The 64098-nt window shown below is 50.0% G+C and overlaps 1 long non-coding RNA gene across 2 annotated transcripts; it reads left to right on the forward strand.

The window, feature by feature from the left end:
* The first annotated feature begins 25380 nt into the window (after nucleotides 1–25380).
* On the forward strand, nucleotides 25381–53765 carry LOC102555625 (uncharacterized). Of its 2 annotated transcripts, XR_010060842.1 has the most exons (10): nucleotides 25381–25755; nucleotides 28600–28806; nucleotides 30316–31346; nucleotides 33426–34411; nucleotides 34651–34900; nucleotides 37624–37711; nucleotides 38650–38699; nucleotides 38803–38952; nucleotides 39407–40938; nucleotides 49219–53765. It is a non-coding gene; the product is annotated as an uncharacterized LOC102555625 (long non-coding RNA). The 2 variants fall into 2 exon arrangements; XR_010060843.1 differs by lacking the exon at nucleotides 39407–40938 and having other exon boundaries at nucleotides 25386–25755; nucleotides 37624–38952.
* Nucleotides 53766–64098: the final 10333 nt, after the last annotated feature.

Raw genomic sequence — 64098 nt, forward strand, 5'->3', positions numbered from 1 at the left:
GGCTAGGTATGTTCTCCACAGACTTGTGTGTTTGAATAAGCCCATGGGAGCCGGGGAGTGAAACATGGTGGTTTGTATAAGCTTGGCTCAGGGAGTGGCACTATTAGAAGATGTAGCCTTGTTGGACTAGGTTTGTCACTGTGGGCATGGGCTTTAAGACCCTTGTCCTAGGTGCCTAGAAGCCAGTATTCCACTAGCAGCCTTCAGACGAAGATGTAGAACTCAGCTCCTCCTGCACCAATGCCTGCTTGGATGCTGCCATGCTCTCGCCTTGATGATAATGGACTGAACCTTTGAACTGTAAGTCAGCCCCAATTAAATGTCGTCCTTATAAGAGTTGCTGTGGTCATTCCCAGCTCTGAAAAAAAAAAAAAGAGTTGCTGTGGTCACGGAATCTGTTCACAGCAGTAAAACCCTAACTAAGACGGTATGCTTAATTGTGGGTTATCATAACCTTTGAAATCAGAACATAAAGTGTGGTTCTCTCTTCTTTGCCCATCCGTATCTGCTTTGTTTTTGCCTGGTTTGAGTCTTCTACATTTCCAAGTGAGTTTTAGAAGAAAGTGTCTACTCTGGGGAGCTCTACCCTTTCAATAATATTTAATATTGCAACCTGTGAACGTGGGTTTCCATTTATCCAGCTCTTCAGTGTCTTAAAACAGCATTCTGTCATCTCTGTATATGCAAATATTTCACTTCTTTGATTAAAGTTTTTTTTAAGAATTGCACTTTTTTCTACTATTATACACAGAATTGTTTGTTTCATTTTTTGCTAACTTTGTGATAGCATAAAGAAGCACCGTCAATCTTTGTGTGTGAATCTTAGGTTGTAGGTCTTTCCTAACATCGCATATTAGCTCTAATTGTGTGTTCTTTATTTTCTTAATGTATCATTTTACACATGTCATTTTACATATTATAAAAATAGAAATGGCTATACATCTTACTTTCTAATATGGCTGCTTTTCTTTGCTTTTTCTTGTCTCATTCCTCTGCCTAGAATCTAGCACATACTGGAAAGAAGTTAAGGCAAACATATTTGGTGTGTGTGTGTGTGTGTGTGTGTGTGTGTGTGTGTGTGTGCGCGCGCGCGCACGTGCACACATGCCTCGGTGTTCATGTGGAGGATGGGGGAACAACTTTTGAAAGTCAGTTCTCTCCTTCCACTGTGGGGTCCCAGGGGTTGAACTCAGGTCATCAAAGGCAGGTCTGGTGGCCAATATCTTTACCTGCTGAGAAATCTCACTCACCCCACTTCATATCCAGCTTCAGATGGCTTTGGTGGTTAATTATATAAAACATCTAAGGTCAGGACCAAATCTATGGAAACCCCTCAGTCAGAAAGGAGGGGAGAATATTCCTTAATTCCTTTCATGGAGCAAACAATACCCTGATCCCAAGGCCCTGAGAGGAAGGAAAGCTCCAGTCAGTACTCATGTCTACAAAGAGCATGGAACTCAGCAAGATATAGTAAGCCCAGCGTGGGAATATATGAGCAAATTAATTTATGACTAAGTGACTTTTTTTTAAGAATGCATGACTGACATTCAAAATTTAATATACCTTATTATTTTAATAAGCAAAAGAGAAAAAAGACATCAAAAAATCATTGGAGGTGCTGAAGAGAGAACTCAGTGGTTAGGAGGTCTTGGTGCATCATCCTGAGGACCTGAGTTCAGATCTCACCACCCACATAATAAGATGAGTTGGCCTTGCTTGTGCCTGTAACGTCTGCACTGTGGCACAGGGATAGCAGAGACAGGAAGATCAGGGGGACTGACTGGCTGCCAGTCTAGCTGAAATACAACCCCATGAATTCCAGGTTCAGGGAGAGACCCCGCCTCAAAGAATAAGGCAGAGAATGGTACAGGAGAATGCCTTTCTCTGGCCTCTACATGTGCACATGAACTTGCCTGCACACACACACACACACACACACACACACACACACACAGAGAGAGAGAGAGAGAGAGAGAGAGAGAGAGAGAGAGAGGCATTAGATAAATTTGCCCATTCCTTCATGATTTAAAGCAAAATGCCAAAATCCAACCATATCATAAACTAAACCTAGAAGGGAGCATCCAGAACTCTAGTGAGGACATCTCTGAGTTCAGAATTAACATCACAACTTGATGATAGAAAACCCTATTTCCACCTGAGGTTAAAAACCAGGTAAAGATTCCTTCTACTAAACAATTCAAGAGAGGCTCCAGTTGGTGCAACACACATAAGAAAAATAAAATGGGATAAAAGCCTCACAGGCTGAAAAGATATCAAAGGTTCTCTCTCTCTCTCTCTCTCTCTCTCTCTCTCTCTCTCTCCCTTCCTCCCTTCATCTTGTAAATTTATTCTCTTCCTATAAAGAAAATCCAAATGGATCAACAGAAAAAACCACTAGGATTGATTAGTGAGGTTGGCATGGTAACAAGATTCAAGGCTAATATGAAAAAAAAATCAATCGCATTTCTATGCCCTGGAAATGAATAATTAGAAATGCAAATTTAGGAATATCATTTATAATGGCAGGAAATTCAGGAAATAGTTTGGAATAGAGGTAATAAAAATGTGTGTTTCCTGTATACTTAAAGTGTAAATTATTAGTCACAGCAATTAAAAACTGATCTAAGTAAACAGAGAGTCACGCCAAATCCATGAATCAGAAAATTTAACAGTATGCAGACTCAAAGGCCCTACTGCCAAAGCCCAGCACAGTGTAAAAAAACATCACACTTGCTCAAAATAAACAAGGGAGCATGGAGGATTTCAAACACACCATTTTCAAGAAAAAGAAAAATATCCCAGATCTTATTATATCAAATTTCAAGATTCACTTGTAAGATATATGAAAGACAGTCTGCCATTAGCACAAGGTTAGATATTTGATCCAATAGAACAGATAGGAGGATCATGGAACACAAGGCAGATGACTGGCCTAACGGGAGTCAATGATGACAAGAAATCCAAGGTCATACGTGGGGGATAATATTCATAGAAGACCTGAAGAACCGGGTGTTCAAGGGGAAAAAGAAACAGACTCCAAGCCTTATTCACAACACACACGTTAGTAAGCATGACAGATCAGTCTTTACCTCACCACACACACACACACACACACACACACACACACACAGAGAGAGAGAGAGAGAGAGAGAGAGAGAGAGAGAGAGAGAGAGAGAGAGAGAGAGAGTGTGTGTGTGTTCAGATGCACCATAGACCAAAACGTAAGCGCTAAAGTTCTGAACTCCCACAACAAGACGGGATAAATCATTGTGACTTGGAGCTCAACATAGGTTTCACCTCTGATTTTTACAGAAGCACAAACCATAAAAGCTAATAAGAGAAGCTTCACACAAACCTAAGAGTGCTGGTCAGTACAGCCGGATTAGCTGTCCCCTCACTTCCCTGTCAGACTCAGGGAATTGAGGATGGGTGGGCGAGGATGGAGGGATGGATGGATGGACAGACAGATGGGTAGATAGAAGGGAAGGAGAATGAATGGATGGATACATAGTGTCCTAGTTAGGGTTTGTATTGCTGTCATGAGACACCATGATTAAAAGCAGCTAGGGGAGGAGAGGGTCTCTTTTGGCTTACACGTCCACTGCACTGTTCATCCTTGAAGGAGGCCAGGACAGGAACTCAAAGAGGATAGGAACCTGGAGGCAGGAGTCGATGCAGAGACCGTGGAGGGGTGCTGCTCACTGACTCACTCCTCATGGAGAGCTCAGCCTGCTTTCTTTTTCTTTTCTTTTCTTTTTTTTTTTTTCTGGAGCTGAGGACGGAACCCAGGGCCTTGCGTTTGCTAGGCAAGCGCTCTACCACTGAGCTAAACCCCCAACCCCTCAGCCTGCTTTCTTATAGAACCCGCCACCACCAGCTCAGGGATGGCACCACTCACCATGGGCTGCGCCCTCCCCAATCAATTACTAATTTATTACTAATTACCACAAGCTTGCCTAGAACTGGACCTTATGGAGGCATTTTCTCCATAGATGTTTCCTCTTTTCAGACTACAGCTTGTGTCAAGTTGACATAAAACTAGACAGCACTGAAGAAAAGAACGAGGGAAGGAAGGAAGAAGGGGAGGGTGTGGTTTCTTCTGAGCAGCAGGATATAGCGGGAGGAATGCTGGAGCAGAGGGGTAAAAAGCCCTCTTCAGTGGGTGGTGGCTTCCCTTTCCTGAGATTTAATGTTTTCAGCTAATCAGAAGCAAGAACCTGCTGGTCTCCATACAGAGAAAAAGGAGGTATTATCTCGTCTCGTGTCATCTCTTTGCCCTGTTCTTGGCACACACTTGCCTCCTGGGCCTCTAGCTCAGACCCAGACCTCCAGTCAGCACTCAGCAGACCCTATCAGCCTCATAGTAACCTTCCCTTCTGGTCCCCTTTGCCTGCTCTCTCCTTGGTTCTGGAAGGCAGATAAGAGCAAGGGAGGGAAGAACAAAACCCAGAAATGAACCTCCAAGAGCCTGCACACCCTTGAGGCTTGTCAGGGTGAACCAGGGACCCCTGAACCTCCTGAAACCCCCAAAGTTGCTTCCTAGGACAGCCGATCCCTTTGTCCAAATTGGGTACATGGGGGTGGCAGAGGCACTGGAAGGCCATGCTGTTCCAGCTTCTAGGAAGGGCCTGGGCTAAGCAAAAAGCACCGGCCTGGCTCTGGGCTCCAGAGCTGACAGTCCCCTGATGAGCATGGGTATTGCCTGTCACTCTTCGGCTGAGAGCGCTTGTTATCAGCTGACAGGCTGTGTGGGTCTACCTCCTCACCATGCCTGCCACATGACTCCTTGGTGCGCGTGCTCACCCACTCCACGTTCCTGTCCCTCCTGATGTCACTTCTCTGTTAGTCCCCTGGGCAGACACTGTCTCTCCTCTAGCACACATCTCTGCACTACTAGCACCAAGTTAACGGGCCTGACATTCACTGCAAACCCTGGCACTGGCTGCTATTTCTGGACTGCCTGGGGACACCCCTGGCAGGCTCTGTGCTAGTGTTGGCTCAAGGAGAGATCTCCGAACACATGTGCATTCGCTCGGCATGCCTCGGCCTCAGCACACTTGGATGGGGGCTGAGGCATCCTGTTTAGTCACTACTCCACGCTTAACCAAGAGGCCATTTCCCTGTGGCTTTCACGGGGTCCTGCAGGGGCAGTTGGCACTGAACTTCATCTGGCTGAACTGTTCTTGGCACTGACGATGCTGAATGTTCCTCTCCAGCCTGATGTGGCCAACATGGGGCTTTGGAGTCTTCTCCACGAAGCCTATTTTCCATGTCAGTAAGCGGAGCTGTCAGCCATACACTTCAATCAGAAAAGCCCAGCCTGCCCCAGGTTCTCCCTCTGTCCCTCACATCTGGTCCTGCAGGCTTCTGTGTTCCCAAACCAGCAGTCACTTTCCCGTGCATGCCTGTGTTAACGTCCACCCACGGCGTTGATCAAACACCACTAACAACAGAGGATTATCCTCTCACAGTTTCGCATTGGTACCACGGCGCTGCAACCCAGGGGTTGGCAGGGCCACACTTCCTCAGACACTGTCATTCGCAGATTTTGGTGTAGTATTCCTTGGCTAATGGTTTCATCACTCCAGTCCCTGCTCCACAGTAGCCACAGGGCCTTCTCCTCTCCCATCCACATCAAATCTTCCTCCTCCTCCCCATTACGAAGATACATATGACTGCACTTTTGACCCACCCAGAGGACCAGGACACCTATCCCATCTGAAGGTCCTTAATTCAGCCACCTCAGGTCTGGCGGCTGAGACGCTGCGTGTTTCTGTCCATGGTCCTGACGCTCTCCAAGGAGAGGCGGCTTCTCTTATATTTAACATTTCTGCTTGTCTGTTTAGAGATGAGTTGTCTTCTAACTCAGGTAAGCCTCCAACTCCCTGTTTAGATGAGGAAGATCTTGAACAGTAGCTCTTCCTGCCTCCGCACTCCTAGTACTGGAATTGCAGGCCTGCGTCAGCACACCAGGTTTACCTGGTCAGCTTTTTTGTTTTGTTTTAACCTATGGTATCACCATCACCATCATCATCATCATCATCATCTTGACCTTTAAGGAATCCCATCAATCAAGTTTCTAAAGAGCTATGTCTTCCTCCTGGGAGTTCGGTGGGGAGGGCTGAGACCCCATCCATTCTACACTCAGCTCAAGCAACTGTATAGGGGCTAAGACTCCACGGGGAGGCTTTGTGTGCTTGGTCAATGTGGAGTGGGGCGGTTTCTTCTCACTTCTTTTAGTGAAATACTGAATGGGTTCTTTCCCTTCGTCACCTGGGCTTCCATCGTTCTCTTCCCTCAGTGAGCTATGCTCAGTCTCCTTTCACACCGCCCCTCCCCATGGTCTTCAGTCAGGACCTCACCGCTGTGTCATAAGGCAGCTCAGCTCCTAATGGGCCTCTCCACCTTCACGTTATGACTGAATTGACCCTCTGTGTAGGCTGGTCCTACATTGTCCTCAGGTGCCAAGGCCTCTTGCCAACCACCCATGCTTGCTCCACCTCTATGCCTGCTACGTGGCTGCCTCTACCTCTCCCCCCCCTCTGCCCATCCTCCACACCCAGCCCTGGGGACCCTTCTTCTCTGGGGCCTCTGCTGAGCTGGGATCCTGCACAGTTCCTCTGCCCCTCCCCACATCAGTCCTGGAGCAGGATTATTGAAGGATTATCTTTCTACCTCAGACTCACGCACCAGAGCAAAGGAACCTGCTGGCGCAGAGCTTGGCAGGTAGGCTCTGGCTTCTCTCAGAGATAATTCTTCCAAGCAGCACTGGGAGCTGTCCAAGGCCCCTGGTTTCTCAGAGAAGCACATTCATTTCTTCTGGACACATGGAAGCAGTCACTCACCTTTTTCTAAGCCCATGACGTGTCCTAACTGCTGTGCTTTCTTTAACTGGGCAAATGGAACTGAGCCCATGCTTCTCGTAGACAAGGATGTGGCTTTGCTTTTTCCTGTAGGAGCCATTGGCCTGGGAGCATGAAGGGAGGGTGCAGGTCGCAGGCTCGAAGCTGAGAAACCCTTTCTTCCTTAAGCTCGCAGAGCCTGCTTTCTCTGGCTCTCCTCCCCACACCAGAAGCCAATGTTTCCCAACATCCTGCCAGCCTTTGACTTGCTTGAAATGCTCTATGAACCATGCTCAGAATTCAGAAACTGAGAAAATATTTACTTTGTGTACAGAGAAGTCACCCCCCCCCATACACACACCAATTGGAAGTGAGTCCTAATCTCTCCCTGTGGAATGTGGGTATCTCCCTCTCTCATGCTGTGTAATTCTGAGCCCCCAAAGCCTTTTCCTATGAGAAGGAAAGAAGGAGGTTGAAGGATGGACACACAGACAGACAGACAGACAGACAGACAGACACACACACACACACAGGTGGGGAGTGGGCAGACCCTGGGGACTCAGATTTCTAGGGTCCCTCCTGCATGTGGAATTGTATAGCATTCTAAGTGCTCTGGGTTTGGGATTTGAGAGCCTTTGGATAAGCCAGTTCATGTGACTGGTGTGGAGGAAAACAGTGTTGGTGAAATGGGGCATCTAGCTCCAGAGTAAGAAGGGAGGGAAGAGCAAGAGAAGGGCACTGGACTAGGACAAAGGCTACAAGGGAGTCATGGGGGACGGAAGGCTCTACCTGGGGGTCAGAGTTTTAGCTGTGAGCTGGTGGGATTCCTCTGGGTGTATGTTTGGTAATAGACTTCCAGATATGGGTATATCTATGGAGGGAACAGAATTCTGGATATGATGGATGGGAACACAGGATAATGTGGTGTGTATGTGTAAGGGTATTGTGTATATGTGTGCACATGTGTGTAGGTGTGTAAGCATGCATGTACACATGTATGTGTGTGTGTGTTGAGTACTTGTGTGCGTATGTGTGTATATGTGTGTGTGGACCTATGTGGATATGTGTGTACATGTGGGTCAGAGTGGTTATGTATGTATGTGTGTGTAAGCGTGTGTGTACATGTGTATGTGAGCGTGTGTAGTTGTGTGTGTGTGCACATATGTATGAGTGTGTTTATGTGTGTGTAAGTGTGTGTACGTATGTATGTACATGTGTGTGTTGAGGGTCACACAGACCAGGCAGGCTGGCCAGCATGAAAATTTAAAACTAGCCACAGTGAGGATGGGAAAGGCTTGAGAGAGGACAAAGGTAAATGCTCACAGCAGGATTCTGTTGGCCCCAAGAGCACAGGATTACCCTGCGATAGTTCCTTGTTCATGTGCCCTCAGTATCTTACCCATGGCTCTGCACACACAGGGTCCCCTTCAGCCTCTACCAGTTGGACACCACTCTCACAGTGGTCCTCAGTGAAGGGACTTTGGGGACACAGAGCGAATCAGTCCCAGATGTGTTCCAGGAATGGAGGGATAAGGAGATGTCCCCAAAAGGAGCAGAATCAAGAGGAGGCAGGGCATAGCAGCAAGTATGCAGGAGACCGTGGCACTGAGGCTGGAGTGAAGGGGACAGAGATGAACCATTAAGTACCAGGGTCTTGGATGCACACATGCCTGTATGGGCGTAGATTACAATAAAAGAATGAACAGAGTCGGGGTTGGGGATTGAGCTCAGTGGTAGAGCGCTTGCCTAGGAAGCGCAAGGCCCTGGGTTCGGTCCCCAGCTCCGAAAAAAAAAAAAAGAACCAAAAAAAAAAAAAAAAAAAAAAGAATGAACAGAGTCTGTGGGCAGGAACGAGGCCATCATACGAGGATAGTAAAACCCTCAAGACTGATGGAGCTGAGTGGGTGACTCAGGAGTGAGGCAGGCTGAGTGGGTGACGTGGATGAGAGAGGAAGGCCAGGTGCAAGAGGAGAGTTGGGGACAGATGGAGAGAGACAGCCAAGGACATTCAGAAGAAGAAGCCAACCCCATCAGCGGGCAGACAGAATGAAGCTCAGCTCCCAAGTCATAAACCTGTCTTAAAGGAAGGCTTGCCCAGAGGAAGCACGAGAAGGAAACTTGACTAACTCAGAGAGAGAGAGAGAGAGAGAGAGAGAGAGAGAGAGAGAGAGAGAGAGAGAGAGAGAGAGAGAGAGAGAGAGGGCTGCCGGGAATCAGGATAATCCCACTTCTTTTATGAGCTTGAACTCCTTGTTCTCCTAGCACCTTCAAGCTTCCTAACTAATGGGCTTGTAGCCATGTACAGTGTGCCTGGCAGCTGTTACTTCTTTGGAGGGCATCCATCACTCACTCTTTGGTCTGTGTTGACTTCAACATCAGCCTGCATTCTGCCTTCTCAAGGACCTCAGTTTTCTGTCCTTCCGAGACCTCATCCTCAGCCCCTGCCTCAGCGCCCCCCAACCCTGCTTCTTCCCAGGCTGGTTTTTCTGCATGCACTGACCTGTCACCTCCCTGCCTGTTTTCTGCTCCCCAGCACACATTTCCTAGTCATCCCCAGCCAGCCTGCTTCCCGCAGAGCCTGTCCCTTGGGGTGTGACCTCCCCACCACCGCCTTCTCGAATCTCCCAATCCCTTTTCATTTGCTCTGGTGAGGTGGGCACAGGAGGGGCACACACACCCCAGCCCCATTGTCTGTGTTCTTTGAAACGTTTTAAAGGGATTAGAGGCTGGGGGCTGGGCAAGACGGCCTCCTGTGAGGGGGGTTGTGTGTTCAGTGGGCGAGAAGATGAACTGAGTTTTTTTTTTCATCTTCCCTGTCCAGGGGGCTGGCGAGGGCAAGATAGAGGGTGTGGATAAGGGGTCGTGCAATTAATTTCGATTTAAACCCAGTTCGGTCTTCTCCATGACTAGAGCCACAGACGATGTTTCCATAGCAGATTGTCTGTCCTGGGAGTTATCCATCCACACTTTCTCCAGCTAGCAAGGAGAACAGGAGTGTCCTGAGTGTGGATAATGCTGGGCATAGGACAGCCTAACCCAGGAAAGCCTCGTCCCGAGCCTCAGTTTCCCAGTCCACAGCAGAGGAAATGTGTGTCAATGAGTATTGTTTACTAAGCCAACAGTGAGGAGACAGTCATCCTTGTCATAGAGCAGGGAGGAGGTGAAAGACATGGTTGGGGTGACTCCGAGGTGAGTCTGAAAGACTAAGACAGAGGCCCTGCTGTGCAAGGCCCTGGCTTTTCCGTTCGTTCGGCATTTCCTCGCCTGTCATCAGACAGGACTGGTGGGAACAGGCATCTCAAGAGAAGAGCTCAGGCTCAGAATGCGGTTCAGCTGACAGAGTGCTTGCCTAGCATGTTTGAAGCCCTGGGTCCCATCCCCAGCCGTACATAAGCCTGGCATGGTGGCACACACCTGTAATCCCAGCAAGTAAGTGGTGGAGGCAGGACCAAGAAGCCCAAGGTCGCCTAAGCTACAAAGTAAATTCAGGAACAGCATGAGCTACAAAAGACCCTGTCAGAGAGAGGAGGGGGCACTAATTGATGATGATGGTAACAGGATGAAGGCATTTCTTTTTTAAAAAAATCATTTACATTTCAAATGTTATCCCCCTTCCTGGTCTTCTCTCCATGAACCCTCTCCTCACCCCTATCACTCCCCTTGGCATCTAAGAGGGTGCTCCCCCACCTACCCACTCCTGCCTCACCCCTCTAGCATCACCTTTCCTGGGGCATCAAGCCTCCACAGGGACAAATGCCTCCCCTCTCATTGATACCAGATAAGGCAATCCTCTGCTACGTATGTAGCAAGACTCATGGACCAGCCCATGTGTACTCTTTGGTTGGTGGTTTAGTCCCTGGGAGCTCTCTGGTTGGTCTGTTGAGTTAATAATGTCGTTCTTCCCATGGGGGTCACCATCCCCTTCAGCTCCTTCAGCTCCTTCAGCCCTTCCTCTAACTCTTCCATTGTGGGCGCTGGGCTTAGTCCAATGGTTGGGTGTGAAACAGGATGATGCCACTAAACATGTCAGTGACTCTGCGCTCTCCCCTCCCTTCCCAACAGAGGCCCTTTGAGGATCCTTTCACCCAAATCAGTTAATAAACAGGGCTGGGAGGTGGCCAGAGGACCTTGGATATCACCCCAAGGCTGCCAAAGCTCTTCTGAGACAACAAAGTTCCTGCAGCCAGTAGGGGCTCACAGACTGAGCATGAGTTCTCCACTCTGGTGGCCGCATGGACTGGTTGTCACAGACCTGCCATGGCTGCAGGACCCTTTGCTGTACTTTCTGAGTTTGGTCCCCAACCTGTAAGAATTCCCAGTGCCAGATGATGAAGCTGAGGCTGAGAGGACAGCACTGTTAAAGGCTGTGTTCTTGGTTCTTGGTTGGTTGGTTTGGTTGGTTTGGTTGGCTGGTTGGTTGGTTGGTTGGTTGCCTGTTTGGTTGGTTGGTTGGTTGGTTGGTTGGTTGGTTGCCTGTTTGGTTGGTTGGTTGGTTGGTTGGTTGGTTGCCTGTTTGGTTGGTTGGTTGCCTGTTTGGTTGGTTGGTTGGTTGGTTGGTAGGTTGATTGGTTGGTTGGTTGGCTTTGTTGGTTGGTTGGGTTGGTTGGTTGGTTGGTTGGTTGGTTGGTTGGTTGGTTGGATTGATTGGTTGGTTGGTTGGCTTGGTTGGTTGGTTGGGTTGGTTGGTTGGTTGGTTGGTCGGTCAGCTCAGTTTTTCCAGACATGGTTTCTGTGTGTAGCCCTGGCTGCAATGGAACTCTCTCCATAAAGCAGGTTGACCTCTAACTCACAGAGATCCACCTACCTCTGCTTCCTGAGTGCTGAGAGTAAAGGTATGCACCACTGCCTCCCAGCTGGTTATTGTTTGTTTTTTTATGTGGGTTTTGTTGTTGTTGTTTTCTTTTTTGTTTTCTTTTGTTTTTGTTTTGTGTTGTCTTTGAGGCAGGGGACTCACTTATGTAGCTCTGGCTATCCTAGAACTCAATATGTAGACCAGGCTGGTCTTGAACTCACAGAGATCTGCCTGCCTCTGCCTCCCAAGTGCTGGGATTAAAAGATATGTGCCTCTAGGCCTTATTCTTTAGGGGTAGAAATGAGCATCCTAGGTCCAGCACCCATTACCTATTTTGGGACCCATGCCCTGCCCCAGATCCCTTGAAGCCTTGAAGACTAGCTCTCTGGCTCTGTCCTGATGCTAGGGGTCTATCTGCTACAGCAGGGTATCCCTTTTGAGCCACAGACCTAGCAACTGCCCCCTCCCCTGGCACCCAGCAACTACTGGTGGCTCTCCAGTCCCCCTCGGGCCCTCTGAGTAACTAGGGATCCGTCATTCACCCTTGACTCATCTTGGTGTCCAGAAAGAACAGAAATTGTGCATTCTTACCACCCACATAAGCATCAGCTAATGTTGGGTACTATGGGGAACCCAGCACCCCTCTCCCAGGCCCTGAGGCATCTGCTCCTAACCACTAGAGTCTCTGACCCATAGGCCCTATCCCTCCTCCTCCAAGGCTAGGCCTTATGCCTAACATGTCACCTAGAAACCCTCGTGCTCACAGGCAGCGCTCTCTCTCTCTCTCTCTCTCTCTCTCTCTCTCTCTCTCTCTCTCTGGAATAAAGTTTCAGAGACTCACTTGATCTAGGTTACAAAGCTAGACAAAATAATTTGGAAATCAGATTTTATAAGAAAAATACACAAGGAAAGCCCAAATATCTGGTGCAGGAGCCAAGGGGGCTTCAGAAAAGTGAGTCTGCAGTTTGCCATTGGCAGCATCGGGTTTCTGTTCTCCCTCAAGATTCAGCCAGCCCTCTGCAGCTCTGGTGCCTACTTGGACATTCCTGCAGAGACACCGCCAAGGGTTCACTAAGAGTTTGGGTTTGGGAAAACCCGGAGACCTCTTCCTGGTGATCTACCTTTCTGAGGTTCTAAGGTGTCAGTCACCATGAAGGGCTGCTTCTTAAAGCAATATTAGCCACAGAGGATTCTTATGCTAAGTTCTGGCTAAGTCCTACCTTGGGAAGAGGGATGCTGGCAAAAGATGGTGACAAGGATGGAGACTTGCCCTGATGAAAGTAATATTGGGCTGGAAAAATGAGGTTCTTGATGTAAAGGGGCAGGAACTGCATTAATAACAGGGTGGTGGGGTTGGGGATTTAGCTCAGTGGTAGAGCCTAGGAAGCGCAAGGCCCTGGGTTCGGTCCCCAGCTCCGAAAAAAAAAAAAGATCCAAAAAAAAATAATAATAACAGGGTTGTGTATTTATATATACATATATGTGTGTGTATTTATATATACATATATATATATGTGTGTATATATATACATATATATATGTGTGTATATATATACATATATATATATATGGAGAGAGAGAGAGAGAGAGAGAGAGAGAGAGAGAGTTTAAGATGTTTATGTGCACTTAACACCCAGCATGAGTTCTTAAAGCTGACAAGTGAAATTTAGTTAGCAGGAGGCCCCTTATTCCAATTTATTACTTTACCAGGGACTTGTGTGAGCTTCAGGGAAGGAGGACAAGGAACAGTAAGCAAGCCTGCAGCCCAGGCATGGGTTGAATTATGAACCACAATTCACAGGCCATTACAGGCTGTAGATTCTGATGAGATTTACTGCAATCTGACCTGAGGACCGTTGAAGAGCTGGGCTTCTCCTGAGGCCATCCCAAAGGGGCGGGGCCCAAGCCCTGGACCTCCCTGAATCCACATTCCCAGCATCCTCAAGGGTGCCACCAAAGAAGCTCAATCCATTTTGTTAGAGGAATCAGGGGTAAGGCTCCACCCTGCTTTCAAGGGAAGGACCCCCCCTCAAAAAAGGCCAAAAGCACCCCTCCCATTTATTAATGTCCCATGGTGTTCTGGACAGAATCTCTCTGCGGAATAAGCTAAGAAAGATGAAGCCTTAGTGGCCATTAATAAAAGAGGTTGGGTGGTGTGAGCTTTGAAGTGAGTGTGATGGAATTATGGAATCCCAGTTCCCAGGGAGTACTGGGCTAACCTGAGCTATACAGCCAGGTCCTGTCTCAAAAGTCCAAAAGCAAGAAACAACAATATAGGCTTTGCAGCCAGGTTGACTGGGGTTCCAAAGACTGTGATTTTTGGGTAAGTAACCAGAACAGGAGAAAAAGAAAAAGAAATCTTTCTGCGCCTCTGTTTTCTTGGCCACTAAAATTATGGAGGCTGGAGAGTTGAACCAGTGGTTAAGTGCACTGGCTGTTCTTCCAGAGTACCTGGTTCTGTTCCTGAATCTCCATGGCAGCTCACAGCCACCTGTAATGTCAGTTCCAGGAGATTTGGGGCCCTCTTTGGCCTCCGCAGGCACCAAGCATGCCCACGGTACACACAGGCACACATGCAGACACAAACACATAAATATGAAATAGGAGAAATGCAAGTATGGAGTAGAGAGTTAGCACGTTTCATGCACTAGAAGATTAGTTCTACTATGGTTAGTAAGGCACATGGTGAGTGACGCTCCAGGATTTGGGGACCCCAGGCTCTGGCACTTTCTACCTGCCACACTGCCTGTCAAGTTGACTGGCTTCCTCAGCTGCACTCCCTGAGGGCATCTCCCCTCAGAGTCATAATCCAGATATTCCCAGCATAGGGAGTGCTGTGAAGAGGCTTAGAGCTCAGCTGATCACAGATTGTGTAGAATCCAGAGAGACCTGGAGTTGGCAGAACTCAAAGTCCTGACAGTCTCAGTATCAAATGACCTGGGACAGTCAGGGTGGCACAGGGTCCCCCCTGCAGACCTTCTCAGAGACTTCTTGGGCAACTGCAGCTCTCCATGAAGAGCACCGTGGAAGGTTGTGGAGTGCTTCCTGACCCTGGTAACATGGATGGGACTGGGAGGCTGGACTGATAAGTGGACTTGGTTTGGAAGCATCAGGAGGCAACCTCTGCTGTTTTAATTAACTTGAGTATTTCTTATATACATTTCGAGTGTTATTCCCTTTCCCGGTTTCCAGGCAAACATCCCCCTAATCCCTTCCCCTCCCCTTCTTTATGGGTGTTCCCCTCCCCACCCTCCCCCCATTGCCGCCCTCCCCCCAACAGTCTAGTTCACTGGGGGTTCAGTCTTAGCAGGACCCAGGGCTTCCCCTTCCACTGGTGATCTTACTAGGATATTCATTGCTACCTGTGAGGTCAGAGTCCAGGGTCAGTCCATGTATAGTCTTTAGGTAGTGGCTTAGTCCCTGGAAGCTCTGGTTGCTTGGCATTGTTGTACATATGGAGTCTCGAGCCCCTTCAAGCTCTTCCAGTTCTTTCTCTGATTCCTTCAACAGGGGTCCTATTCTCAGTTCAGTGGTTTGCTGCTGGCATTCGCCTCTGTGTTTGCTGTATTCTGTCTGTGTCTCTCGGGAGAGATCTACATCTGGCTCCTGTTGGCCTGCACTTTTTGCTTCATCCATCTTGTCTAATTGGATGACTGTATATGCATGGGCCACATGTGGGGCAGGCTCTGAATGGGTGTTCCTTCTGTGTTTTGACCCCAGGATACTTACTTGACCTCTGCTGAATCATAGGGCATCTGCGTGTATCTCTGGGACATTTAAAGCAGGAGAGAGACAGTAAGAGCCACATGACTAACTGAAGATCACATGTCCTGGGGATAGCTAGAAGGCACCTCAAGCATGGTCCCCTACTTTGGGCCTCTTTCAGTCCATTGATTAAAGTTTTGTCACTTTAGGCTTCATGGGTGTCTGCAGGGCAGGACTCTGTTCCAGCTCCTTGTGGTTCTAGCTGCAGGCTCACCCCAGGGAGAATGATGAAGGAGCCCAGAGACTGGCGGAGCTTAATGTAGTCGGGGTAAATTAATAATTCATAAATGAGGGGACAGGATCTGTCCCAGAGGAACGTGCAGAAGGGAGGGTTAGCCAAAGGGATGACCAAGGTGCAGGGAGGGGCATTCTGCTCGAGCTGAGCTGGAAACAGTGATGCTATGGCCACATGGGCTTGCTTGGGGTGGTCCTTTGTCTGGCTCTAACAACTAAAGATGTGGTTTAGGGAACTATAAGACGGAAAAACATGGACTCAATTCTGCCTTAAGCCATAGAGACCGAGGATTCAACCAGTAGAAGCTTCATGTTGGGTGATTTTGCCCCAGTACGTAAAGACTGGGTAGCAGCTGGGTAAAGGACATTTGCAGAGTATGACCTAGGGAATTCATGATACCCCTGGTGGTCACCTATTTCCCTTCACCAGGGGAAAGAGACTTAGATCAGGTCTTCAGACAGTTACACCAGGCTGCCCTTGCAGGGCGGATCAGGACACTCTGTTTCTCTGGGTCTGTGAGACTCGTGGTGGATGGACTTGAGGCTTATGGCCTTCAGTCTTGCTCAGAGCCCAGCCCACAGCCACAGGGATGAATGGATGACAGGAATTGGTAGCAGAACCTGAGCCATCATAGAGGATCCTGGCACAGTCAATGATTAGGCTGGCTTCTTCCTGTGGGTTTTAGGGGTTCACAAAACCTCAATTCTTGACAGCCCCGCAACCTGTGAGCGTTGTAGGAAGGAAGATGGTTTTAGCACACAGTACCTATCAGTCCCAGGACCGGCACTCAGAGGTCATCGGCACAACTGAGGAAGGGCCTATGTGCTTGTCCATGACCTGAGGGCTCCTCTTCTGGTGGGCAGCCTTCCCCAAGCCCTTTGTGGAGAGCCAATCATGCTGCTGGGACAAGAAGCCGCCAGGATGAGGAGGAAGAGGGATGGCTTCTCTGGTCAGGCAGGCAATTCTCATCACAGCTGCCATCAATGGGGGCCTTACTGTCAGAGGCCCCAAGACCTGTCATGTCATCATGAGCCCTCCAGAAGAGGAGCACTAGTTTCTCATCTGACCCAGGGCAAGGGCTGCACAGAGGTCACATGTCCAAGTCTTCACAGCTGGGACGGGCACTGCGGGAACCCTGTCTGTCTGTCTGTCACCTCTTTTATATCCTTATCCAACAATCACGGTTCATTAAACAGACAAGTGTTACTGTCAGTTCCAACTTTGCTCCGTTGCTAACTGTGTGTCAGAGTCTTGATGAATACCAAGCCTCAGAGTGCAAGCATTCAAAGGGGTGGAAACAGCACAGGCAAAGGTCTTCCTCGGAGGAAAGGCAGAAAAAAGTTGTATGCCGTGGGATTGGGGCCTCCAGACAGAGGCAGAAAGACGTGAGGAGGAGGATGGTGATGACAAGGAAGAGGAGGAGGGGGAAGGGGAGGGGGAGGAGGAGGAGGAGAAGGAAGAGGAGGAGGAGAAAGAAGAAGAGGAGGAGGAGGAAGAAGAGGAGGAGGAGAAGGAAGAGGAGGAGGAGGAAGAGGAAGAGGAGGAGGAGGAGGAGGAGGAGGCAGTGGTACCTTCCAAGTTCAGAGAGGCATCTGAACTTCATTCTCAGTCAGCTGTGTGTAGGTGAAGGATCTCAGATGAGCAGGTGATACACAGGGCCGATACTTGCGAGAAAGTTCTATAGCTCTGTATGCTGCCGCCGTGTGGATGGGAGTCAAGGGAAGGCTGGAGTTAGAGAAGGACTGGGGAGACATCCGCAGGCTTCCTGTAAAGATGGTGAGGACATGTGCCAGGAGCATGTCTGTCAGTGCAGCTTACAGAGGGGAAGAGGCGTGCTGTAGCTGCATGTTTGGGTCTGCAGGAGCCACTGCAGGAGCATGTAGCTGAGAAAACTTATGCCTGTCATGTAAACCAGGAGAGGAAGATACCGGGGTCCCAGCATCTACCTCAAGGGCACACCGCTAAGGGACATGATTTAGGGAAGGATATTACAAAAGACCCCAGCGTTCTGACCTGAGTGGCCAGAGGGCTGGAACGTGACATTGCAAACTCTGGATGAAGAGAAGGTGTGGTCACTTGGGGACAGGCAATTTTGTGGTTCCTGGGTGACCTTCAGGTAAATATGTCTACTTTCCCGCCAAACATGGGAGTTGCAGCTATGTGGGTCCTTGTGTGCCCTCCCTAACTCAGTGGCTCTGACTGGGTCTCAGTCTGTCTTCTCACTGTCTTTGGGGGATGGCGTGGTAGGAATGAATATAGAACAAACATGAATTCGTGGTTCCCACTGGGCCTAGGGGCCTGGCCCTCTGGTTCTGTGAAGTTTAGGGCTGATGTCCCACAGGAGAGTCTGTCTGTCTATCCTAAACTCGGCTCAGGAGCCTCTGTTTAGAGGGATTAGGCTGCCTGCTCTTAAAGGGGCCCTGTTGTTCCGGTGTGCAACGGGAGGCCAAGGACCGGGTAGATAGAACCTCCCAGGCTGCAGAGGCACTCACAGGCGCTGATTGTAGTTGGAGCCGCAGAAGCACCAGCAATTAGCTGCCAAGGTGACAGTCAGACGGAGCTGCTAAATAGGCCCATTAGAGCACATTAGTGAATGACAAGACAAGCTGGACACTTGGCAGGGGCTGGCTGGTTTGGTGGGACTGTGGCTTCGGCCTGGGGAGGTTGACCTGAGACATGTCAGAGAGGGCAGGCCCTTAAGGTGAGAGATTCTTGAGAGGCTGGGGGTAAGGGGGGACACTGCTCTTCTCTTGTAACCACAGGCCTCAGTGGGGTGCCCATCTGTGGTCACTCCAAGTCCACTTGCAAAGTGACTTCTGCCCAGCCCACAGATAATGGCTTTAATGGGGCCTCTTGCACATGGAGCACTTAACAAGCCCCCGTCCCGGCCAACAGCCCATTAGCTCAGCTTCTGTGGGCAGGCTTGGGATGGGCCCAGGGGGAGGACCCATGGAGTGACAAGTTAAAGGTTAACCAGTGAGCTAATGTGGGCAGAGTAGATTCCCCCGGCTTCCTCCTCTAACTCCCAATATACAGGGTCTTGGCCTCAGGACTCTAATGCCCCCCAAAACGCTAGGGTCCTAGGGTCTGAGTCACCACTGTAAGCCCAAGGCCTGGTGTCCAGGATGGCACAGAACAGTACCTTCCCAATAGAATGTACTGAGGAGGAAAACAACTCCGCCAGTTTAGGCACCCAGAGCCCTGGCAGCGTGAGACAGCGATCCCAGAATCCAGGAGTTTGCTGACTGTGGTCAGACTGGGTGATACAACCTCCTGGAGCTTCAATCCTGTAGCATGCAGCTAATAACAGGGTTGGTTCCAGGGACATTAAGTGAGACACTGTGCGTACTAAGAGCCTACTAAGTGCTGTTGCTGTCAATGTTACTTATTTACATGGGGTGTTTCTCTGGGGAAACTTGTCTAAACAATAGCATCTGTGGGTACCAGACCACAACTTCTTCTCTAAGACATGCCAGGGGTACCTACACTTAGCTCTAAGACATTCCAGGGGTACCTACACTTAGCTCTAAGACATGCCAGGGGTACCTACACTTAGCTCTAGAAGCCTTTTGGCCTCTACTAAGGACAAGCTGGCACTGCTGGGGACATTCGGCAGTCTAGAGCAGATCTGTGCTAGCACGAGCTGATAAGTGTCAGTGGGTCTAAGAACAGGCCTTCCTCGACGGTACTCGGCAGTAAGGACTTAGGCATAGGAGTGCACCAGCTAGGTGGGACTGCATGGCTCTGGAGCTGGGGACCAGGAGGTGAGAAAGCCTGAGGTCTTCCTATGCTAGGTCCATAGCAAGAGCTCCAGGTAGCTCATGGGGGACCCACCCTTAGTTCTGCTTCCTGGCATAACTCCAGGAGTGGGGACTCCCACTGTGACAGGAGTGTGGGCTGCCTCCGAGGCTTCTCCTCACCCCATCACCATATCCTTCCTCCATCTGAAGAGAGCAAGAAAGACAGAGCATCCTTCCAAATGCAGAAGGGGAAGGGCCTGGAGACTTGCACTGACAGCAGTTACAACCCCTCTTTCTTTTCCACCATCTCACTCGGTCCTGTGGTCTTCAAGGCCAGCCCTCTGGTTGCTTCTCACTGCGTCTCTGAACAGAGTTGGCTTTTCATTTTGACAGCGCAGGGGTCTCTGAGTTACGTCGTGCGGCAGACTGGGAGCGTCACGTTGAAAATGTGCTTGCCGTTCACTTCAGCTCAGTTGTCCAGCACGCACATGTGTCTCGCCGTCCATTGTGACTGGCTGGCAGCGGTGCTTCGCTCACCTCCACGGCTCAGCGTGCAGAGAGGGGAAGGCGCTGAACGCTACCAGCTCAGGTAAAGATCCAAATCTAAAGCCTGAAGTCTAGCTTCTGCCGAGTGAGAGTCACTTTCTCCACGGTGCAGAAAACGTAAGAACCTACCCAGTGTCTTCATCTGGCACGGAGCCATGGAGGTGGCTGAAATCACCATGGCAAAGCAGGACGCTCTACACTCCCACAGTTTGGCAAGACACCGGCCTTCCCTCAGAGACCCCAGAACCCACCCCATTACTCAGTCTGGACATCTCACATTTATCCTTGGTACCTGTCTTTCTCTCTTCCCTGCCAGCTCACAACACCACTCCTATCCAGGCCAGTCATCTCTTGGGTGTCACAATCATCCCTTCCCCATTTCTAGTCCCATAATGGCCACAGATGACACCATAAAGCTACAGTTGGACCATGTGACCCCATTCTTTCCTCTGCTCTTTTTTTAACGCTCATACTGACTTCAGACTCACTATGAGATAGAGGACAACCTCGAACTTCTGATCGTCCTGCCTCAGCCTCCCCAGTGCTGCGTTTATAAACCTGCACTGCCTTACCCTGTTTGCACAGTGCTGGAGAGAGAGCCCAGAGCCTCATGCACCCTACCAACTGAACCACACCCCAAGTCTCACATGATCCCCATTCTTTTTTTTTTCAGGAGCTGGGGACCGAACCCAGGGCCTTGTGCTTCCTAGGCAAGCGCTTTACCACTGAGCTAAATCCCCAACCCCATGATCCCCATTCTTTTTTTTTTTTTTTGGTTCTTTTTTTCAGAGCTGGGGACCAAACCCAGGGCCTTGCGCTTCCTAGGTAAGCGCTCTACCACTGAGCTAAATCCCCAGCCCCATGATCCCCATTCTTAACCCCTCCAGTAGCTTCCCACCATTTTTAGAACCCTCAGACACTTTGCTAAAGCCATGAGGCTCTGTAGAATTCAGCCCCGGAACTCTATGCCACACCACTGGCTTGCTTCCACTGTCCCAGACACAGGGGCTTTCCTTCTGGGGTGTCTGAGCATACCCCCCTGCTTCCTGTGCATGGCTCCCCCCTTTCATCAGGTCCGTCCCCACCCTACCCCAGCCCTGGCTCAACTGTGAAACTTCCTCCAGTCACTCACTGTTCTCCCCTCCTGACTGACCCCATCCCACTCCACCCTTCTGCCCGAATGTGCCATCTGCACACAGAGGATGAGGGCCACTGCATGCAGAAGGCATTCAGTACCTGTCCGTTAAGGAAATGTGTGGCCTCATCACACAGACAGAAGAACTGTTAGAAGAGAAGGCTGAGCTTTTTGGGTGGTTACAGCTAGAACAGCTGAACAGGCTCTGGTCCTCCCCCACCCCCCTCCCCCATGGCTTGTCTGTTTCTAACTCACAGACACAGAGACTGTAGCAGGCCCTGCTTCCTCAGTGAGTTAGGGGTTTGGGGATAGAAGGCCCCTGCGGTGTACCCAGAACCCCTCCTTCCTGGTATCTGTCTGCCTGTGACTGATGATCAGCTCAGGGATTTTTTTCCTCCTCATTCTTTCTCCACACTAGTCTTTTTAGGCGGTAATTACAGCCAATGAGGACAATCTGTCTTTTTATTTTTAGGTTCTGACACTCAGACCCCAGGCCCTGGACAGCAAGCCTAGAAATAGATGTGACACCCGGGCAGGGCTCTGCTAGGCTGCTGGAGAGCCGGCATTGGTGGCGTGCAGATGTGTCGTCCTTGAATTGGGCAGAGCATGGAGAGGCCCTTTCTCAGGGTGCTGGGACACCTGGGGACTGGCCACTTCTGTTCTGTGACCTTGGGCGAGTCCCTGTCTCTCACTCTGCCTCCTCTTCCGGCCCAGGCACAATGAGGGGCAAGGGTGAGTGGGCCTAGTAGCCAGGTAGAGGCCTCTGACGGGGACGGAGGGGTTTTCCTGGCGCTGCTATGCTGAGTGACGACAGGAAAGATGAGCTGGCCCTGAAATGACAACTTGATGGAGCCACCCTGTTGATGAGTGACGGTTCCTACCCTCCTCTGCTTCTTCCTGTAGCCTCCCTTTCTTTTCATTGTCCCAGAGTCATATCTGACGCATTCTTCTTCCTCAGGCTGACCTCACCTGGCTCCCCTCTTGGCTTCGGACTCAGTGGATCCCTAGGTTGACAAACAGGGAGCGTCAGCCCCTGGCCTCTGGCCCTGACAAGCCCAGCTGTTTCCCAGGGTGCTCTGGCTGTCAGCCAACCAGCCCACCTTCCCTGCGGGCTGCATGGTGGCCCTCTCTTCAGGGACCCATCCCATAGCTCCTCATTTAGAACCTCCCTAGGGTGTCAGGTACCAGGCTATATAGGGATCTAAGGGGCAGTGTCTGTCCCAGCTGGAGGAAGCAGATGCCACCATCAGACCCTGGCAGACAAGTCTCAGATACCAAGGGTTGCCATGAAGACAGTAGAAAGTAAGGGTGGTGGGGAGCTTGGGATGTGGACGGGGCAGCCACTCCTAATCAGGGTGGCAGGGGAGTACCCTTGACCTGAAACCTACTCAGTAGGACATGGGGTGGTTTAGTCCCCCCAGGTCCTTGTGATGGGGGGAAAAGCAGACTGACTGGAAAGCAGCCTCGCTGTTATGAGGCTAGGTCAGCTGCCCTCCCTTGAGGTATCAGGGTCTTGACCCACATCATTCTTTCTTATCTAAGGCCAAGGTAGTCTCAGGAGCTTCAGGAGAAATCTGAGTTCGAATCCAAGATGTCTCTTAGGCGAGTCTGCCCCAGCCAATTGGCTCCTTCAAGCATGTCAACCCAAGCCATGGTTTTACCTTTCCCCTCTTTGTTCCTCGGAGGCTCTGCGTAGAGTCCTGCAGCACTGCACTGGAAGGCTCCTCATGGGGGAGATGAGTCCCTAGAGCAGGGCTGAACTTGATCCAGCTCACACAGGAGCGACAGAGTATCAACCCAGGTCTACCCCCTGGCTCCAGATGTTTCCCACTGCACCCCGCCTCCTGCCTGCAGAGGCTCAGGGAAATGCAATAGGGCACCATGCACCCCTTTACCTCCAAGGCTACAGGGACACTGAGTCCTCAGAAGCCAGAATGAAGTCTGCCCCAGTCAATTGGCCCAACCTTCTGTATCCAGAGAGCCACAGGGATGGATTAGAGTCGATCTCTCTGCGGGCCTGGCCTCAGGCAAGGATGGGCAGCCTGGTAGAAGGGAACCAGCAGCCTGGAGGTTGTGGGCATCTCCAGCAGCAGTGCATTGTTGAACACCATGGCACTGAGGTCCAGGTTCCCACGTAGAAACAATGAGAGAGTCTTCGGGCACTAGCTGCTAGGCTGGGGCTACCCAGTCCTTGGGATGCTCAGGGAGGGAGGCAAGGTCCCTCTGTACACACATGAAGACACATCTTGGGGACCATTACTACCATCACTCTTGCCACTACATGGAATTTACAGCAGCAAGGTGCCTGTCCCATGACCTTACTGTATGTGTGCTTGAGGGGAGTATGATGTGGGGTATGTATGATGTGGGGCATATATGTAGTATGTGTGTGATATGGTATGTGGGTGGTATGAGTGTGTCATATGGCATGTGATGTGGTGTTTGTGTGTGTGTGTGTTATGTGTATGGTGTATGTTGTATGTGTGGTACGGTATATGGTTTGTGTGTATCTGTGTTGTGTGTGCTGTGGTGTTGTATGTGTGTTGTGGGTGTGTTATGTGTATTGTGTATTGTGTGTATGTGCTGTGTTTATGGTGTGTGTATGTGTTGTGTGGTGTATGTGTGCTGTGTGTGTGGTGTGGTGTATTATGATGTGGTATGTGTGGATATGTGTGTGTTATATGTAGAGTAAGTCATGTGTGTGGGCTGATGCGTGTATAGTATATATCTGGTGTGTGTATGGTGTATGTGTATGCATGTTGTCCATGTATTGTATTTATATGTATGTTGTGTGTGTGGTGTGGAGTATGTGTGTGTATGTGTGCATGTGTGTGTGTGTGTGTGTGTAGTATATGTATGTGGTGTGATATGTTTGTAGTATGATGTTTTATGTATGTGTGGTGTTGTATGTGTGCTATATGTGTATTTGATGTGGTTTGTGTCTGTGTATGATATGTGTATATGTGTGTCGTGGTATAGGTGTGTTACATGTGTTTGTGTATGGTGTGGTGTGTGTATGTACATTTGTGTTTGTGTGGTGTATGTATATGTGTGTACATATGTGTTTGTGTGATGTATGTATATGTGTGTATGTGTGTATGAGTGTGTGTATGTGTGTGTACATGTGTGTTTGTGTGGTATATGTATATGTGTATGTGTGTGTATGAGTGTATATATATATGTGTGTGTGTATGGTGTGGTGTGTGTGTGTTTGTATGGTGTATGTATATGTGTGTATGGATGTATGTGTGTGTGTGTGTGTGTGTGTGTGCGTGTGTGCACATGAGCATGCCCATGAGCAGTGTTAAGTAGTGGGAATTGTACAACAAGAAGGGACTCTAGATCACCTCCTATCTCTGCTTCCCAATGCCTCGCTTTGGAAATCCCCTCCGTATGTTTCTGGCCTTTGTCTCTAGGCTACTTGTCTTGTTCCTATGACAAGAGAACAGCTCCCTCCAAAGATAACCTGTGACCTGGCAAGAGGAGCCGAGGAGAGATGCTGTGTGTTCAAGTTTTTGGAAGGAGCTATTGGCTACTGGGGGCCCTGACTTCAGACAGCTGTCCTGGACCCCTGTTCCCAACAGCTGCCTCCTGTATCTGCATCCTCCCCTGATTACAACAGTGTCCCACCATATGTACCTGCCTATCACCAGGCCCTTTGTCACATGTGTCCCCAGCTAGACAGGCACCTCACCAGAACAGCGGTCCATTTTTACAGAGTAAGAGGCTGAAGAGGAAGTGCCTAGCAGGAGGCTTAGGCACGATGATATGTCAGCAGCTGAAATAAGCAAGCTGTTACTCCTGCATCGCCTGCCACCATAGTCTCAGCCCCAGCATGAGTGACAGCTTCTCTGGACATTACCTCCGGCTGCTATGAGAGGTTCGAAGGAGGTGTCACCAGGCCCCAGCATGTCCATGTAAGATGTTGGCACCTGGGAGATCATCACAACCCGTGATGCTCCCATATTACAGAGGGGTAAGCTGAGGCATGGAGTAGGAAAAGCACTTACCCTTGGAGGCGCACCTGGACATAGCAGAGTGGAGACAGTCAGTTGTAGAGAGTCCATACTGCCACATGCCCCCCTCCAGATACTTCAAGTGCTTAGAAAAGTGGCCTTGACCTTTGAGGTCCATGCAAGTCAGACAGAGTGGTCACCCGGTCTCCTGTCTGAGTCCTGAAATCCAGAGGCAGCTTTTGAACGTGGTCACTTTGTCACCTGTCCCTTGTCACCCTAAGGAAGGGGGCTTTCGATCAGTAGGGGACTCACTGATGTGGCTTTCAAAAGAAGAGACCAGGTCTCTCTGGGAACACAGAAGAACTCAGCTCTGAAGCCGTGTGTGACCCCACCACAGAGCGACAGCTCTTCTCAGAACATGCCCGTCCGCCCGCACACACGCACATGCACATGCACACGATATTAAAGTCATATTTTTGGTTGCTGGGAAGGCGCGGTTGTCACTTCCCCTGCCCTAGGCAACCTGCTGGTCCAGCTCCCCTTTCACTTCCCCGCCCCACTGTGGAGCACCAGCCACCATTCGCTTGTATTTATATAGATAAATCGGCCGGGCTAATTAAAGTGCTCTTGCTGCAGTGAGAGAATTAATAAAAGAACTTGGAATGGAGCCGACCTAAAGCTGGGGCGCTGGGAGTCAGAGCTGAACCCTTGGCAGCAAAGGAGGCCAGAGGAGCCAGCAGACACGTGAGCACCCCCCTCCAGTCCCCTGAGGGGAGGCTAGGGGACAAGGGACCGAGGCTCTGGCAGGATGTATCCAGTCAGATTGCTGATGGAGGTCATGGCACTTCTTACCCTCATCCTAAGCCCTGGAAGGGGGAGGGGTGTTGATTGACAGTTTGCTGAGAAGGGGTCGTCTTGTGGTGGTGGGATGTATTCAGGACAGCTAAGAAGACTATTTACAGATGACCCCTTACTGCTGGGCCAGCCTTTGTGAGTTATTTTTTAAGCAATCTGTGCCTCAGTTTACCCGTGCTGAGGCTTGGGTAAAACAAAGAAGGATCATGGGAAGGTGGTAGAGGATGGAGGAGGCTTTGGGTGGGTCCTGTAAGAGGACCAGGGCCCTGCGTCACATTTTGGCTCTCCAATGGCCTTGGGGCCTGAGGCCTCTCTTCTCTCTCTGGCTAAATGCTGCAACCGTGCAGTTGGTTTGAGGTGCAGATCTGATGCCCAAAGGGTCTTTGGTTATCACAGAGGGGCCCCGTGGAAACAATCCAAGGCACAACCTCATCCAGAGTGGCCTCTTTCTCGGGCTCTGTCTGCAGCTCAGAAATGTTTTTAGGGTCTCAGCCCTGTGCCTGGTGAGGCAAGGAAAGAAGAAGCCACAGGACCCAGACTAAGGGCATCCTAGAGTGTTAGACACAGAAAACCCAGCAGATCTCAGAGGCAGCCAGCTAGCCTATTCTTAGCCCTGTGACCATTGTCACATGGGAAAGAGCACCTGAGAGGGAGGGAGGGAAGAGCAGCTGGACTTAACCCTGTGTTGGTCAGGGTACGTCTTGGAATCCGAGAAGACTTCACTGTGCCTGGGTGATGGGGTGTGGCTACTGGTGGAGGTCAAGACTTCAGTCGGGCAGGTCACCTTTAAAGGGGACTCATAGCAGGTGCCCATTAGACAGATGCCATCCCCAAGGTCTGGGAAGGACTTCTCAGGGAGATAGGAGGTTCTGTTACGGGGAATGGGGGAGGCCTGAGCATCCTACCAGCCTTTGCTCTAAGATATACTAGGACCCTAGACAAGAATTAGGAGCCCCTGTCAATCCAGCACAAATACACATTACGTAGCACAGCCCTTGTCTGGCCCTTGATTATAAACCCCACGGGCTGTGAGTCCCGGCATTTGGGAGGCATAGATACCACCACTTGGACCCAGGACAAGGCATGTCCCCTTTAATATAACCTGTGAGCATACCTAGCTGGGAGAAAGGGACAAGTCACAGGCAGGGAAGGGTAGGGTTAGGCTAACTTGATTGTGCTGGGTGGGGCAATGCCAGGCGAGAGGATAAAGCCACAGACCTTAAGAGCTGTGGGGTGATCTCCCTCTTACCCTTCTTTGTCCTAGACAACACATGATAGAAGAGGACATGTGAGAGAGCTCGTGGTTGATATCTGCTTGGGAGGAGCGAGTCCCCATCCCCTGATCCCCTGTGGGCCTCCTGACTGCTTCCCTACCCCTTCCCACCCCCCACCTCCATCATCTGAGTTTTGGCTCTTGTCAGTCAGTCTCCTCCCTCTAAATGGAAGCTTCTTCTCAGTGGGACCTCAGCGTCAGTCCACGGGCCAGGCAGTACCCTGCCAGTGTGCTAAAGCTCAATTGTCCTGCTTCCCTCAGGCCCGGTCTTCTGCTCACTCATTTCCTTGGTCATTAATCATGCTGGTCTCCAGTGGTGACTTATTTCCCTCCCCAGCTCTTTTGCCTACAGAAACACTTTGCTTTGTTGAGGGGGAAAAAAAACCCAAATGCTTCCTGGAGCTAGCTCTCCTTTCCTCCCTCCCCTCCCTGACCTCAGAGAAGGGGCCAGGATCAGCTCTGAGACAAAGGAAGAGGTCCTGAGCCGAAAGGAGGGCAGCCTCAGTGCCCCACCACCCACCACCACCACTACAGAAATCAAAACAATTCCAGGGTCTCATGAACGATGAAAGAATCTTGGGAGTTCTAGCTGGGGGTGGCCAGAGCATCGTCTACACGGGAGCTTCTGGGTCCACCCCACCCACCTCTGCCCACCAGCTCGGATGTTGTATAAGCTAATGAGTTCTGGCTCCTCCAACAGAATAGAACTTGTCATCTGGCCTTTCCTGGGCAGATATCAAAGTGCAGGAAGTGACTCATTGCCAAGCCACCAGGGAAGAAGCAATGTGGGAGGGGCTCCCTAAGGGACAGGCTCTGGGGAGGAGGGACCATCAGTAACAATGGCTAGCCTGCAGCTATTCATTCCCAGAGTCAAGACCCAACCTGGCATCCCACTGCAGCCCAGGTTAGCCCCAGGAAACAGAAACAGAAACAGCTCCCAGAGGCAGGCTAAATTTCACACAGCAGCCAAGATCAATGAAGTCCTCTAGATCTGGGTGCAAGCTAGCCCATGGGTGCAAGCTAGCCCAGGAGCAGTGATGGCTCTGAGACTTGGGACTTCCATCTAAAGAGTGGGGTAACAGTGTTCCTGGCTTCCAGCAGGGTGCTACAAATAGAGCACTCAGCAGTGCCTGGCACCTAGGATGCGCCCCATAAATACTCGGTATTATTTATTATTGCTATTATCGGAGGCTCCTGCGTTAACTCTGGAAGCAAGCAATTGAGGGAGACAGCATGCTAAGGGTGGCCTTGAATTGACTGTTTTTTCAGAAGTAAATTATGTGCTAAATCTGGTCTTCTGTCACCGCCAGTAAGTGTGACACAGAAACCCCTCATGGCCACAGGAGCCGGCACAGAGCCCAGAACCAGAACTGAAAGCTGAGTAGTGAATCCTAGGCCACTAGGGCCCCAGGCATTGGGTGTCACAGCTGCAAAGACAAAACTCCACCCTGTACTCCTAGAGTCCTCAGCTCAGCAAGTCCCCAAGCTGGTCTTTGATGGGACAGGATATTCAACAGAAGCCCTAGTACCAGCTCAAGTACAGCTGCAGGTTCAGCCCTGACCTGGGATTCTGCAAGCACCCCTGACTGTTCTGACCCAGAGCGGCCCCTCCCGCCCTGCATCTGAGACCCAGGCCTCCTGGACTCCAGCGCTCAGTTGGGACCGAGGTAAACTAGATACAGAGGCTGTCTGAAGTTGGACGATTGCTGTAGCTGTACATTGAGTTGAGGTGCAGATCTGATGTCCGAAGGGTCTTTGTCACAGAGAGGCCTCAAAGCCTCTATGGAAAGAGTCCAAGCCATAGCCTCATCCAGAGTGACCTCTCTTCTTGGGCTCTATCTGAAACTCAGGTATCAAAGTCCCATAGTGACTAGCAAACAGTAGTCTATCTGTCCCTGCCCAGAGCACAGAGGTACGACATGGGCAACAGTGCCATGGGAAGACCTTCTTCTGTAGCCCTTCCTGGTGGTGATGGTAGGGGCTCCTGGAGCAATGGAGAAGTCTGAATGCTGGCTTTAGCCCTGAACTGGGATCAGTCACATTCATGACCCTGACTCCTCCAGAGGGGAGACACAGCCAAAGCTGATGTAAGGTCCTTTCTAATAGAAGCAGCAGAGAGAGAAGCAGAAACTTCAAAGGCTGGAGCAGGCATGGCCTTGAGAAGGGTAGGTATCCATGGCCTGCTATGAGTAAGGCACGACCCTACCCACTCAGCATTGCCTTTCTTTCTTGTAGACAGAGCTAGCTCTTTCCTTCTTCAGCATAACCTCGTCATGGGGGTGACTATGGCTTTGCCATTTTACCAGTGGGCCTTTATCGGCTGAAAGAGACTTTGGATATTCCAAGCAGTCAGATGTAAGAGAAGGGATATTCCATTCGATCGGACAGGTTGTTTACTGAACAGAGGTGCTTGGCTGGGGAACAACCAGGAAATGAATCCAGCCTCACTGTACTATCAACCCTGGGTTTTCCAGAATAGGACTGAATCTGCCCAGAACATGATGACACCCTGTGGACCAGTGGTGCCTCGAGAGGGCTTTCCTATAGGGCTGCTGTCAGCCTCAGTCTCTTAATAATGCTCCTCCTTGCTCAAACCTATCCCTCAAGGGACATGGGACCAGTGAGCGGCTGAGAGAATCTATAGACCACAATCGTGCTTGGAGTGCCAGGAAGATAAGCTTTGGGACAAGGGACGTGGAGTGCTTCCTCCATAATACCAGTGGGGATGGAGAGGGCTCAGGGTGTCTAGTCGGGAGGGAGGAATCTGTGTGACAGACAACTACTTGGCTTTGAATCTGTCCCCTCTTGTTGGCCTGACTTCTCAGGTCACCCAGTGTCTGCCCTGGCGATTGGTCCTCACTGCCTTCAATGGTTCCAACAGACATGGAAAAATGGTTCCTGCTCTGCTCCCCCCACCCGATCACAGACCCACAAAGCCTTCAATGCAGGGCTGTGAATGCACAGCTCGGGTCAAGGACTGGCTCCATCCATACACTTGTCAATCAATCCCTGCCCAGGATCCCTTCCAGACCTCGGTTACTAAGCGTGGTCTTGCCTGGGCAGCAGGGCCAGCCCCTCTGGAGTGCAGCCTGGAGTCATACACATGCGCCTGCAGGTCCCCCTACCCCCACTTCATCTCTGAAGGAGCCCAGATAAAACAGAGCTAATCCACACAGGGAGAAGGGCTCTGTGCCTGCGGGGACCCAGGCACAAATTGGGATGTCCTGCTGCATTACTTCCGCTGAGCTGGGCATCAACCTCCCACCTCCAGCACCCAGGCAAGTGGGGATAGTCAAGGGGGTGGGATGGCGGTGGGGGAAGGGACCAAGCAGCCACCAGGCCTCCATCAAAGGCGATGGAGAGAGGGCAGCCCAGCAGAGAGGATTTTTAATGACCCCAAATCCTGGTACCTCATTATGACTCTGATAAGGTGATGGGGCTGTCACTTCCAGATGCAGCCAAGGGCTCCCTGGAGAAATTTTCCTGCATTCCTGCTAATCTTCTTATAAACATTGTTATTTATTTTCCCTTATTTTATCCGACATGTGTCAAGCAGCCCCTGCTAAGCCTGTGACATCTCCAGGGAGACCAGAGGAGGTTGGCCTGTCAGTGCCATAGTCCTGCCCCCTTTCCAGGCCTATTCTCTAGCCGACATGTTGTCGGGCCTGAATGGGTAATTTTCTGATGTCTCTAAGAGTTTGGGCTGGGCCAGAACTGGGCAACTGGGATCCGGGTGTTAAGTTAGCAGGTCGCAGGCCATGTCAACTGGGGCTGGTTCCAAAGGAAATGTGTGTGCGTCATGGGCAGTGTAGTGTATTAACGAGCTCTCTTGAAGCCTCAGGCTTGCCCTGGGTGTCCTTGGCTAATACCCAGAGTGGCCATCGATGTGTGTGGCTCTGACTGAGGCTGCCCTATCTCAGGCCCCATAGTAAGCTATGTAAGTAAGTTAAGTAAGTAACAGTGTCCTGTTCTTCCTCAGCAAGGAAAGCAAAGGCCAGGGGGTGAGACGTATACCTAGGCTTGGCAGCCCAGGCTGCAAAGGGGCTGATGCTTACCTAGGCTTTGACACTGGGGCTCGATGCAAGGTCAATGTCATGGTCCCTTCACAGTTCCCAGGGACCACCTCCACCAACCATTCATGAACCAGGATGGAGTAAAGCCCAAGGTCTTCTTCCTACCTCAGTCCACAAAAACAGGCTAAGAGAAGGTAAGTGGATTTCTCTGGGTCACATTGCCAGCACAAGAATCTAGACCATCTGTTCTAGCCTCTGGAAGGCTTAGGGACAGTTCTTAGAGAGTGGCGCTTAGTTCCAGCCAGACTTATGCACTTTTGTGCTGCTATTACAGAGCCTGGGGTGATGCTGGGAGGCCTCAGAACTTCCATAAGACATGGAACAGTCTAGAAAAGTGGTTCTCAACCTGCAGGTCATGACCCTTTGGCACACCCCTATCTCCATAAATATTCACATTTCATAAAAGTAGGCAAAATCACAGTTAAGAAATAGCAACGAAAATAATTTTATGGTTGGGGGTCACCAAAAGATGAAGAACTGTGTAGTACAGGATGGAAACATTAGGAAGGGTGGGGGTCCCAGTCTCCCCTTAACGTTCCTGCTACACACATACATCCGCTTTGGAACCAGGCCGGGTGGCAACAGTCTGTGATGAATTCACTATGACCCCAGCATGACCCCAGCAGCAATCTGGTTGGCTCACGGTGGGGCTCTAGTCTTACTGTTAGTGAGGCCGATGTTAGTAAGCACAGTAGTTCCCTGTCTTGTTGCTGTGTCAAAAGACCTGGCAACTCCAGCAGGCAAGGCATGATCTTGACCCACAACTGCAGAGGTTAGGCCGTCCCAGCAGGAAAGGCATGGTGGTGGGAGTGTGCCATGGTTGGGCACAATCAGGAAGCTGAGAGAGGGAAGTGATGCTGTTCAGGCTGCTTCCCCTTTTCATTCATGACCCTATCCGTGTAGTAGTGTTACTCATGTCCAGGGTAGATCCTCCAGCCTCAACAAACCTCATGTGGAAACTCCCAAACACATGCCAGTAGGGTATGTAATACCCAGAATTACCCTGTAAGCTTCACCTGTCCAAGAAGCAGGTAACCTTCTGGAATGCTGGGAGTTGTAGTTCTTGATAACAAAAGCCACATGGGAAAGTATGGTGGCCTATAGATTTGTCTTTGTAACCACCACCACCATCACCACCACCACGCATCTCAGGGCCATTTTGCTGAGAAATTCCAGGGAGCGGTCCTGACCAAGGTCCTTCTCTTAGTCAGTATTTAATATTTAATAAAGCTATGGACCAATTTAATAAAAAATTGCCACCAAATGGGGGGATTGGGTTTTCTCCAGTGATTAATCTCAGTATTAGTCATTTATTTCCTAGGTGATTCTGACAGAATTAGTTATCCCTGTGACTCATGCTCACTTAGTATTAGGGAGCCTCCTCACAAAGGAGCTTGGTACTCCATTCTACAGATGAAACAACTGAGGCCTTTAGAGAGATGCTGTGCACCCATAGTCACAAGGCATCAGTGACAGAGCAGCCTGGATGCCATGACCACAGATCCCACACAGACAGAGCAATAAGAAATTGCTGTAATTTCTGGCCTTCACCTGTTTTCATTCTCCCCAGTTCAAAAGTGGGGACCCTGCCAAGGAAAAGGTGCCTGTTGCCTAGCTTTGTGACAACACCCATGTTTTTGACACACTCTCTCCAGGCTCGAGAGCTTCTGCGGCTGCTTAGAAGTAAAGGAAAATGTCAAGAATATTAAATTCATAATTGAGTAAGACCTGGGGAAAACCGTTAAATCAGTTCCGTATTTCCCGAGTGGTTCATTGACATTTTGAAGACATGTCAAATCTTTGACCTAAACTTTCTCTGTGTGTAAATGAAGAGAGAGATGTCTAGCTGGGCATGGTGGTATATGTCTCCAATCCCAGCACTTGGGGAAGCTGAGGCAGGAGCATTGCCTGGAGTTCAAGGTCGGCCTGGGCTGCAGAGTGAGCATATGGGGTACACTGTACCAAGGCCAGCTGGGAGAAGCATTGTAGTGCCAGCCATAGAGACTGCCACTCTGCAACGCCATGATTTTAGGAGGGTCATCCCAGGCTGAGACTCTGCAACCCAGGTGAGCTCTCACAGATGTGTGCAGTTGCAAGGGTCAAGGAATCTGGTCACTTGACTGTGCCTGGTACCAATTCACTTGCAGATACAGAGGGCTAGCATAAAACTGACATCTGAGGCTGACCTCGAACTCGGGATCCTCTTGTTGCAGCTTCCTGGGTGCTGGGACTCCAGGTGTGTGCAGACCCCACTCATGAGAATGGCTTTGAGCAGAGCCTGTGGAAGGCACCAAATACAGCCACCAAAGCTCCCAAGGAGTTTATAGTCACCATGGAGATACCAACACAAGTCCACGGTTTCAGGAGGTGAAGTGTGAGCCTGCACTGTATGTATCTGGTCTTAGCAGCTAGCTTCCAAGAAAGGAGAGTGAAGAGGAACTCCATAGTCCCACCATGGAAGAATCTGGAAGATGTCATCACGCAGGTCCTCATGGCAAGTCCTATCCATGGTGGATCCATGATGTGACAGCAATCCCTGGGGGGTGGGGTCTCTGTCTGGAAATATTATATAACTCGTATCACTCACGGTGTGCTGCTTTTCAGACTGCGTTCTTTCCCTCATTGATATTTATTTAAGTTTCCTCTCTGAGTTAGCTTTTAAAGGTAAATGGTTTAGTATTCTTCTGTCCTTCACCAAAGTTTATCAATTCCCCTACTAAAGGTCATATTGATTGCCTAAAAGGTTTGGCAGTTTCCCTCCCCCCACCTCTCTCTCTGCATCTTTGTTTTTAAAGAATTATTTATTTATTTCGTGTGTATCTATCCTCAAACACACCAGAAGAGGGCATCAGATCCCGTTACAGATGATTGTGAGCCACCATGTGGTTGCTGGGAATTGAACTCATGACCTCTGGAAGAGCAGTCAGCGCTCCTAGTTGCTGAGCCATCTTTGTATATAGACAGATAAATGCTTGTCTTGTAGAGTTAAAATACGAAGCCGGGTAGTTGCTGGGGAAAGAGAGTGAAAAGCCTGCTAATCTGTCTTCTATAGCAGAGGCCCCAGGGGGTGGGTTGTTGTTTGTTTGTTTGCTTCCTTTTGTTTGTTTGTTTCCATGCCTACAATCAGCCAATGAGTGGTCCTGTTGCTCCAGCCCTCCACAGCACTGGCTGCTATTAGAGTTCCTGATCATTTGCAAAGGTATGTCTCTAGATGTTGGCTTCCATGGCAGTCCCCTCAGGGCCTGTGCTCAGAATGTCTTTGTACATCCAGTCTATCTCTTGACTTCTCTAGTTTAGGACTTTTGCCTGTTTCCAACTGTGGGAGTTGCTTCCTTTGGTGTTCCCAGAATTCCTCCTGTATTAGGGCAGGAGTGCTCTCCCAGACACTCCCTTACATTTATAGTTTCCCCACCTGTGGCTTGTCCATTCTCTTGGCAGCATCAATGGCAGAGGTAAAGAATAAATCCTATCGGTCCATTTCCACCATGAGATGTGTTTAGAGCTCACTGGAGAATCACAAAGAAGCAGGAGGCGGTAGCTTCCTGTCTTCCCTCGCTGGAGGATGGAGCTTGCTCATTGACGCCGTCTCAATTCATCCTGGGGTTTGCAAAGTTCCAGTCAGTCTGCTGTGTTGCTGAGCCCATGTATCAGAAAGAGAGGGAATCTCAGGCTCCAGGATGTACTTTAGGTAAGTTTTTGTGTTTGCTGGGGCCTATACAAAACACTGAGAAGACTGAAGCACTGCCAATGAGGAATTCAGAGAGTAAGAAATGGGATCTGGGCTGTAAACAAAACAAAACAAAACAAACAAGTGAACCCCACTGTTTTGCACCAGATCAGTGTGCCAGCCTCTTTCTCTTTTCTCTTGGTTGATTCTTGATTTTTCCAGGTTGTAAAACAAACTGCTTTGCTTTGGCTACAGTGAGTCTCCAGTGCTCTTATTATGAAGTGAGGATCATTGTTTCACACAACAGAGCTTTTCATTTGAAGTCCAGTTTATCACTTTTTTTTTTCTGCCACGAATCCTGCCTTGGGTGACAGGTCTAAAATGTCTTTCTTGCTCAAAAGGTCGTATGAGTTTTCTTTCTTGGACCGTAGGCTACCTCCAAACTTGCTGTGAAGGCAGTCATGGCCTTGAACACTCTCTCTCTCTCTCTCCCTCCCTCCCCCCCCACACCTCCACACCTCCACACCTCCACACCTCCACACCTCCTGGCTATGAGGATTACATGCACATACCACTCTGCTCTAAGGATTGATCCCAGGGCCTCATGCTTTCTAGGCAGCCCCCTACCCACAGGGCTACATCCCCGGTCCTATTTTGGTTTACTGAGGCAGGTTCTTATATAGCCCAGGCTGGCTTTGAACTCACTGCAGAGCTAAGGATGACTCTACTTTCTTGTGTCTCTGCTTCCCAAATGTTAGATTGTGGCTTTATGCCATGATGGGGATCAGTGTGAGGACTTGATAATCTAGGCAGGCATTATCAGCGGAGCCGGATCCCCAGCCCTCCCTCCAGTTACTCTGTGTGGGGCCTGTAACGTCTCCCTTCAGTTTGTGTGCACTGTGTCCTTCCTTTCAGCACCTTTTGTTGAGAAAGTGGTATTTGCTCTAGTCTCAGACATTCATTCTGGGTCTCTCTCAAGGACATCCCGCAGAGAACCCCAAATGCCAGCTCACCTGAAGCAACATTCTGGCATGGAAGGGCCCTGCCCTGGCCAGAAGTTTCGATAGGCAGACCACGAATGGTGAGGACACATGAACCAGGCAAATACTCAGGAAGAAGGACAGGGCTGTGTGCCGGGGGCTGGAAGCAAGTGGTTCTCTGCAGGGAAACCAAAGAGTGGCTAGTACCCAGAGTAGTAGGATGAAGCCTGATGCGTACCCCCTTCTGACCATTGCAATGACAGGCTTCTAGTGATGAGCTCAAGGCAGGGGTGGGCAGTGTGCAATCAGATCTCAGCTATTCACTACTCACACCCAGCTTCTCCAGCGTGTGGGCGACGCTTATCAGACCACACCAGGCCTGGCCAATTAGACTCTCTTGTTGTTACAGTCCCTTACAAGGTTGATTTGGGGCTTCTAGGTCTCCAGTGGCCTTGGGGAGGGAGCCCAGGGGCAAGCAGCGCCCCTGCCCGGCTTCCTTATGGCCATGGCTGGCCAGCACCATGGACAGGGCCCGGGTGCCAGGCCTATGTGGGGCAGGACCCTGAGACTCCCAGCATTCACTTCACTGGCTCACAGCATCAGCACCATCAGACAGGCCCCATGTTGCCCCATCTTCAGCCTCACCTCTCCTTTCTGTAGAGGTCCAGTGAGGAAACTGCACTACAGTGTCCTCCTGTGCAAAGTGGGCTTAGACACACCTTTCACACCGACCACTGTGAGGTGATGCAGGAACTCAGCAAACACACAGTTGCAGGTCATGCAGTGCTGGATAGATGGGACTCCCAGCAGCACAACTGGTGGCCCATCCTGTAGTGTGACCAGAAAAGCCCTGTCCCCACTCACGTAAGGCTCTACCCACAACCTGGTGGAAAAATGAGGGTGGGGGAGGCATGCCAGAAAGCTTACGCTTGTGGGTCTGCCTCTAGCAGTCATATTGCTCTGCATCACTCTCACCCAAGAAAGGGCACCAAGCCCAGAGAGGGCTGGCAACAAAGGCAAAATCACACAGCAATTCACTGACTCCCGGCGTAGATGCTTCTCAAAAGAGAGAGTCCTCTCTATGGCCAAAGTCCGTCCTTGTCTCTGATGCTTTGTAACCACAGAGTAAGACGTGCTCTTGTGCATCTGGGCTGGACACAGTGTTTCTGGGGTATGCCGTTCATTTTCTTTCTGCCTTGTTGAGGATCGAATGCTTGGCTAAAACATAATAAATTCTGATAATTGAAAGGACAGGCACTGTATGGGCCTTTGTGCACAGAGCCCCCAACTCTGTGATATCCTGTACCCGTACCCATGGAGGAAACACTCACAAGCAAATTCACAGACAAACACAGTTACCACCACTTTCATGTGCTCAACCAGCAATGACCCATGTCGCCTAGCCTGGGACACCCCCAAGGCAGCCATTGCTCTCCGTCCCTTCTCACTGTGGCAATGCTGAAAGACTTATCAATTGGCTTTGCACTTCCTTCCCAACAGCATGACCCATTGCACTCTCCGGGCCCTCTCAAGCTACCACCAGCTCTCACTTCTCCTGTGCAGTAAACCAGTGGTGGCTGACCCAGCAGCTGGTCTACTGAATGCCCGACCCACCCACCCACATGACTCCCACAGTCCCCATCTCAGGCGGAGTCTCTGAGCAGGAAGAGGCTGTGGCATTGCTGCACCTGACACCCAGAGGGCCTGGGCACAGGAACCTATTTAAGCCCCAGTGTGAGACAGATGAATGTGTGTATCTTGCAGGGGTTGGGAGTATGCTGACTGGGAGAGTGCTTACCCAGCATGCACTGAGCCCTGGGCGTGGTCCTCAGCAGTAAATACAGGAGGTGTGGTGAGTATGCCTGTCACACTAGCACTCAGGAAAATGGAAGCAGATAAATCAGGTCAAGATTATCTTTGGCTGCATAGGGAAGCTGAGGCCAGCCTGGGCTACATGAGGTCTGTTTTTTGGGGGTTTTTTGTTTGTTTATTTTTGTTTCTTAAAGAAGAAAGCAGAGAAAGGCCTTCCTACTGACGAAGCATTTGCCACATAGGCCCCTTTCAGCACCTTCTTTTTCACTTCCCACTTCCTTCTTGGCACTCAGCTGTTCTAGGTAGAATGAGGGTTGGAGAGAGAAAGCCAGGTTCTGATGAGCAATGGGGGTTTCTCTTCCTCCCTGCCTTCTTGGCAGGGTTATTGAGTATCCAGTGAGTACAGGGCCTGGAGCTGATGTGGGGATCAGAAAAGATATCTCCTCATGCTAGAGGCAACACAGAGCAGGCCACAAGGGAGGTCTCCAAGGGAGGAGGATTTAGGTTGCGACTTGGAGGAACCGGGGAGGTGGCTCAGTAGTAGAAGCTCTGAGGCAAGCAGCAGGCACGAGGACCAGAGTTTGGATTCCCAGAGCCCATGTAAACGAAGGATGAGCCTATCTGTCCTGATATTCAGAAAGTAGAGACAGGAAATGCCCCAGAGAAAGATGCAGGCTAGGCAAGGCTGTACCAGTGAGCCCTGGGTTCACGTGAGAGGCCCCACCTTGACAGAAAAAATGGAGAGTAACAGAGGGAGAGGCCCAATATCCTTAGCCCTCCACATGCAAGTGTCGAAGGGCTGACAGGGCCTTCTGCAGCCTTGGCCATCTCTGCAAGGACATCCGAGGTGATCAGCTGGGAAGGAACCTACATCATGGCCCTCCATAGCTATCTCAGGAAGAAGGAAATCTTCAAGAAGAACAGGGGCAAACCTTGGTGAGTCAGCTCTGCACTCAGTGCTTCCTCGTATCCCCCCAGGATCCTGCGCATTGCCTTCTGAGCCCATTCTCTCTTGTGTTAAACAGTGGGTAAGCATGTTCTCCTAAATCTCCCTGGGTCTTCTATCCATCTGTGACACCCTGTACACCAATGTGACTGTGGCAGACTCCCCAAGAGAGTCTCTCATTCCAGTATCTTGACAGATGAAGCTTGGAGAGGCTGAGGGACAAGTCCAAGGGGCTGCAGGAAAGGAACGGTCCTGGTCCAGATGAGAAGGAGAGCAGGCCAAGGAGGCAGCACCATCAACAGGCGGCCCAGCCCCCTGACTCCACTTTGTGGAAGGTAAAGGTGAAAGAGAGAAAGAAGAGGGGAGAAGGAAAGATGGAGGAGAGGGAGAGGAAGGAAGAGAGGGGGGATGGGTAGGGAAGTATGAAGGGAGAAGAGAAGATGGCAGGAGGGAGGATAAAGAGTGGTGGAGAGGAGGAGGGGAAGGAGAGTGGGAGAGAGAAGAGGGAACATCACAGGTAATCTGAGTAAGGGTAGGGGGGCTCACCTACCACTCCCAATCTGACTGACCAAAATCCCACTCTGAGAAAGAACAATTTGGGAACCTTCCCTTTTGATAGATGCTTGCCCAATTCACGAAACTTTTCTCCCTGGACTTTTTATACTATGTCATTTACAAAGGAATTTACATCAACAAATCCCTTCCCCAGGAACTACCTCAGAGCCAGTGGCTCAGGAGCCTCCCTGTACTGGAAGGGTCTGGGCCCAAATTACTTCCCTGTATTTACAGATCAGAAGGCTGAGGTTCAGAGCCATCATAATTTGTTGAAGGTCACACAGCAAATGGACAGAGAGCAGCTGGTCAGAATGAGGCCTCTGAGCTTCAGCTGATGTCTTCCACCCCCCAGAAATGAGGTGCAGGGGGTCACCTGGTTCTCAAGATAAGGAGTAGCTGCCAGGCACAGTGGCTCACAGCCATAAGCCCAACAGGTCTCAGGCCAGCCTGGACTGCACATCAGGACCTTGGCTCAAAATAACAGAGGAAATGAAAAAAATACAGACTTGCCTAGCAGAGTCCTGTTCAGTATGGGTTATAGTTGGACCCAGAGAACTTACTAAGCAAAGAGCAATTGTTGGTGACAATGGGTTAATCCATAGACAATGTCTGTGCTTGTCCCAGGCTCAGGGGGACAGACTGGCCCTGCCTGAGCCCCTTCCAGCACAAGATCATGATTCCCAGAATACCAAGAGAATGGATGGCCATCAGCCTCAGTGAAGCTCTCTAAGTCTCCTTGTCTTCTATCAGCTCCCACCGTGATGCAAGCCAGGGAAGGTGTGGGGCAATTTATTGCTTTATCAATATTTAATATCTCCAGGGAGGTGACATCAGCAAAATTGCCTGGCCTTACAGAACCATCTAGATAGACAGTGGGACAGGCCCTTCATCTCTCTGAATGCCCAGTCCTCCCCACATGGGGGACAGATAAGATTTATAGACGCCTGTAAGAGGTATAATGTTGTAGAGGTTGGCCTCTTGAGCTAGTCAGGGGACCTGCTACCCAGGACCCCCACAATCCCTCCCCCCTCTGCTTGTCACTTGGTCTAGTAGCATGCAAGCCAGGTGGCTATGCCACAGGATTGAGGTCTAGGTCCTTGGCTGTTCTGGGACATCAGTGAAGGGAGGCAGGGTGTCGGTAGTGCTGTGTGCTGATCAACCCTTTAGATGGAGGACACCAGGGATAGTAGCCCTGGATCCCTAGCCTCTACTCTCCCTGGGGCTCAGCTTCCCCTTCTGGAGAATATTCTGAGACACAGGCGATGCTTCTCACTAGCTCTGGAGGGCAGACACCAGGCCACCTAAGGTGGCCAGCCCTCTGCTCTGCCCAGGAGAATAAGGGAGGCCCAGAGGCATGATGGAAACAAGTCGTTGGAAGCTGGAGTGAGGGAAAAGAAATGCAGAGAGGGAGCCTTGTGTTGTTTGTGTCTCTGGGGTCTCAGAGTTCCCATTGCTATTATCTGGGGACACTGTGGTGGTTTGAATATGCTTAGCCCAGCGAGTGGCACTATTAGCAGGTGTGGCCTTGTTGTAGTGGGTGTGGCCTTGTTGTGGTGGGTGTGGCCTTGTTGGAGGAGGCGTGGCCTTATTGAAGGAAATATGTCACTGTGAGGTTGGGCTTTGAGACCCTCCTTCTAGCCACATGGGAGACAATCTTCTGTTTGCCTTCAGAACAAGAAGTAAAACCCTCAGCCCCTCCTGCACCATGCCTGTCTAGATGCTGCCATGCTCCTGCCTTGATGATAATGGACTGAACCTCTGAACCTGTAAGCCAGCCCCAATTACATGAGTCCTTATAAGAGTTGCTTTGGTCATGGTGTCTCTTTACAGCAATGGAGACCCTGACTAGGATAGACGTTGAGGCTCAGGAAGGCTGAGGTGTCTAAGCTGGTACATTGTGAGTCTTGAATCAGAATCCAAGGCGGTTTGACTCTGTGTTCTTACACTGCACCCGCCTTCCTGGTCTGGGCGAAATGGGGAAACTGAGGCAATGGCAGAGGCACTCGTGAGGCTGTCTGAGAGAATATCTGAGAGCATCCATTTGGCCGAGAGTGTTCCCCGTGAGATTCTTGTCCGTCCTGGCGTACCCAACTTGCTGAGCATGGTGTGACCCCACCGTTAGGAACAAGGTCTCCCCCGTGGCCCTCAGGACTCCACCCCATGCCAGCCATGAGGCCTGGCAGTCGGGAGGTCTCAAGCTGCCCAGGATGTGGCTCCTTCTTGTGGACAAAGACCACCGCCTGGTGCTGTTTCAGCAACCAAAGATGTCCACCAGGCTGGCTGAGCAAGCTTCTGTTTCTGGCCTCAGTTTTACATCTCTGAGGAGAAGAATGGGGCTTGACCAAGCTCTCTAGGGCAAGCTTTCCTGGTAGACACAGGATAAACTTTGCCCCAGAGAAGATGCAGGCAACAGTAGATTCCCAAGAAAGCCAGGGGAGACAATGCAGCATGTGACAGACTGCTCCCCAGGGTGCTGGGGACACCCAGACAAGAGAGGGCTCCCAGTCCAGGCTGAAGGACCAGGTAAGCTGATGTGCCGGGAACTGCTGGAGAAGGAGATACAATAACTTGGGGATTTGTTTGATTCAATTAGACCAGGAGGGACAGGGGAGGAGAAGCTGGCCTGGGAGTGAATTGTGGAGGACAGCAGGGCTATCTGAGTGGCAGGGTTGGGGGTGGGTGTGGGGTATTATTCCTGGCAATCAGGATCCCAAGGTTAGAGCATCAGACAAGGAGGCCGGCAGAGGGCAGAAATGGAGTTCCAGGCAAAAAGAAATACACAAAGGATTTGAGGTCAAGTTCTAGGGGAGAGGGTGGGTGTGGTAGACAAAAGGAACGAGGTAATATCTGTAGGCAGAGAGGATTGTTTTCATTTCCTGGGTCATTATACAAGTTACTGCACTGTGCCAGCTTCCTCCCATAGCTCCTGAGGCCAAGCATCTAAAATCCAGGCATAAGCTGGGTCTGCCTCTCTAGCAGGGAACCTCTCCTTGCTTCCTCCAGCCATGTGTGGTTGCAGCTGAGCCTATAGGTCCCTTGCTTCCCAGACACGCCATGCCAACCTGTCTCCAGCATCCTTGGCTTTCTCCCACGTGTCCCCTCCAGACCAAATTTCTTCTTTGTACCAAGACATCTGTTATGGGAGGGGCACACTTGACCTACCATGACCTTATCTTGACTCATTAACAGCTTCAGAGACCTCGTTTTCAAATGAAGTGGGCCTGGGGTGTGGATTTGAAGGGACACTCTTGGCCCCTTGGCAGCAGGACTGGCCGCGGGGTAGGAGGCAGACAGTCTTGCCTGAGCCTGTTTGGAGAGCATGCTGCTGTCCTGTGGGGTTCCCCACACCGCAGGGCAGGGGAGTGGAGTGGAGCCACTGAGATCCTGATGGGCCTGCTTTCACCGGGAGTCTCCCTTCTGTGCACACAGCTCGTGGTCCCGAAGGAAGGAGTGCACCAAAGAGTCTAGAGAAGTCAGCAGTTGCCTGGAGAATAGGCAGTGAGGGCCAACCAGATCTAGGGGATCCAATTCAAATCCTGGACCTTTCGGCTTCCCATGGCACACTGAGGAAATAAGAGTCTTCACCACCACCACCCCAACACACACACTCTGAGCTTTACCCCCTCCGAGGCACAAGTGTTGGGCCCCGTTAACCTCCACAGGCTCTTGTAAGAGTGGAAAGTTACTCTCTGAGACAGAAGCCTCAACCCATGGTAGGTTAGGTTCCCCCCGAAACTGGACCCCAGAAATGACTACTCCCAGTAGGAAGCTGGGCACTTTCACCCTTCCTGTGAGCAGAGTCTCACCGTCAGCCACACGACTTACAGCCACGCTGCCTACTTCGTTATTAGAAAAAAAAAAAAAAGTGAGACTTTCTGTGCAGTTTGGGTGACACGGCTATTTGCTTCTCCTAGCAACCTTGAGAGACATGAGAAACGCCGTCCCCGATCAACGTGATGTTAAATACAGTCAGGCCAGGCTCACCCATACAGTGAGCCTTTCTCAAGGCAGAGCGCAGAGCCGCACTGCAGCCGTGTGACATCCACACCCCTATTCCCAAGGCAGACTCAGAATCAGGTGACTGGAGTGGTTCTGTCACCTGTCCACACAGGTGGCTGAGCTCCACTCTCCACTGGAGGTGCCTCTGTTCTGCTACTGGCAGATTCTAGTCTACGTAGACAGGACCAGGGCCAACTGGCCAAATTCTCAAAGAGAGAGGCTAGAAAACACACACACACACACACACACACACACACACACACACACACACACACACACACACACACCCCTACACACAACTCACATGGATTTCCCCCACTCTTCCTCTTCCCACCAGATTCCCTCAGCTTCCAACCACCCTCCCTCAGCCCTCTTTGGCCTAGGGAACCAGGAGACATGTTTTCCACACCCCCAGAATGGCTTCTGCTGATGGGGAGAGGAAGGGAAACCTGGCTCACAGTACCAGGGCTCTCTGTCCCCTAAGCTCCTCCTCACTATCCCTTGGCTCTTGGGTTCCAGGCTTGGCCCCGGCCCAATCCATCAGCTGCAATCTCAGGCTTTGAAGATGGAGACTTCCCAGACAGACAAAGGGGAGCTGGGGGGTGGGGGAGCCCTGCGGGCGCCAGCCCAGGTGTGCAGCGGATTATCTTGAGGGCCTAATCAAACCGCCTTGTCCTTCGCTCCAGCAGTGAATGACTGTAGAGGTCCCTCCCACCGCTTCCCCACCGCAGACTGACTGCCAGCACGGTGACAGACACCTGCTAAGCCGAGGACCCCATCCATCCCCTGCCTGTTCTCTTTTTGTACTGTCACAAAGAGGGACAAAGGCAGGCCCACCTGGTGAGGAAGGGGGAGGACTCAGAGTTACTGGTTTCTCAGCTGTGATCAGGCCCTCCCCTGGGTGAGAGTTAGGGGATGTGGAAAAAAAAATGCCGGTGAAGGCCAGGATTTCATAATGAGTATGGGAGCCAAAGAGAGACAAACAGACAGATGGACGTCGGACAGCAGACCAGAGTGAGCAGCAGGGTAAGGGAAGACCCAGCCTGACAGATGCCAGCCTCAGTCAGGGTTCTAAGTCAGACATCTAAGACCAGGGCCGTGTGGTTGCTGGGAACAATATCATGTTCTCCAATGATTTAAGATCTCCTTCGATCCGGGGCTACCAGACTTTATGTGACTCTCTCTCTCTCTCTCTCTCTCTCTCTCTCTCTCTCTCTCTCTCTCTCTCTCTGTGTGTGTGTGTGTGTGTGTGTGTGTGTGTGTGTGTATGCGCGCGTGCATGTGTACATGTGTGTGAAGGGGAGGAGTCAATGTCAGTTTTACCAATTAGACTGGGCTGGCTGGCCTGTGAGCCCAAGGTTCTCAGTCTCCCCCACCCTTGCATTACAAATGCACGTCACCACCTGAGGGTTTTACTTGGATTCTGAGGACTGAGTTCGAATCTACTTTACTGAGCACACTTCCTCGGCCCCCAGCCTCACGTTTTGCAGAAGCATGTAGAAAACAAAAGTCAAGAAGGAGCCGGTTCTATCTCCCCCAACCCCCCCTACCCCCTACCCCCCACAGTGATGCCAAAACAGACCAGCCGGTCCAGCCAGACATTTCTCTCAGGTAGCTGCCTTGGTGGCCCCGTAGGGTGGTCACATGGACGGAGTTGAGCAGTTGGGACAGACAATCAAAACCTAGGCCAATCACAGGTCAGCTCTCATCTCTCCTCCATATTTTTCCCCCTCGCCCTTCCAAACTATTCCTGGGATAAGGGTGGTGACTCGTGCTCATAATCCTACCACTGGAGATGCAGAGGCAGGAGGATCAGAAATCCAAGGTCATCTTTAGTTATAATCACGGGCTACATGGGACCCTTTTCACCTAAATAGACAATAACCGATTAACCCCAAGCCAGCCTCGTGGTGGGTCCGATGAGGGGACACAGGATGAGAGCTGTATACATGCAGCTGGTGGCCTTAGTGACCCTCAGCTTTTCCCTGGGGGCTGGGAGAGAAGGGGGTGTGGGGGGAGGTTAACTGGACCTCAGACCTGTCTGGAGAAGCACAGCAGACAGAGGGTAGGTCCCTGGGTGGGAAGTGATGGGAGCCGAGGCCTGGCCTGCCAGGCTCCTCAGCAGCAGGCCATTAAGATGAGCCATGGCCACCCCAGGACCATCCTTCAGAACCAGGGATGTTTGAGAGGGGAGGGCCCATTATTCATAGCTAAAGGAAGACTCATTCTGTGCACCAAGCCTTGGCTGGTATTGAACACACCATCACCATTCTCTTAATAAATGGCTTCTGGAGGGTTTAATTAACTTCTTAGCATCCTTGTGCAAGCAACCCAGCCCCCCACTTCTGGGATAAACCTGAGTCAGCCACATAGAGGGCCAGTGGCAGCCTTCCTCAGAGACGACTACTGTCCCTGTCGTATGTAAGTGTCTCTCTGGGGTCTTGGCCATCGGTACACAGCCTGTGCAGGAAGGCCTGGCAATATGGGTGGCTTGCTCAAGATTGCATGGCAAACAGAAACTCTATAGGCTTAGAATCCAAGCCCTGAGTGAGTAGGACCATTCTGGAGGCTTAACCTCTCTCGGGTCATGGTTGTATTGAATATGCATTTGGCAGACATGGGTTTACTCCTTCGGATTCAGGGCAAAGCCGACCTGAGAATCAGTCATTTCTCCTCTTCCTGTGTGACCATTGTCACCACCAACATCAGCACCACCACCACCACCTCACCACCACCATCATCATCATCATCATTGCAAGCGTTTACCTAGTTCTTTTGGAATCAGACCCTGGGTCATGTTACCTCATCTTGGTCTTGCATGACTCTCTGAAGCTAGTATAGCTAGACCCCTATATCCATTTTTCCCAAAATGAAAGTTGCAACTTCCCAAACACCATCACTGACTGAAGATCTGGGCCATTCTGTCTCTCTAGAGAAATTTGTGCCACTAGACCTAACCATTGAACAAGAAGGAAAAACTGAGGGCTTCCACTCACTCACTCACTCACTCACTCACTCACTCACTCACTCACTCAGGGAGTAGAGTCAGATTCATGTCTCCTGAGGCCTTGCTAAACGGGGACCCTCTGGGCCATATCTATAGGCCATCACCTCCTCCAGTTTGCCCCAGTTTCTCGGGTCAGCCCCCACCTTCATGAAGCAGCTAAAATGCAGCGTTTGGGACTGGACAGACCAAACAGACTGCTACCAACTACGTGTTCCTTGGACAAGCCACCCATCAGCTTTCAAGAGCCTGCACTTCTTCATGTGGCAAATTAACATGGTGACTCCTGGGACACTTAGCCCAGCAGCTGACGTATCAGCACTTATTCAGCAAGAGTCATTAGGACAAAGGATCCACCTAGCCAGGAAGTGCACCTCTTGCCTTACACCTAGCTGCTGTAGGTGACCTCTCTCACCCTGGAGGGCTTGTCCGATACCTCTGCACAGGTAAAATTGGGACAAAGAGGCCTGAAGGACACTAGATGCCAGAACAGAGCCGTTGGGCCCGAGGGGAGCACAGGCTGCAGGCTAATTAATTGTGTGGGGCTGACAGCAGCCAGGGCCCATGTTTCTTGCTGGTAAGCCCAGAGCAAGCCTGGAATAATGGACTCTAATGTGCTGTTCTTCTCCAGGGACCTGTCTTCCATCCCCGACAAAACTAATTAATGACAGCAGTAGATAAACCAAGCCAGCCTGCCCCTGCCCAGAGCAGCTAGGATTCTTAGAGTTAAGCCTCTTGCTGGCTGGGCTAGGGAAGACTGTGTCGGAGGGGCTGAGGGAAAGACCCGAGCTGTTGAGTGAGACCAGATAGAAGGAATGAGGCCTCCTGATCCACTGGAGCTGGTGATGGGTAACAACATTGGGTTCATATATATTCCTGAGCTTAGAGATGCATCATTCAGACTGTAAGCCAGGGATGGCCCTGTTTCCTCTTGAGGTGTCAAATATGGACAGGGATCTGGGGAGATCACTCAGTAGGCAAGGTGTTTGCTGTGCAAGCATATAGACCTAAGTTCAAATCCCCAGCAACCACATAGAAGCAAGGCTTGCGGGAGCTCTGGGTGGGGTGAGTGTGGGGATAGACAGATCTCTGGAGATCCTTGGCTGGCCAACTTAACCAACTGATGAGCTCAAAGTCAATGAGAGACCCTGTCTGGAAAAATAAGGTGGCAGGCATTTTGGTGCACGCTTTTAATCCTAGCACTTAGGAGGCAGAGGCCAGTGGATTTCTATAGTTTAAGGCCAGCCTGGTCTACTTAGTGAGTTCCAGGCTAGTCATGGGTACATAGTGATACCCTGTCTCAAATATGATATAATATAATATGATATAATATAATTAATATAATATAATATGTAATAGTGGAAGGCAATAGGGGAGACCACCTGACATTGACCTCCAGTCTCTGCACACACATGAACATACCCATACAAAGGTTCACAACTCACCCAGTGAACAGAGCCAGACACATCCAAGGAGGGATGTCCCTCCCATGGCTATGGGTTAGTTAATATCCTCATACCAAAGCACTCACTCTCAACCCCTGACACCCATGAGAATCCCCTGAGGGCTGAGGAACTCCAGACTAAGGGCTCTGCTCCAGTGTGGTAGAGTCAGAGGAGGGTTTACTCCTCCTGCAAGTTTCCAGAGAGAAAGAGGCTGACGGTGGGCCTGTCCTCACTCAGAACACAGCTCTAGACAGAGACTCAGAGCCTGGGGTTCTCATCCAGTGGTGGAGGTAGGATTCGCGCAGTGCCTAAGTCAGTCGTGGATAGGAGAGGGGCTCTGCCGTGGTCTGTCTAAAGACAGTAGGCCAATCCCCTGGATTAACCACCAGGTCCATGGAGGTTTGACCATACTGTATAAAACACCATATAGACAGGCAGACAGACAGACAGACAGACAGATTTGTAATATAGATATATCAAATATATGATAAATAGATATAGATAGGTAGGTAATAGAGATAGATATGTAGATATAGATTTGTGGTATATATTTGTAACTCACTGATTCCAATTAGTGCTTCCTGTTGGCCTGTTGCCTGATGTCATTGGCTTGGTCTTGTGTGGTGATCCCAGCTTCCGTGAGTTCATGAGTGTAAGAGCCTTGCCAGCCGGGGAGATGCCACTTTACAAGACTTCTCCCCATCTGCTGGTTCTTAGTCTTTCTGCCCCCCTCTTCCATGATCCTCCTTATATTTGTAATATAGATATATCAAATATATGATAAATAGATATAGATAGGTAGGTAATAGAGATAGATATGTAGATATAGATTTGTGGTATATATTTGTAACTCACTGATTCCAATTAGTGCTTCCTGTTGGCCTGTTGCCTGATGTCATTGGCTTGGTCTTGTGTGGTGATCCCAGCTTCCGTGAGTTCATGAGTGTAAGAGCCTTGCCAGCCGGGGAGATGCCACTTTACAAGACTTCTCCCCATCTGCTGGTTCTTAGTCTTTCTGCCCCCCTCTTCCATGATCCTCCTTATGTTTTGGGGGTAGGGTTGATTTTAAGTCCCATTTAGGGCCAAACAGTCAACAGTCACCCATTCTGTGCACGTCCGTCAGTCCCTAGTCTCTGCATTACCTGAGGTCCACTCCAGAAAGAGGCTCTGTGTACCTCTACATAAAGCGTCAGGTTCCAAAGAGGCTTTGCAGACGCGGTCTGGGGGACACAAGCAACAGAAGCCAACGCCAGTCTCACAGACTTTGAATCTGTTGACTCCAAGAATCAATGGACAGGGCTGTAAATCCTAGTTCCCAGACCACAGGTCAAGCTAGTGCGGGGAGGGCATGGCCACTGACCATGGGAGGTCAGTGCTCTCCTGACTACACAGTTGCCCACTGTGACTTCACGTGGACGGTCACTGCTAGAACGAGGCGGCCATCCAGGGCCCAGGTGCCATGCAGCATGGCCCACATAACCAGTAGACCTTGCACTGAGGTCAGTAGCAGCAGGCAGGAGTGGAAATTCTCCAGCTCTAGAAAGAGGGTTCCGATTTGGGGCAGGAAACTCACCAGTGGCCATTCTTGTTTAACACAGCCCACCTTTGGCAAGCGTCCACGGGCAGACAGGCCACAGGAGAGGCGGGGATAAAAATAGCAGCTCAGCTGAGCGTCTGCCATGTGCCAGCCACTCTTGAGAAGCACATCAAAAATCAGCTCATCCAAGCCTCAGCTCCCCACGGTGGAGGTGCTGTCACGCCTCTGTCTCGCCGCAGGAAGACTGACAACCAACCGTGCAGCCAGCAAGAAGCACGCGGTTACCTCGTCCAGCACCACGACAAACGCCTGGTGTGTTACCCACATCCTAAGAGAATGAAGGTTGTTTGGGCTCACAGTTCAGACTCGTAGATAAGCAGCACGTGCTGAGGGCGAGCACAGCGGAGCAAGGCTGCTCAGAAGCTCGTGACCCAGAAATCAAAACTGAGAAGAGGAAGAGACAGCACTGGAAGGAGGCCTCAGGATCGACACATGAGGACAAACCCACTCTGAGCATCTCCCACCAGGCCTCAGTTTTTAAGGTTTCTGCCATTGCTGCCTGTGAGTGGTGCCAGGCCCCCCCCCCCTCTCTCTCTCCTCTGTCTCTCTTTCTCTCTGTATGTGTGTGTGTTCAAGAGTGTGTGTGTGTATGTGGGTGTGTTCAGGTGTGTGTGCATAGTGTGTGTAGTGTATGTATGTGTGTGTATGTTTGTGTGTGTATGTTTGTGTGTGTGTGTGTATGTATGTTCAGGAGTGTATGTGTGTGTGTGTGTTCAGGTTTGTATGTGTAGTGTGTGTAGTACATATGTGTGTATATGTTCATGTGTGTGTGTGCGTGTGTGTATGTATGTTCAGGAGTGTGTGTGTGTATGTGTGTTCAGGTGTATGTTCAGGAGTGTGTGTGTGTTCAGGTGTGTGTGTGTGTGTGTGTTTAGGAGTGTGTGGTGTTCAGGAGAGTGTGTGTAGTGTGTGTGTATGTTTGTGTGTGTGTGTGTGTGTGTGTGTGTGTGTGTGTGTGTGTGTGTTCAGGTGTGCTTGCTCATGTAGACTCATGTAGAGGTCATGGGTTGACACTGAGTCCAGCCTCTTCTGCTTTCCCCCTTTCCTTCTGAGACCTCTTACTGAACCTGGAGCTCAGTACACTGAAGGCCAGCACACCCCTGGATCTGTCTGTCTCCACCTCCCAGCACTAAGGTGACAGATGTACCCCACCATGCCTGCTTTCCACATAGGTACTGAAGACCTGAGCTACTTCACCCACTGAGGTATCTCCTTGACCTCAGATAGCCTTAGTCCTGGGTGAAGAAGACAGCATTGTCCCCAGCGGGCAGAGGTAACACAAGGTCCTGAACTTGAACCAGCACTGCCAAGCAGACAAGAGCCTGGGCATGGGTAGGGATGGGGGTGTGGGGGATGATTAGATACTTTCCGGAAAACACGAGAAAGGGGCAGCGGGGAAGGGAGAGCCTTTCCTTTGGAGCCCGTCCTGCCTCAGCTCCCTGGCTGACCTCAGAGACTCATTGCAACCTGGAATTGGTTGAGATCTGGCAGGCTCACACTTTGAATGCTTGGTCGTCAGCTGGTGACTCTAATTTGGGGAGCTGTGGGGACTTCAGAGGTAGAGATTGGCTGATGACAGGCGACTGGAGGCAGGCAGACCTTTGATGGTGACAGCGTCTCCTGGTTTTAGAAAGCTCTCTTCATTCCTATCCCAGCCTGAGGTGAACAGTCAGGATCTCGCACTCCCGCTACCATGGATAGAACCACTTCACTGTGCCTTTGCTACCACAATGGATTAAAATCCCCCCGAAACCCTGAGCCGAAATAAGCCACCCCTCCCTTATGTTTTTGTGTTGGGCATCCGGTCATGGTGACACAGAGTTAACACAAAGATGCTGAAGCTAACAGAAGTTAGCAAGGCCTCCACCCCGCAGGCCCCACCTAGTGGAAGGCTGAGCCAGCTCTGCCCGCCAGTGCCGGCTGTTACCATTAGTGAGAAAGGCACTTTTGAGATCTTGATCACATGAGATCTAGGCAGGGAGGGAATGCGGTGGAATCACCCGGACACTAAATGTCAGTGTATCCATGCCTGGCTAGGCTCCCATGCCTCAGGCCGCATCCAGTGGTCCAGGGCGTACCACTGAGTCTGGTGTATATCAAGGATGGAGAATTCCTGGTCCCCAGGATCGAGACTTCCCTTGTGCCTGCAGAGGTTTGGAGGAGCTCCTTGCTCTGCTCTGTCCACTACTATATATGTCAAGAGAGGCGGTTCCCCGAGTGGGTAATCAGATGTCACCATGTGAACTATGTCACCATGTCACTATGAGGAGGAACGAGAGGCTCCTCATGGAAGTAAACCCAAGATACTCAGTGCTGGAGAGGCCAAGGGACCCTGCAGAGCCAGAGCTGTGGAGAGAAACCACAGCCAGGAGAAAGATCTTCCTCCTCTAGGTAACCCCAACCCTGACTGACAGTCTGGTAACAAACAGGCAGGAGGCATCTCTTCTTAGACAACCCCTTGCTCATAACCAGAAGCTCCTCATGACCTCATGGTGGAGCCTACGTATGTGTGCATATGTGTGCATATGTGTGCAGGTGTATGCATGTGTCCATGTGTCCATATGTGTTGTGCATGTGTATAACTATGTTGGTAGGCATGTGTACATGTGTGTTTTTTTTGTGTGTATATGTATGTATATGTGTGTACATGTGTGTATGTGCTTATGTGTGTATGTGTGAACATGTGCATGTGTATATGTATGTGTTCATATGTATAGGTGTGCATATGCACTCACATGTGCTTATGTGCATGTGTGTTTTATGTGTGTATGTGTGTGTGCACTCACATGTGCTGTGTGTGCATGTATACATGGTATATATATTGTGTGTATGCACATTCATGTGCATTCACATGTACTTATGACTTATGTGCATGTGTTTGTGTGTGAGTGCATTCACATGTACTGTGTGTATGCATGTGTACACATTTTGTGCATGTGTGCATGTACATGTGTGCTCACATGTATTTATGTGCATGTGTTTGTGTGTGTTCATGCACACACTTGCATGTGCTGTATGTATATGTGTTTGCATGTGTGACAGAGAGACCTACCTGTCCTTTCTCTCTTGTACCAGTACCATACATCCTTAGCTCTCCTATTCCCTAGTCTGCTCTCTGAACACCCCCAGGCTTCATCTAGCTCTGCTTCTTTAATCGCCTTTCTTTTCCCATGTTCATTGCTATGTCCCACACACTTCTACTTGTTAACTGCCTCGTGACATGTTCCAGAACAGTGTTATTGTCCCTTAAGCTACTGTCATCCCATAGCACACTTCCTCTCCCATGGTAGACAATGGCACTGACTCAAGGCCACACTTCTGGGCCCAAATCACTTTGTGAAAACGTCTTTGGATGTATCCTCCCTGCTTTGGGGGGCTCTTGGTTGTCTTTCCTTCCATAGGAAGGGTAAGTGTGTGGAGAGAGTCCTCAGTCCCTTTCTGCCTCAAGCATCTGTCTTCATCAGGCAGGAGAGGGACCTGGGTCTGCTCACTCAGTTCGCTTTCTGTAAAAATCATGTGGCAGTTTGAGGGCTCAAATCTGCCATCTTTCTAATCTCCAAGGTCTTGGCAATGTCTCCTCCATTCTGGGTGGTTGGAGCGAGGGTGAGCTGAGGCTGGCAGACCCCATGTGGGTTTTCCTGCCAGCTGAGAGGCCAGACCAATGGGTTTCCAGTTCTGCCACCCTCCACTGAGAACTCAAACTCCTGCCATGAGAGCCTAAGGGGAGAGATATTTATGGTTTAATAACTGGCCTATTGATTCTCATTTATATGCCGCCAATGGGGCTTACCCGAGGAAGCGGAGGTGAAGGGGATGTTTGTAAATACGTTTCTGGCCTGCCCATCACTCAGCCTGCCAGCCTCGCTTGTGAGCAAGAGGTGAGCCAGGTTAATAGACTGCACGCCCTCTGTTTAGCTAAGGCCCGACACACAGCCTGGGGACACCAGCCACACAGGCCAATTGTGCACCCTCCCGAGCCCCAGTCTTTCTAGGTTCTCTTCAGTGTTGGCCAATAATAATTCCACAATCACCATCACGACTCACCAAGAACAAGAGGGCATAATACCCCACTTAATGGGTAAGAACACAAAAGCAGATTCACTCCTTCTAGCCCAGTGCCTGACCACAGCCACTCCCTGCGCTTCTGAAGTGATTTTAAAGTCCTGTGGCCAGAACTGCTGAGAAGACAGTTTGGAGCAGCACTCCTAGCCACTGTTAGGTGACAGTGACAGTTTGTATAAGCTTGGCTCAAGGAGTGGCACTATTAGGAGGTGTGGCCTTGTTGGAGTGGGTGTGGCCTTGGAGTGGGTGTGGTCTTGTTGGAGTGGGTGTGGCCTTGTTAGAGTGGGTGTGTCATTGTGGGCGTGGGCTTAAGACCCTTGTCCTAGCTGCTTGGAAGTCAGTCTTCTTGCAGCCTTCAGATAAAGATGAACTCTCAGCTCCTCCTGCACCATGCCTGCCTGGACGCTGCCATGCCTCTCACTTTGATGATAACGGACTGAACTTCTGAACCTGTATGCCAGCCCCAAATAAATGTTGTCCTTATAAGAGTTGCCTTGGTCATGGTGTCTGCTCACAGCAGTAAAACCCTAAGACAGAGACCAACCTCTTTGCAAGCTACCATAAAGCTATGACCATGCTTCCTTGTGAGGGAGGCTTCAGGTCAGCAGGCCGATGGGACGAGGTTTGTGTCATTAGAAGGCTAGAGGAGGACCTTGTAGGGGACAGCTGGGTCCCTGCATCACCCCGTCAGGCTGGGCAGGGTTTGCTCTCATGGACAGTGTCAGGAAACTCTAAGCACCTGTATAAATTTCCACTTACCTCCATTTTGTGATCAGGCTACTGGCCAGGCCAGTGGGAAGATATGGGCCAGAGATGTGGGAAGGGCCTTAGCTAAAGCCACAGACTCAGGCAGACAGGGAGCACCAATGTAGCCTCCCCAAAAGCAATGCTCCCTCCACTGTTCCTCAGCAACTTGCTTCTTTCCCCATGCACGGAACTGAACACACAGGAATGCTATTGGTCTGACCCAAGTCTAGGCCACAGGTTAGCACACTGGAGAAGCCTGAGGCATAGTCCAGGTGGCTCCAGCATGTAAGACACTTAATGATGTAGCTCTGTGGGGAACTTTCTGAGAGCTGAGACTATCCCACAGTGGAAATAGCTCTTTTGAGAGATAGTGAGCTCACCATTACCAGGGGTGTGCAAGCACAGACAGGAGGCCAATGGCAAAGACGCTACCTCTGAGGAGACTAGATATAGAACATAAGCTCCCCAGCTCCCTTCCTGCTCTGTACTGAGCCCAGTTGCTACAGAACTGAGGCCAAGTGAGTACATTTTACGTCCCTCATTGGCCCTGGGTAAGAACTGAGAACCAGTTCAGCAGGAAGCTGACTCCTAGCGAAGGCTACAAAGTAGGTGAGGCCTCAGAGCCCCTCCTGGGACTCTTGGGGAGGAAGAGGACTGGAGGTATGGAGCAGAAAGCTCTCTGGTGGAACCTGAGAGACAGCAGGTGCTGTGAAGTGTAAGGATGCAGGGGGAGACGTGCGGGTCCTTCCTTTCTTTTTGATAAAACCAAGAGCTGACAAAATCCACAGCGACTTTAGTTACATCCTCAGAGGGGGAGCTCAGACTCCTGGATCTGGGAGAGAAAGCATGGGTTCCCCTAGGGAGGTTCAAATGCCAGACAGAAAGAGTGCCTCCTAGAATCCATTCTCAACCTCGGCATTGGCCAGAACAAGTTGCCAGTACCTTCTACTTCCTTCCATTCCAGCCTCTAAGAGCCCCACCCCAGCTGAAATGTAACTTTGAAGGAGAGAGGGCGCTGGAATGCAGGAGAGCCAGAGAAAGGAGAGAGAGAACCGATGGCCTCTCCCACAATGGAGCTGTGGGGGATTATGGGTAACAACAGTAACAAAGCCACGATGGAGAAATGGGCCCTGACTTCTCCCACAAGTAAGCCTGGCTCTTAATGAGGTAGTTCAGCTCTGGGACCAAGCTGGCCCTGCAGTTGCCTGACTGGCAGGCCACCTGATGACTCGGCTGACAGACTGCTTCAGGTAAGGACTGACAGCCATGTCTGACGGGTTGACTAGGGGCTGTCTGTCTGTCTAGAGACACGATGAGGGTCTAAACGGAGCACTGGTGGAGTGCCACAGACATGTGGCGTGACTGTCTTGCCAGCCGCAGATGTGGGGACTGACTGGCCACTTAATTGTCAGGCGGATTGACGCAGCATCCTGTAGACAGGCTCCCTGAGTTGTTTGACTTAAGGATAGTCTAGCTGATTCCTGCACGGCTGTTTCGTCACCCAACATGGTAATTGTCATCTGACTCATGGTCTCGCTGATGGTCGTTATGACTGACCAGCTAACCGGCCAGCAGCCTGACTAGCGAGCACACAGGCTGGAGGCTGACCACTCAGCACTGTGGCTTCCCACACTCGTCTTCTCGGTGAGTATTAGTAGGGAGGGCTGGCCCAATGGCCGTGTCTAAACTTGAACCAACTGGGCCATGGACCACCATGTTAATGAGCCAACCACTGCTGGTTGCTTGAAGGCAGACCAAGTCTGCCCAGTGACTGCAGGCTGACAGGCTGACCATGGCTTAGCTGCCTGGGCCTCTGCCTGCCTGACCCAGCTGCTGACAGAAGGCTGACAGACTGACCAACAGCGTGCACCGCCTGCTGTGCTGCCTGACAGGCCCAGCAGCGGCCTCGCTTCCCGGCTGACAGGCGGAAGTATTTTTAGGAATTCTTTCTGGTTTCTCACTCCCCCTCCTCAGATTCATATTCATTCTCTCTCTCTCTCTCTCTCTCTCTCTCTCTCTCTCTCTCTCTCTCTCAGCTTGGTTCGGCTTTTCCACCTCACACCTTCCTATGGTTTATTGCTTGAGTGTGGATTCCTCATATATACAAACAAACAAACTCAGGTCGTATCATGAAAAGCCCAGAAGCAGAGAACGTGAGACTCTGTGTGCAGCCATCCCACCTAGAGCTGAAAGAGAGGTTCCTCCTCCTGCATAGCCCGACTTCCTGACCACCCTGCCCCAGTCTGAGCCACATCACATGGGTGCCAGGGTGCCTTTGCTGAGATCCATGACTCTGATACACAGTGAGGGGCAGGTGTCCCTAAGGACCCCTTCTCTGTGTCTTGTCTCAGTCTACCACCTGCAGCACGGTCTGCCCCTGTGTTATCTACCCCACCTGGTGGAAGGCACACTTCCCACAGGCAAGCCACCATATATTAGCCAGGCCTCTGGGGAACAGCATTCATGACAATGCTTCACAAGCCCAGCACCAGATGGCCATTGTCTTCCCTAGCTGTTCCTCCACTCTCCTGAAGAGCTATTCGCTTTCCCATATGACTACAACATGTGTGTGTGTGTGTGTGTGTGTGTGTGTGTGTGTGTGTGGCCCCAAACTACCTTCGTCAGCTATACCAATGTGATTGCTTTGCACACGCCCCACGTAAATAGTTGTGGGTTCCATATTGACTATCCCAGATAGAGCCATGCTGTGTACTCCCAGCTCCTTCATAGTTCACTGCCGAATAGTATTCCAGTGTGCTCTAAAAATGGACATCGGGGTGAACGCCAACGTGCTATGATCGCTAATCTTGGTTAGCTGATGGCATCTGGATTCAATAAAACCCAAGTAGCTGGGACACCTGTTGGATCATTTAAGGCTGAAGACCCACCCTAAACCACGGTCACCCCTTCTGGTGGTAGGCCATAGAAAAGGACAGAGAAGGAAGCTTCTGCTCTTTGCCTGCTTGTCTTCACAGTCACTGCCAAGTTCGTCTGTCTTGCCGCTGAGCCATTCCTTCAAGCATGTTAAAGCCACTTCTTCAGAGTTCCCGTGTCACGTTGAAGACCAGCTGAGACATCCAACCTTGGGGGCTGAACAGCTCCAAGACTCTACAACTACAAGATTCTTTTTTTTAAAAAAGATTTATTCATTTATTATATGTAAGTACACTGCAGCTGTCTTCAGACGCACCAGAAGAGGGCATCGGATCCCATTACAGATGGTTGTGAGCCACCATGTGGTTGCTGGGAATTGAACTCAGGACCTCTGGAAGAGTAGTCGGGTGCTCTTAACCGCTGAGCCATCTCTCCAGCCCCAACTACAAGATTCTTGAGTCAACTACCAGACTCTTTCTTTTTTTTTTTTCTTTTCTTTTTTTTTCGGAGCTGGGGACCGAACCCAGGGCCTTGCACTTGCTAGGCAAGCGCTCTACCACTGAGCTAAATCCCCAACCCCCCCAGACTCTTTCTAGATTGGGAAGCACCCACTGTTGAACAAGCCAGACAGCAGCCTGTAGATCACTCTGATGAATCCCCTGTTGATATCATAGATTTGTTCTGTCAGTTCTTCTCATCCATAGAGCCCTGACTAATATGTACCAGGGTCACACACGTACACAGAGTAGGGTGACAGCCTGACTCTGCTGCTGTGACTTCCAACATCCACTCTCATGCCTCTAAGTAGGACAGGTGGGACCCCAGAGGAGGAAGGAGTCTGCCCAGCAGGGCCATGTAGGTGTCACAGAGAAAGTAAGCCCAAGTGTGCCTATTTCCTGTGGAAGCTATGACGAGAGCTACAGAAATCAAGTCTCCAGAGGCCAGAAGTTGAAGGGGATGTGGTGTCACTCCCTCACCATAATGAAACAGCACGGACTGAGGGGTGTTAGGCTCATGGCTGAGGTTTCAGTCTGTGGTCGCTTGGCTCTGTTGCTTCTCAGCCCTGGAGATCATGACAGAGAACAGCACACAGGACAGTACTGTCCCTCACCTTATGGAGGGCAGAGGAAAGAGAAAAGGAAGAAAGACTGTGGCTTAACCCGTCAATGCAGTACGATCTACTGTCTTCATGGTCCAAACACCCCAATGGTTCCACCATCTTGAAACATGAGCCTGTGAAGAAAGACAAGTATGTCAGAGCACTATCGGGCCTAGTTGGAGGAAGTGTGTCACTGTGGAGGACAGGCTTTGACGGCTCTTATGCTCAAGCTACACCAAGTGTGACACACAGTCTCCTTCTGCTGCCTGCAGATCAAGATGTAGAACCCTGAGCTTCTCTCCAGCACCATGTCTGGCCGCACGCTGCCATGCTTCCCGCCATGATGATAAGGAGCTGAATCTCTGAAAATGTAAGCCAGTCAGTCCCAGTGAAGTGTTTTCCTTTATAAGAGTTGCCCTGGTCATGGTGACTCTTCACAACAATGGAACTCTAACAATGGAACATCTAACAAAGATGACCTCCTAACTTAATTATTACTTCAAAGTCCCTTCCTCTAAGAAGGCAACACTCACCATGTCAGGGTGGGGCATGAATGTGCTTCTTGAAGGCCACCATGCAATCCTCATCCCTGGGGCCAAGTGGAACTGGTTTAGGAAGCATTTTGGTGGGTTGGAACTGTGTGTGCCAGGCTCCAGCAGGGTCAAATGGGCACAGAGTGGGTGATGAAGACAGGTTTACAGGCAGGGTTAGGCAGCAGAAGACCCACTGAGCAGGCAACCACTTTCTAAGCCAGAAGGATCCAAGATGGCTTCCAGTGTGGTAAATACAGCCATTAGACCACACAGCCATGAGATCACGCCTTAGTGGATGGGCGGGCCATGGATAGTGAGACCCAGGCTATGGCTGAGACAAAAACCAGAATGTGCATTGGGCACCCTTCCAGAGCAGAGCTGGAAGTGGAGGAAAAACAGGAAGAGTTCAAGTGGCCTCCAGTGTTCTCACTTGGGGACAGGAAGGGCAGGATGCACAGGAAAGAGACAAGACCTGAAATCACCGAGGAGACAGATCACAGGGCATGCCAAAAGGGAGTTTCTAGATTAGGTTAATTGAAAAGGAAGACTCACCCTGAATGTTGGAGGTACCATCCCATGGGCTGCAGTGGACTACAGATACAACACGACTGGCTGCCTCACACTCCTGCAGCTATATCTGCCCTTCCATGGTTAAAAGTGTGAGCTGAACTAGGCCCTTCCTCACTGCAGCCATTTTTTTGTCCTGTGTTGGCTACAACTGTGAGAAAGATAATTAAGTCAGGTAGGAGAGAAACTGGGTTGGTTTGGGAGTTGTTGAGTTTCTAAGCTCGCTGTGTGGTGTGTATGTTGGTGGGTGGGAGGGTGGTAGGGGAGTCTGTGGTTTAAGAAAACAGTGAAGCAGAGTTTAAAGGCACCATTTGCATCTGGGCTATCATAGGCAGCTCCCTGGAAATAAGAAGGAAGGTGTGAAGGCACTGTATGGGGCCTGGGGTAGAAGAAGACACAGTACGAACCCACTCAGGAATGTGGGATGGTTCCGGGGTTCAGGTCACTGTGCTGGCTTCTAGTCCTGGCCCCCACATGGATGTACAATGTGGGCATGGACTTCACTGAATCTCTAGGATGGCAAAACCTGAAACTCTAGAGGCTTTTACCCCCTCACAGTGCACTTAAGCCACCTACTGCCCACCTGCAGAACAAGGAGACTGTGGCAGGGACTGTGGGCCAGACCCCAGAGTGGAGTCCTCAGTGATAATGGTCCTGACGAGGGCCCCTATAAAAGGAACAGAGAAAGAGTGGAAGGAAAGAGGGGAGGGGGGAAGCTGGAGAATAAAATAGTTTAAGAAGATGGTTTGGTTGTTTGAAGTGCCTGTCACACAAGCACAAGAACCTAATTTTGATCCTCAGAATATAGGTTTAAAAAGTCAGATTCCCAGCATCAGGTGGGCGTGGGGCGTGGTCCTTGGGGCTGACTTGCATGGCAGCCTCGCCTTGTTAAGCCTTAGGCCAGTAAGAGACCCTGTCTCAGGAAACAAGAAGGATGCAGTCAAAGACACACACACACAAACACACACACACACACACACACACACACACACACACACACACGTCTATAGGAACACAAATGCACAAAAAAAGAAAAGGAGAAAGGAAGAAAAAGAAAGGAAGGAAAAGAGAGAGAAGGAGAAAAATAAGGGGGTGGGTCGGTTCTGGAATAACTATGGAGCCACTGCGGAGCCAAAGTCCTACCTTCAAAGAACTTCTGTTCCAATTCCGGAGCTCCTGGGATGGTGGACAGAAAGGCCTACACCTTGTTGCTAAGCAACAGGTGAGCAAGTTATCACAGTCACAGCTTCCTGGAGGAGATTGGCTGCAGGACCCCAAGGAGAGACCGCAATCCCCAGCTGTTCAAGTTCCTTCCATAAAATGCAGTGTCTGTGCATGCCCCATCTCCTATATACTTTAAATCACCTCTGGATTACTGGTAATTAATACCTAATGCACTGTAAATGCCACACAAGTAGGTGCTGAGAAAATGACTAGAAGCAAAACAATTCCCGCTCGAGTTCAGTGCAGATGCAATCTATGTTTCCAAATATTTTCTGTGACTGTTAATTGGATGTGAGGCTGCAGAACCCATTGATAGAGGGCGGAGTGCACCCAGGAAGGCAGTCACCAAACCATGGTACCTGGACCACCCTTGGGGGGGGTGCTTTTTAGTACTAATTTTCCTTTAAAATATCAGGCAGTAAAACTGGCATGCAGTTCTGTGAATTTCTCCTTTGTTGAAGCAGAATTGTTAACTTAAAAGGCATGCTCTTAACTTGTGAAGCTTGGTAAGTTGGTATGCATATACATTGTTAAATAGTGTTTTGTGAATTTTAATATATACAGACGATAGATAGAAAGATGATAGATGGATAGATAGATAGATAGATAGATAGATAGATAGATAGATAGATAGATAGGTGGGTGGATGGATAGATAGATTTGTATTACACCAGTACAGTCAGATTAAAGATAGCTCCATCAGACTCCAAACCTCCTCACACTGTCCCTTTCTGATGGCAACCACTGATCTGTCCTCAAACACAATCATCTAGCTTTTTGAGAATGTCACATACATGAAGTCATACCAGATGTAACTTTCTAGATTGGCTTCTTTTCACTCAGCACAATGCCTTTAAGTCCCTGCCTTACCTTGAATCCTTCTCTCCGCCAACTAGTATTCCACTGTATGGACATACCACAGTTTGTTTCTCCATTCACATACTTACTCGAGGTTGCTTTTCTTCAGTAAAATATAGTTTCCATTAACCTTTATGTACAAGGTCCTCTGTGAAAGCAATTCTCTTTTCTCTAAAGCAAATGTCAAGGAGTTAAATTGCTGGGTCAAATGGTAGTTGCATATCTAACTTTATAAGAAAAATACTAAACTCTTTTCCAGAGTGCCTGCAGCATTCTGCACTCTCATCAGAAATGTCTGAGAATTTCGATTTTTCCACACCCTCCTCACAAATTGGTGTACTTGTTTTGCTTAATTATTGTTATTATGTCATTCAATCTGACAGGTGTGCCATTTTAATTTGCATTTCTCAAATCACTGAGGGATACCAAGTTTATTTAGTCTATTTTTGTGCCTTTATTTGCCACTTTTCTTCCTCTTGAGTGATATCTATCCATTCATGCATCCACTTTTTATTTATTTGTTCTTACTCTTGAATTTTTGTTTTCTTTCTCCTCTGTCTCTGTGTGTCTCTGTCTCTCTCTCTGTCTCTCTCTCTCTGTCTCTCTCTCTCTGTCTCTCTCTGTCTCTCTCTCTGTCTCTCTCTGTCTCTCTCTGTCTCTCTCTGTCTCTGTCTCTCTCTCTCTGTCTCTGTCTCTCTCTCTCTCTCTCTCTCTCTCTCTCTCTCTCTCTCTCTCTCTCTCTCTCCTTCTATGAAACAGAGTCTTTCTATGTAGCCCTGGCTAGCCTCAAAATTGTGATGATTTCCTCTCTTAGCATTCCTACATGTTGAGATTACAGATTATATGTTACTATGCCCCCCTAGCTTTACTATTGAATTTTTGGAGCTTTTCATATATTGGGGACTCAGGTCCTTTGACAAGTATGTCAGATTATAAAAGTGTGTGTTCTTATTCTTTTAAAAATTATTTTCTATTTTAACAGTCAGTGTTGTTTTCTTCTCTTGACTGTATTCTTGCCTTTGTATTTAAGAGTTCTTTGGATGACTCTCGGGACATTATACTGGGTGAATGCTAGATTACAAGCATTTTATCCCATGATGCTTCATCCGTAAAGTTGTTGGAGGATTACGTTTTACATTTAGGTCAACTACCCATGGAGTCCATTTGTATTTAAGCTGTGAGTTCATCTTTGATGTCTGTGAGTCTCCATAGGGAATTATCACATGGGCATGTCTGTGGGGGGTTGTCTTGACTGCTATCCAAAGAAGAACGGAGTCCACTGTGGGCAGCATCATCCCCTGAGGTTGGGTCCTGTATGCACACATTTGTTCCTCTTGACTATAGATGTGCTGTGTCTAGTTGTGTCAAGTTCCTACCTTGACTTCGTCCCAGTGATGGACTACAATCTGAAATTTTGAGCTGAATAAACCTTTTATGCCTCAACGATGCGTTGGTCAAGTATTTTATCACAGCAGTAGAAAAACCAAAACCGCTTGTCTCTGCATAAAAGTCGTGCTGATGTTTCAAGGAAAGTTTCACTAACACATTGATTGATTTGATATAAAGATTGATATTGATTCTTTTGAGTCTGAGGTTTTACATTTAATATTAACTCATTAGCCTTTTCTGATTAAGTTCATCTTATTTTTGTAGTGTCAAGTATATAGTCCTTACATGTTTTGTTACCTTTTATCCAATAACTTGATTTTTTTTGAAGGTTAATAAGTGATACTTCTGTATTAGGCTGGATTGTCTAGAACAACATCTAAGAATAAATAAATAAATAAATAAATAAATAAATATTTATAAATATATATATACATTTATTTATTTATTAAAGGAGGTTTCTTAGATTGGCTTGCACTATACAGCACCCATCATGTGCTAGAGAAGCTAAGAGCCCTGAGAAGTCCCAACCCTCACCAAAGATTCCCTCGAGAGTGGCTGGTATTGAGTCTAGGGCTGGTGTTGAGGCCGTGTTGGAAGGGGGAAGAAGTTGACTGTTGACAGTGAGTGGGAATGGCCAAGACAGACCAGATACAGTATAGGTGCTTTCCCTGGGACCTCTCTCTTGGGATCTGGGCTGCGAGGTGGATGATGCCACTCACTTTGAGTGTGGGTCCCCTCCCTCCCCACTCTCACTCCCATTGATGGAAATCCCCTCGCAGAGGTGTATCTCATATGCATCCAATCTCACCAAACTCAGTTATTTCTAGAAAGTTCTTTCGCCTTTTCTGGGGTTTTCACCTGGGTGATGTTACGATCTGAGATTCTCTGCCCTTTTCTTTCTCTGAGATAGGTGTTCATTCCCTCTATACCCTACACTAGACTGAAACTCATGGTGATCCTCCTGCCTCTGTCTCCCAGGTGCTGGGATTCTAAGCATGAGTCACCATACCCAGTTATTTATTTTGCTTGCCTAATGTTCTGGCCAGAACTCCCAACCAGTGCTGAGACGGGGCTGAGGATAAGCAAACCCACCCTGTTCTCAGCCCAGTGCCAAGGCCTTCAGTCACAGCCTTTACCACCAGAAATGATGCTAAACACAGTATTTGTTTATGTGCTTGTTGGTTGGTTTTGGTGTTGTATTTTGAGGCAGTGTCTCCCTATACAGAGAGAAGATTTTCTTGCATCCTTCTTTTCCCAGTTTGATGAAAAATTTAAAATGCATCTTTAAAATGTGTGTTTGTTTGTTTATCTATAGTATGCTGTGGGAGGGGGATGCCACAGAGCATGTGTGGAAGTCAGAAAGTAACTTTTGGGAGTCTCATCTTCCACCTTGCTGAGGCAGAATCCCTCTCAGGTAGTTCCCCTGTCTCTGCCTCCCCGGATGACAGGTGCACCATTGCATCCAGTGTTTCTTAGTGTGGTTCTGGGGATTGAACTCAGATCCCTGGGCTTGTTCCACTAGTGCCTT

Source organism: Rattus norvegicus, chromosome 20 (genome assembly GCF_036323735.1).
Source record: "Rattus norvegicus strain BN/NHsdMcwi chromosome 20, GRCr8, whole genome shotgun sequence".
NCBI lineage: Eukaryota > Metazoa > Chordata > Mammalia > Rodentia > Muridae > Rattus > Rattus norvegicus.